This window comes from Platichthys flesus, chromosome 13, assembly GCF_949316205.1.
Source record: "Platichthys flesus chromosome 13, fPlaFle2.1, whole genome shotgun sequence".
NCBI lineage: Eukaryota > Metazoa > Chordata > Actinopteri > Pleuronectiformes > Pleuronectidae > Platichthys > Platichthys flesus.
In genome coordinates this window covers 19,175,508-19,227,866 of record NC_084957.1, presented here as the reverse complement: position 1 = coordinate 19,227,866, position 52,359 = coordinate 19,175,508, and the positions used below count along the sequence as shown (strand labels likewise).

Sequence of the window (52,359 nt, the reverse complement as noted above, 5' to 3'; positions counted from 1 at the left end):
GAGTTGTGTGTGTGGTGATCGATGGTGAAAAAAACAGCGCGAGTGGAAAAGTAGGGAGGGCAGCAGCAGACCATGTAGCTGCGGCGTTACGTATTCACTCTACCAGATAGTGGCCATCTTGGATTTCGGGGACAAGATGATGTCTAAATGGCAAAATTATGTCAGCATCCCAATCCTTATGGTAAATTTACCTCAAAAAGTGTATTCATACATTATTCTAGGTGCTATTGTATACAAGTTACTTTTACAAGGTGGTGCCAGTTTCCATTTTTGATTTGGCCCTCTAGCAAAAAATGCCGACATTTTTGCGAGGGACATGGGGGCAATTTTCTTTATAAAAGGTGTAAAGATTTAAAATCAGTCGTCAAAACATATTAGCCGGAGAATGGTAACGGAATTGAGGTTCCTGACCCTACTGATATTCTTCTTCGGAGAGCGTGTCTCCTGAAAGCCCTTATCATATTCCTGGGAGAAGATGCAGATGACCTGATCAAGGAATATCTTGTAAGTTTTAACATAAATATGCATGTCAGTCAAGGTGACATACATAAATATCCTACACATGGTGCATTTTTTGTCCTACCCAATGCATAGTTACTGTATAACAGTGCAAAATGCTGCCAATGTTTGTTTTTTGTGTCATGTACCCATCTGTAGGACTCAAGTGCTGAGAAGGACCTGGAGCAGCAGCTCACCATGGCAGTAGTTGTAATCCGCAAAGAGGGGCAAGGATGCCAGGAGCCACCTGAAGATATCAGCATCATTAATTGCAACCAAGACGTTGCAATTACAACTTTATTAACATCACATACACTGTATCAGCAAAAAAACACAACCATGGACAAGTTTCTGATTCGTAAAAGTCAGGCAACCCATGCGCCAATTGCGAAGAAGCCAAAGCTTCGCAAATAGGACGAGAGCTATTGTCAGTTTGGTTTCACCGTCACTGGCACGACTGAGCAACGTCCTCAGTGTGTTTTGTGTGCCGAGGTGCTGGCAAATGGCAGCATGAAGCCATGCAAATTAAAAAGGCACATCAACACCAAACAACCAGACTTGAAAGAGAAGCCTGTGTTTTTTTTAAACGTAAACGTGATGGCCTCCAGCAACAACAAACCACCATTTCCAAGCATAGCACTGTCTCCAAGCAGTGTCTGGAGGCATCGTATGTAGTTGCTCATAGAATTGCTAAGCCTGGCAAACCCCATACAATTGCTGAAACACTGATTTTGCCGGCCGCGCAAGACATGTGTAGAATAATGATAGGAGAGAGTGCAGCTTCTAAATTCAGCGCAATACCTATGTCAAATGACACTGTGTCATGCCGAATATCAGAAATGTCTAATGATATCAAAGAGCAACTAATACACTACATTCAAATCAGTCCTTACTATGCACTGCAGCTGGACGAATCCACAGACATCGCTGGACAGGAACAGCTTCTCACTTACGTTAGGTATGTGCGGGAAAAGGAAATTGAGGAGGACATCCTGTTTTGCCGGCCTCTTCAGACCCATACAACAGGTGAGGCAATCTTTGATGTCCTTGACTCATTCATCCAAGACAGTGGTTTGGGCTGGGGAAAGTGTATTGGCCTCTGCACAGATGGAGCGCGGTCGATGACAGGGCCTGAGCGTGGCCTCGTAGCACGGGTCCAGCAAGTTGCTCCACTTGTGCAATGGACACAATTCATGGTCCATCGCGAGGCACTTGCTGCCAGGAAAATGCCACCGCTCTTTGAGTCAGTGCTTCACCAGGCCGTGAAGATAATTAACCATATTAAAGCTTGTCCACTTAACTCCTGTTTGTTTGGGGTCCTCTGCCAGGAGATGGGGTCAGGGCATGAACAGCTGTTGCTGCACACTGAAGTTCGCTGGCTCTCCAGGGGGCGGGTGTTACAACAGCTGTATGAGCTGCTGCGAGAGGAGGTAAGGTTGTTTTTGACTGAAAGTCAAACAGATCTGGCGAAGCACCTGGATGATGCCATGTGGCTTGCCTCCCTCTCCTATTTGGTGGATATTAAAGACCGGCTGAATGGCCTTAACTGTTCTTTGCAAGGCCGCGAATCTAAAGTTCTGCTCCTCGCTGATAGAGTGAATGCCTTTATGCAAAAAATTGATCTATGGCATGGTCGCATCAGTTCTGGAAACTGCGACATGTTTCCCAGCCTTGCAGACTTCATTGACGAAGCACGTGGCACTGATTTCTCCTCTCTCCTCCAATCAGCTGCTGATCACCTGTTAGCGCTGAAGAATCACTTTGGGTCCTATTTCAAGACATAGCCTTAAAAATTATCCTCCTTTTCGCGTCGACTTATTTGTGCGAGGCAGGCTTTTCAAGAATGACTGCGCTCAAAACTAAATATCGCAACTGCGCACAGATTGATGATGACCTGAGGATATGTTTGTCAAACATTGCCCCAAGATTTGAGGACCTTTGCAAGGCAAAGCAGGCTCATGTCTCACATTGACAGACCTGCAAGATTTTTTTTAAAGATCACAAAAGGCCCATAATAATAACAGTATCCTAATGATAGCAATAATAACACTTATTATTATTATGATAATAATAATAATATAATTATAACACTTACTCCTAATTGCAGTTAAGTTGGATACAGGACCAGAGTCTAAGTTCGTTGGAGCAGTAAAATAGTTAAACAATATAAATATAAATATAATGAACACACCAGAGACCATAGAATAAATTGAAATGCCGGAATTTTATATAAGAATAGAAAAAGTAGGTTTAGATAGAATGATTCACAGTTAACATTTAACACATTTGCAATACAACTAACACAGGGAAAATAATATTCAATGCAATAAAATCAATATCTAGTATAATATTTACATAAAACACATTCTAATCATACGGTGAATCTTGTGATATAAATCCAGTTCAGTGTGTATCAACAAGTTCAGACAATCTTTCTTACAGCCTCGTTCTGCTGTCCGTAAATTCCAGAAAAACACGTGCTGTCCTCCGATGAACAGGACTCCGTCCCGTGTGGTCACGTGCTGGCAAGGGTGTGTCACTCGCTCGGTTGGTTCGCCATCAATTCCGACGCACACATGAAGCTACGATGCTAGCATGGATGCTAAGCTCCTCGCGATCTCTAAGTCACTCTTCAAACACACTTTTCAAATGTCCAAAAAAAACACAGCCTACCGACATAGACAGAATAAAACTCAAAACACGAAATTAAAATAAAGTTAACAACAGTCCAAATCCAGGTTTTCTAGTAACTTTAGTTCACTGTTTGCAAACCAGCGTCTCTTTTTCTCCGTCTCCCTGTCTTCCACCTGCCGTTCTCCGGAGCAGGAGAACTACCTTGTGTTTGATTGGCTGTTGCGACAGTGCACTTTAAACTACTTTCACAACTAATAATATGGATCCTTATTGTATTAGTTTTGATATTTGTTTAGTGTTTGGTTAAACATTTTAATCCGATAAAATCATAGATTTTATAACTAATATCAACTTAACTCATATACTGATTTTAAATCATATTTATTCCATTTTTTATTCACTAATTTATTTACTAAATCATGTTTCTTTTAACCTGGGTTACATAATGATGGTGATAATAATGATGATTATTATAATAAGAAAGCATGCAGGCTCACATAGCTGATAATATGAATAGCCTGTTAACAGGCCTACTACTACTGATCATAATCATAATAATAATAACAATAATAATAATAAATATTTAAAAAAGTAAAAATAAGTGTCTGTATGGGCCTAAGAATAGCCTAACCTTGACATGTCAGGCCTATCAATAATAATATGCTATCTATCTATGGAGGTGTAGTTGAGGGCGGCGGTGGGTCAGACCAATCACAAGGAAACACGTCTTCATCGTGTTCACATGTTGTTATAGTTAATAACAATAATAATAATGAATGTTTATATATTTCTTTAAAGAATATTTCATGATTTAAGTTACAAAAAGCAGTTTTAATTTTAGAACACACATACACACACACACACACACACACACACACACACAGAGAGTCATGTGATTTCCAGTAACTGCAGAGTGGAGGACGAGCCTCCAGTGAAAGTGAAAGTGTTCAGACTTGTTCTAACTACAAGAAGCAGACGGAGCGGACTTAAGTCTGATGCTGGTGTTCAGCATCATTAATATCATTCATTCATATTATTTTTCTGTCACTGACTCATGGACTTTAGAGAGAAGAGGATTCAGGATGAACTTCTGTCAGTCAATCAACAGTTTGACAGTTTGAATTAGCTAAAATTCAGCTAATGGATCTTTCTAACATGGTTATAAACCATGATGACATGTTACCATCTTAGGTTACTTGATACTGCAATTCTCAGGTTTTTAAGTACTGTTCCATATGTTTATGTCAGTTCTCCCCCTTCTTGGAATGATCTTTGAACTATGGAATAGTATCTGACCTGCTAAGGCAGGGGTAAAGATTTAGTGGGCAACTTCAACTTAAAGTACCAAAACATGTCCTTATTAAGGCAGAAGGCCCTATATGGGACGGCATCTTACCTCAAGTCATGGGCGGAACAAACCTCCCTATATATGGTGTGTTCGAACCCTTCACGTCAGATTTTCACTATTTGGCCTGTGTGATTTCTCCGGGTATACCATGGTGCCTTGTGGCGAATTTTTTTGTTAAAAGCGACTAGCAACACATCTAGCTACTTTTTCTGGTGATATTGGAGACTTTCTGGTGTTTTGGAGACTGACGTGAAAGCATGTATCGTTCTGCACAAACTGTCTTCAAAGAGCAGCGGGTGCTGCCGCGAGCCCCTTCGCCGTCCCAACGCACTCACAGGCACAGTCAGTCTTCCAGTAGCCTTGCGCAGGACTCCCAGCTGCAGTCAGAGCAGAGAGGAGACCCATGCTCCACGTCCTCCAGACTGCAAATGAATCAGGCGTGCGCAAAGCCACCGCTGATCTGGCAATTAAGCCCCACTTAACAGCCGTTTGATTAAATTTGATATTCTTATATTTAACAATACAGGACAAAATTGATTTAAGTATGTGGGTCTAGATACAGCATTAAAGTCATGAAGTTATTTTGAGAAGTGGTGGCCTATTTCAATGGCAAGATAAAAGATAAAAAAACAAGAATCAACAGAAGAATACGGAAGCGTATTGCATTCAATTGAAAAAAAAAGTTATGGTAGAGAAGAGATATTTTTTTCTCAAGTGATTGCATTACGCTTCCGTAGAAGAAAGCTCATTATTAGTTCTAAACATATTTAGGGTTTTTTTCTCACTTTTTGTACGTCCTACAGCGGCCATTACATTATGCAAATTAGGCGATGACGTCATTCACCGACTTCTAGCGACTTTGAGGACAGCCAAAAGCGACTTTCCTTACTGAGGAGTTGGCAACACTGCAGGGTGCCCGTCTAACCGGTAAAAATTATTGTAATAAAGTTATCATACAAACAAGAACGAGGTCCGCTGAGATTCCTTCAACAACTTCTACGACACCATCGACCTCTCGGCTGCATAGAATATACCTGTGATTGGCTGAGTCCAACACATTAAACCTACTACTGTCTCAGGTTACCGAAATAACAGGGACACAGTGTAGGAGGGTTGACTCTGTTATGTTTGAAGAAACACTGAGTTTACGTACCTGGCTTCATTGTGTGTGTTTGAGCTCACAGTGTGCCTCCACATCATGTGTCAAATCCCAGTCTTCTACTGGATCAGTGCTACAGTTCTTGAGCACATGTTGACCACAGAGCACAGAGGAGAGCTGCCCAAGACCCTGACTGACCTTCACTCACACTTCCTGCTGGTTCAGACAAATAGGAAGAACAACAAGTACGGTGAGGGACATGAGACGACTAAACAGCAGCTGGCGGAGGCTGACAAGGACGTTCTCCTGAAGCTGGGGAGGCTGGCACTTAAACTTATCTGGAGGAAAGAAACATCATGTTCTACCAAGAAGACCTGGAGAAGTGCGGTCTTAATGTCACAGAGGCCTCGGTGTACTCAGGAGTTTGTACTGAGATCTTCAGAAGAGAGTGTGTGGTCTTCCAGAAATCAGTCTACTGCTTTGTTCATCTGAGCGTTCAGGAGTTTCTGGCTGCAGTCTACATGTTGCACTGTTACGCCGAGAGGAAGACAGAAGAACTCAACAACTTCTTGAGAACAGATGGGGACACAGAGAGTACCTTCTCCCTGGATGTGTTAGGTTTGAGGAAAGGAGATGGACACAGGAGCAGAGATATTTAACAAAAAGCGTATTTAATAATAAAAAGAACAAACTAAACTAACTAAACAAAAACACAAGGAAGCTTACAAGAGGGACTGCAGGTGAAGAAGTTCCAGGAAAACAGGACAGGACAGGAACGCAGGACAGAACACCACCATGGTACCACAAGAACAACCAGTAGGAACAACAAGTAAGAACAAACAATCCGACAGAGGACAAAGGAAACACAGAGGCTTAAATACACAGGGAAGGCAGGGGCAGTTAAACACAGGTGAAACACATTAGGATTGGGACGACAATCACCAACAGGAAGTTAAGACAGCACAAACCCACAAAGAACAGAGACTACAAAATAAAACAGGAAACAGAAAACACAAAGACTGAAATCAACAAAAGTGACAGAATCAATCAATCAATCAATCAAATTTTATTTGTATAGCCCATATTCACAAATTACAATTCATCTCATAGGGCTTTACAGTAACCCCCCTCAAGGGGCGGATGCCAGGCTCCGGCGCGGAGCAGGCACAGGAGCTGATACTGCGAGGACCTCCGACGCCGGAACACAGGGGACATCAGCCGAGAGCCTCCGGCGCGGAGCAGGCACTGGAGCAGTGCACTGGAGCAGGCACTGGAGCTGGCACCGCGAGGAACTCCGACGCCGGAACACAGAGGACGTCAGCCGAGAGCCTCCGGCACGGAGCAGGAACTGGAGCTGATACCGCGAGGAACTCCGACGCCGGAACACAGGGGATGTCAGCAGAGAGCCTCCGGCGCGGAGCAGGAACCGGAGCTGGCACCGCAAGAATCTCCGACGCCGGAACCAGAGCGGCGTCTGCCGGGACCCTCCGGGGTGGGACAGGGACCGGAGCTGGGACTGGCACCGTGAGGACCTCCGACGCCGGAAACAGAGTGGCGTCTGCCTGGCCCCTGCGGCATTGGACAGGGACTGGAGCTGGCACCGCGAGGACCGCCGAAACACATGGAATGTCAGCCAAGAGCCTCCAGCGCGGAGCAGGCACTGGAGCTGATACTGCGAGGACCTCCGACGCCGGAAAACAGGGGACATCAGCCGAGAGCCTCCGGCGCAGAGCAGGCACTGGAGCAATGCACTGGAGCAGGCACTGGAGCTGGCACCGCGAGGAACTCCGACGCCGGAACACAGAGGACGTCAGACGAGAGCCTCCGGCGCGGAGCAGGCACTGGAGCAGGCACTGGAGCAGGCACTGGAGCAGGGACTGGAGCTGGCACCGCGAGGACCTCCGACGCGGAAACAGAGTGGAGTCTGTCGGGACCCTCCGGCGTAGGACAGGGACTTGAGCAAGCACCGCAAAGACCTCCGATGCCGGAAACAGAGTGGCGTCTGCCGGGACCCTCCGGCCTGGGACAGGGACTGGAGCAAGCACCACGAAGACCTCCGACGCCGGACCACACGGGACGTCCGCCAGGAGCTTCCGGTGCGGGGCAGGGACTGGAGCAGGCCCCGCGAGGACCTCCGACGCCGGAAAACGGGACGTCAGACAGGAGCTTCCGGCGCGGGGCAGGAACTGGAGCAGGCACCGCGAGGACCTCTGAAACACAGGGAATGTCAGCCAAGAGCCTCCAACGTGGAGCAGGCACTGGAGCTGGCACCGTGAGGACATCCGACGCCGGAACACAGGGGACGTCAGCCAAGAGCCCCCGCGCGGAGCAGGCACTGGAGCTGGAACGTTACAGGATGAGCTCCTGAAATGAACCATGGAGAAATCCCTCACCAGTACAAATCTGGACCTGTTTGTTGACCTGTTTGTTCACTGAGTCTTCAGAGTCTTAGGAGGCCTGCTGGGTCGGACAGGGAACAAACCAAAGATTATCCAGAGAGTCATCAACAACCTGAAGGAGATGGAGAGTGGTGACAATTCTCCTGACAGAAGCATCAACATCTTCCACTGTCTGACTGAGATGAACGACCACTCAGTTCATCAGCAGATCCAACATTTCCTGACGCCAGAGAAAAAATCCAAGGAGAAACTCTCTGAGATCCACTGCTCAGCTCTGGCCTACATGCTGCAGATGTCAGAAGAGGTTCTGGATGAGTTGGACCTGAAGAAGTTCAACACATCATACCAGGGTCAACAGAGACTGATCCAAGCCATGAGGAACTGCAGGAAGGCTCTGTGAGTCCAGACATGCTCAATAACATGTTCAATCAGTGGAGATGAGTCGTTCTTCAAATACACTCAGTGTTAAAGGATTCTCATTGTTTTGGGCAGCATGGTGTTGCAGTGGTCAACACTGTTAGTGCAGCCTTTCTGTTAGGAGGATGTTCTCCTGGTGTCTGCAGGATCTCCCACTTAAAAAGATGAGAGATGCCTGTAATTTTCATCATAGGTACACTTCAACTATGAGAGACAGAATGTGGGGGAGGAATCCAGGAAATCACATTGTAGGATTTTTAATGAATTAATTGGTAAATTCCTCTGTAAAATAAGAATTTGGTCACCTACAAACAAGCAAGATTTCTGGCTCTCCCAGACCTGTAACTTGTTATTTAAGAGGCTCCTCTGTCCTCCACTCGTTACATGTATCAATTGAAACTGTTTGAACTCATTATCAGTGTAAAAGACACCTGTCCACAACCTCAAACAGTCACACTCCAAACTCCACTATGGCCAAGAGCAAAGAACTGTCAAAGGACTCCAGAAACAAAATTGTAGACCTGCACCAGGCTGGGAAGACTGAATCTGCAATAGGTAAGCAGCTTGGTGTGAAGAAATCAACTGTGGGAGCAATTATTAAAAAATGGAAGACATACAAGACCACTGATAATCTCCCTCAATCTGGGGCTCCACGCAAGCTCTCACTCCGTGGGGTCAAAATGATAACAAGAACGGTGAACAAGTAACAGTAATAAAGGCTATCATCAGTGACAAACTACGCCGCCAGGGACTCAAATCCTGCAGTGCCAGACGTGTCCCCCTGCTTAAGCCAGTACATGTCCAGGCCCGTCTGAAGTTAGCTAGAGAGCATTTTGATGATCCAGAAGAGTTTTGGGAGAATGTCATATGGTCAGATGAAACCAAAATAGAACTTTTTGGTAAAAACTCTACTCGTCGTGTTTGGAGGAGAAAGAATGCTGAGTTGCATCCAAAGAACACATAAGCATGGGGGTGGAAACATCATGCTTTGGGGCTGTTTTTCTGCAAGGGGATCAGGACGACTGATCCGTGTAAAGGAAAGACTGAATGGGGCCATGAATCGTGAGATTTTGAGTGAAAACCTCCTTCCATCAGCAAGGGCATTGAAGATGAAACGTGGCTGGGTCTTTCAGCATGACAATGATTCCAAACACACCGCCCAGGAAACGAAGGAGTGGCTACGTCAGAAGCATTTCAAGGTCCTGGAGTGACCTAGCCAGTCTCCAGATCTCATCAAATTTAATCAAAAGGTTGTTATGTGGGGTGGAACTGCTATCTCTACGTCAAGCCCTCCTCTTTATCCGGTCTTGGGACCTTTTTTTTTTTTTTTTTTTTTGTCATTAATGTTTTTTATTTATTCATGCTCCTGCAAATCTATATTTTCTTTCTTTTTTTCTTGAAACAACCAGAATGTACATCCAGCACCATGTCTACAAATTTTTCCATATGCCCTATCTACAAAAAAATACGGTCCCAGGCCCTCCTAAAATCTTCCTCTTCATTGTTCATTCTAGCCAACATGCGTTCATAAGATGCAACCTCTGACATCATTTCCATCCATTTTTTAACATCTGGGGCAACTGTACTTTTCCATACTCTGAGAATCGTTCGAGCAGCTGTGACCATCCCGACTTTTAAAACTACCCGATCATATTTAGATATATTTGGAATTTCTGTTTGATCCCTTAACAAACACAGTCTTGGTGATACAGATACGGCCACACCCAGCCATTTACTCACATGTTCCAGTACTTTCTCCCAAAATGGGTACACTAGTTTACATCCCCAGATCACATGTAAAAATGTCCCTATATCATTTTGACATTTCCAACATAAATTATTTCCTATTAAGCCCATTCTATGCAGTTTTGAGGGGGTGAAATAAAATCTATGAATTATCTTATACTGAATAAACTTCCCCCTGGCCTTTCTCATGTGTTTCCCTGTATTTGATAAAATATTTAACCAGTCTTCCTCACTCAGATCACACCCTAGGTCTTTCTGCCAAACAATCCTCAGATTTTTACACTTGTCTTCTCGTATACCATTAAATGTCTTGTAGAACGTAGCCGCTCTGTGTGTTATCCTAGGTAGGTCCAGAACTTCCATTAATGTATTCTTGTTGAGCCTAAATTTACCCTTTGTGATACAGTCTCTTATTTGTAAATATTTCCAAAAATTGCCTTTATATTCCAGATTATATTTTTGCATAATATCAGCAAACGACATGAACACTCCATCCACATATAGGTCACTTATTTTGTGTATCCCTCTTACAAGCCATTGATTCCAACAAACCGATTTCTTCCCAATACCTACAGCTGGGTTGTGCCATAGAGAGGCGTAAGGTTGTCTTAAGTGCGACATACCATACAGTTTATGAATCTCCCTCCAGACTGTTCTGGATAAGACAGCACTGGGTTTGAAAAACAATTATGTCCAGAAGTTGTTGAACCATGCAAGAGAACATCCAGAGGTTCAAATGGGCTAGTTAGCTCCCGTTCAATTTTGATCCAGCTCAGCTCTTGATCTATCCCCTTCCAATGTTTTATCAATCTAGACATTTCAAATGATAGATGATATAATCTTACATTAGGTAGACCCATGCCTCCTATTTCCCTCGGTGATCACATCTTCTTTATATTAATCCTTGGTCTCTTTTTATCCCATAAAAAGTCTTTAATCATTTTATCATATTGTTTAAACAGCTGTGGCGCTATATTAACTTATAGCATCATGGAAACATAACTGAATTGTAGTGCAACCACCATTTTAATTACATTAATTTTTCCCCACAGTGTGAGCTTCAATTTTCCCCATTTATCCAGGTTCATTTTTATTTTCTGGAGGAGCGGTTCCATATTTGAGAGCATTATATCATCCAGATTTGGATTTAATTGAATTCCTAGATATTTCATACCAGAAGGCAGGAACTTGAAGCCATATGGAGTGATAACCCCAGAATGACATGTATGTGATATCGGCATACATTCAGATTTATGCCAGTTTATTTTATAACCTGATAATCTAGAATATGACTCGATACAGTCAAGTAACGCTGGCAGGGAGTTCCCAGGGTCCGCTAACACTGCTAAGATATCATCGGCATACATAAATAGCTTGTGCTGTCTACCCCCCGCCTGCACACCTTTAATCCTCACATCAGCTCTGATTGCTACAGCTAACGGTTCAAGAACCATAGTAAACAGCAATGGGGAAAGGGCACATCCCTGTCTTGTCCCCCTGGAACGACAGAAAAGGTCAGATATCAGCCCATTTGTTAGCACAGCTGCTCTTGGGTTAGAGTAAAGTATCTTCACCCAGTTACAAAAACCAGGACCCAACCCAAATTTCAAGAGAGTCGACATGAGGAACTCCCACTCCACCCGGTCAAACGCTTTCTCAGCATCAAGTGAAAAAGCCGCCACTGGTACCGGATTAGAGCAGTTCATATGCATCAGATGTGTGAGCATTCGCATGTTATCAGCTGAGGACCTTTTTTTAATAAAACCTACTTGATCCCCATGTATAATGTCTGGTAGTGTCTTCTCTAAACGTGACGCCAAGGTCTTTGTCAAAATCTTACAGTCCACCCCAAGAAGACTCACAGGTCTGAAATTAGACGGATCTGAGGTATCTCTGTCCTTTTTAGGTATGAGCGAGATTAAAGCATCATTAAATGTGCCAGGCAATGAGCCCTTCTCAAATGCCTCCATGTACCCCTTATGCAATTTGGGGGCCAATATATCAATATATTTCTTGTAATATTCAATCGGGAAGCCGTCCAAACCAGGTGACTTCCCCTTTTTCATGGATGCGATAGTAGCCCTAATCTCTTCCTCTGTTATTGGGGCATCCAGCATGTCTTTTTGCTCATTAGATACAGTAGGCAGGTTAAGACCAGAGAAAAATGACTCTGTGTCTTCTTGATTAGGTGCGCAGGAGGATGTGTAAAGATTTTTATAAAAGTTTTTAAAAACCTGATTAATTTCCTTTGATGAGGTTACAACCCGATTATCCTTCTTAATCATTGGAATGTTGTTGGAATTATCCTGTTGTCTCAATTGTCTCGCTAACAGCCATTTTTTCCGCCCCCTTCATAGAAACTAGTCTTTAGCCTAAATAAGGCATACTCAGCCTTTTTGTTATATATATCATGTAGTTGATATTTCATTTTACAAATTGTTTTGTATAAATCATCTGAATAGTGACTTGCAAATTCTTTCTATAGCTTACGGATCTCTTTGTTTAATGTGTTTTCTTTCTTCGCATTCGCCTTCTTAATTTTTGAGGTGTGGGCAATAATTTTCCCCCTTATATAAGCCTTAGATGCTTCCCAAACCGGGGAGATTGTTTCTGTAGAGCCAATATTAATTTCAAAAAAAGATCTTCTGCTAACATATTACTAAATGACACTGTAGCAACACAGTGTTAAGCCTCCAACGTCCTCTTTTCATATTTTCTGTGTTCAGGTCAATCTGTAACTCCACCGTGGCATGGTCACTAAGGGCAATAGCTCCTATCTCACAGTTCACTATTAAGTCTATTAATGAGTTAGATACCAGAAAAAAATCAATTCTTGAATGAGATTTGTGACAGTGGGAGTAAAAGGTGTATTCCCTCTCACGTGGGTTCACCAATCTCCATATGTCCACCAAACTCAAGTCCTCTGTCAGCATATGAATTGCAGCTCTGTCCCCGGGTGAAGATTCAGCACTGGGCTTACTCTTATCAACTATCCCGTCCATTACCTGGTTAAAATCCCCTGCCAGTATCACCCGACCCTGCATGTTTCCTATCACTCTGTTAACCTCATGAAAGAAGTCAGGTTCCTCCTTGTTTGGGGCGTATATATTACATAGCACTGTCCGGATTCCATTGATCAATGCTTCAATACAAATAATCCTACCCTCCTTATCATTGTGTTGTTTTATCATAACAAAACTCAGATTTGTATTAATGAGTATCATCACCCCATTCTGCTTACTAGAGTATGAGCTATGGAAAACCTTCCCTACCCAGCCTCTTTTAAATTTCCCTGCCTCTTCGTCCCCCATCATATGAGACTCCTGAATAAACGCTACATCTGTATTCTTGGATTTCAAATATGTCAGAACCTTCCTCCTTTTAATGGGATTCCCACATCCATTTATGTTCCATGATACTATATTAATGTACCTGTTAGCCGTCATTTCTAGACCTGTAAATACTCTTTGACCTCAATTCTCTCACCATGGTTTCAACAACAGCCAAACACATATTCAATAGGTTGTTCAAAATGTTAGGCCTTGTTAGATCTACTGTCTTAGTGCAAAGATAAAACATGAAGAACACAAACATAACCCTGGTTAAAGCAGCCCAGAACTCGGTGCTTCTAACTAACCCCCACCCTGCCCCCCGCGTAACCTGATCTAAATTAGCCGTGTCCGTGAGGCGCATCCTGTCAGCTCGTAACAGCACCGTTCTTCCCCCCTCCCACAAACCATCATCAAAGTTACCTCTTTCCCACACACTTCGTCTGGTTTCCATAGAGTCCCACGGTCCTCTATTCACAAGTGTCCAATTCTGTATCTATCTATATATTGTGGTGTAAAAGTTGGAGAACCCCTGGTCTATAGCATTGTTTAGTATGAAGAGGGATGGCAACCAGCTAGCAAGATGCAGCTCACTCAAAAAAACACACAATACTGCACTCCTCCTCTCTCAAAGAAAAATAAAAGTAAAGATGACTCAATTGGAACCCAAATTGGGACTAGAATACACAGGATTTATTTTTCGTTGTGTGACTTTAACAACAACGGATGAATGATACTTAATGAAGGAACCCTTCTGGGATGTGCAGAGGAGGATCTCTCTGGTTTTCCAGGGGAAGGAAGAACTCCCAAAGGACACTTGACATCTGTTGTGCTTTCCTTCCATAGTGACCAGCATCACCTGGCAGTGTGCATGTGCAAACCTGGTTTGTTGTTAGGTGAACCACACAGTGCTGCCTTATGCATTTCACCTTGGTTGTCTGAATTATTGTCCAAGAAAGTGCGACACTCATGCAGGAGGGAACAAGATCAAGAGTAACATTCATCCTCATCTAGAAGCATGTGTTAGTCTAATGCTAAACTTTGGAGAATGGAGAAAACAGGTGAGGTTAATGTCAGCAGTAACAAATGGCTGAGACTCGTCCGGTGGCATCAAAAGAAGAAAGTGAACGAGGAAGGAGAAGATGGAGCCAAAGATGAAGGGAAAAATAACATCGCTCTGGATCTGAAGTTGAAAGTTAAGTGAGTAACTAACAATTGATTGATATAGTTGTAAAAAATTTTAATTTATTAAAACACAGAACAGTATTAACCTTTAAATAAATGTCCCAACTAATTCAATCTAGTTGAACGCTTCCCTTTTCCATAATTAGAACATTTCATTAATTGTATAATCATAGGCTTTTACTACATATCACAAAGTACATGACTATAGTATATGTGAAAATTAGTATTCACATTGTTACCACAGGCTTTGTCAGGTAAAAGAACGCTCAGAACAAATTTGTGTTGATATTCATTCCACTGAGGTATTTGCAATATTCTATAGATTGAAACATATATATACATAGGGTTTCATTTGTAATTTTTTCTCAATTTAAATAATTTATTGTGATGTGAGTAATGAAACATTCTATATCTGTATATATTCTGTATCTCAATATGTACATTTTCTTTGGGTGTGACAGATAAAGTTCTCTTCTGTAAGTGCTGTTCCTTCTCTCCTCTTTTTCTTTGAAGTTGGAGAGAGTTGGCGGTTGATCCGGCAGAAAAGTTTTATTATGTCTGGCTACAGGTCATGATCTTCCCTATTGTCTACAACTGGGTGATCATTATTTTGAGGTAAAGCATGGCGTGTAGTATATATCATATATCTATGCATGCTGCCTACGATTTGTTAAAACTCTCTTGTCTTTCTCAGAACATGCTTCACGGGTATTGCAACGAGCTACCTGCCTGTGTGGCTTACACTGGACTATCTGTCAGACCTCATGTATATTGTTGACATGGTCATCACTGTTCACACAGGTAAATATTAATTTTTAATGGGATATTTGAAATATAACAGAACTTCAAATAGAGATCAGGTACATTTAGTATTCTTGAAAAGTTAAAACCAATCTAAACTTTGAAAAAGTAATTCATAAAAGTGTATGAAGTGTGCTGTGGGCCTTACTAAGTCTTGATCTCCCCACTCTAGGTTACTTGGATCAGGGTATCCTGATAATAGATCTAAATCACCTGAAGAAGCGATACCTGCACTCAAAACATTTCTTGAGAGACTTGATTTCCGTGCTGCCCACTGACTTTCTCTACTTTCTCTTTGGCATTCAAACACCAATGGTGAGGATCAACCGCCTTCTGCGCATGCCACGACTCAACGAGGCCTTGGATCGCATGGAGACAAGAACCTCCTACCCCAACACCTTTCGCATCACCAAGCTCATGAGCTACATCTTTGTATTGATCCACTGGAATGCCTGTCTCTACTTTGCACTTTCCAACTACATTGGTTTCGGAAGTGACCGTTGGGTCTACCCAAACATCTCCAATCCAGAGTTTGCCTCCATGCGCCGTCAATACTTTTACTGCTTTTGGTTTTCTGCCCAGATTTTCACCACAGTAGGAGACACCCCCCTGCCAAAAAGGGAAGAGGAGTACTTGTTTATGATTGCAGACCTGCTCATTGCTGTGCTGGTATTTGCATCCATTGTTGGTAACGTTGGTAATGTCATCTCAAGCCTAAGAGACCGTGATAATGTATTTTTCCCCAACCATGAGCTGGTAAGTTGTTCCATTTTTTTCTGACAGTCTTGTTATATTATATGACATAAAAAAATCTAATATATTAGAGATGGATAATTGATGAATAACACAATTTAATTTCAGGTGAAGGCATACCTACGTAGCCATCACATTAGCAAGGAACTTCGTCAGCGTATCGACAACTGGTACCAGCATCTGCACATCAACAAGAAGATCATGCGAGAGAATGAAATCCTGCAGCAGCTGCCTGTGCACCTGAGGACAGAGATCGCTGTCAGCGTTCACCTCTCCACGCTTTCCAAAGTCACCATCTTCAAGAGTTGTGAGAAAAGTCTGCTGGAGGAGCTGGTGCTTAAGCTAACACCACAGGTCAGGGAAAAGTTGTCTCTAACGTAGAACAAAAGTGTTCAGGGATATATACTTTTATAATGCCTCTCTCACGCAGGTGTTCAGTCCAGGAGAATATGTCTGCAGAAAAGGAGATGTGGGCCATGAGATGTACATCATCAGAGAGGGAAAACTTGCAGTTGTAGCAGATGATGGGGTCACCGAGTTCGCTGTGCTGACTGAAGGAAATTTTTTCGGAGAAATTAGTATCCTCAACATCAAAGGTAAGTCAAATACAATTTCTTGTACATGGTCATACAACAATTATTAATTAATGTAGGAGGTAAACAGACCTACAACAGTGCTTAAAATGCAGAATATCACAATATTTCAAATGCTTAAAGCAGATAATGAGAGACGGGACATATATTTCTGTGGTGTTTTTGGTCTATGTAATATATATTGAGTAAAAATCAAGTGTATAAAGTACCAAGACTAGTGCTTACACTGGTCAGGACTTAACTGGGGACTGTTGACTACAGTTGCAATCAGAAATATTTAACCCCCTCACCTCAATAGACATTATAGTGATGTGGATGACAGATAATGACAATAAATGACCTCATCAAATAACAAAAGATATTTATTGATGCGTATTTTAGTTATTTTTACAACAGAAGTTGACTTAAGTTTGAAGTTCAAATGAAAAATGTAACTCTTTCAACACATGTGCATGTGCAGTATTATTCAACCCCCCAGCTTCAGTACTTTGTGGCGCATCCTCTAGCTTTTATAACTTCTAAAAAATGTTTTCGGTAAGTGCGGACAAGCTTCTTACGCCTCTCGATTGGAATCTTTGCCCATTTTTCAAGTGCAAAAGCCTCTAGATCAGTGATGTTTGATGGCTTCCATGCTGCAACTGCCTTCTTTATATCCCACCAAAGATTTTCAATCAAATTTGAATCTGGTGACTGTGAATGCAACTCCAGGACGTTCAAGGATCTTTTTCTCAACCAAGCTTTGGTGGACTTGGAGATTTTGCTTTGGATCATTGTCTAGTTGCTAGTTCCTGCCGCAGAAAAACAGCCCAACATCATCTTTGACCAACCTCCATGCTGGACTATGGGGATGGTATTCTTCTGGTCATAAGCCTGTCCTTTCACACGCCAGACATACCGCTGGTCCATACGTCCAAACAGTTCCAGTTTGGTTTCATCTGTCCATAGAGCTGTCACCCAAAACTCTGTAGGCTTATCCAAATTCCTCCTGGCATATTCTAGTCGACTTTTGATGTTGCTTGTGGTCAAGAGCTGAGTGCGTCTTGGAGCCGGCCATTAAGTCCTTTATTATTCAGTGCACGTCTTATAGTTGCCACTGCAGCACTTGTACCAGCCTTAATCAGGTCATCCTGTAGGTGTCTTGCAGTCACACAGGGGGTTTATCTGAGTTGTTCTGACTAAGTTGCTGAGGGTCCTTGATGAAATGCTGGGCTTTCTTCCACGGCCAGGCATGTTTGAAGCTGCTCCATCAGTTGTAAACTTCCTTATAATGTTCCCAATTGTGTCTCTTGGAATATAATGTTTTGGGGAATTCTTCTTCTACACAAGGCCTTTCAGGTGTGATGAAATAATCTCCTCTCTCAGCTTTTGTGTAAGCTCCTTTGTCTTTCCCATGATTGCAACTCACCTTGAATAACTTCATGGGTGGGGTTTATATATGCATCACAGCTGAAGCAAATGAAGGATCAGTATAGAGTTCCAAAAGGCTTAATAATGTTTCAACTCAACTTTAGGACAAAAAAAACTGTCAGACAGCTTTAAAAACAACAATATTATGTAGGGGTTGAATAATTGTGACATGGCTATCTTAACTAAATATACTGCTACACACAAATACTATATCATGCATTTTCCGTGTTGATTTTCTTTATCACTCAACTCATAAAGAAGGCATCCGAAGCAGAATCTTGATCAAAGAACAAGATTCTGTCTACTTTAATTGATAAATCCTTAAAATCTTTGGGGGGTTGAATATTTCTCATTGCAACTGTATATGAACGACTATGTGTTTGATTTGCTACAGAACAATCTAGTTGGCTTATTCGTTGCATAAGTTACAATTGAATCAGTCTTTGTTCCAATTTTTTCATTAATTTGTATCTATTTATTTAGATCAATCAGCTACTGTTTACCAAATAGCTAACAACAACAGCACTGTGAGCAACTATATAAACAACTGTAAGATAAGAATACCTAAATATTACTAAAAATTAGCGTCTGTGATTAAAGACAACTGCAATTTCCTTTTAGGTAACAAGTCAGGAAACCGTCGTACTGCCAACATCCGAAGCATCGGCTACTCTGACCTGTTTAGCTTGTCTAAAGAAGATCTAACTGAGGTGTTATCTGAGTTCCCTGCTGCCAAACATCACTTGGAGGAGAAAGGAAGACAGATCCTCACCAAGATGGGCATGTTGGAGGAGAGTGGGGAGGGAGAGCAGCAGGAGGAAGAGAAAGTGGAAACCAAGATAAAAAGGCTTGAGAGCATCTTGGAGGTGTTGCAAACCAAACTAGCTAGACTGATGATGGAACTAGAGTCGAGCAGCCACAAGATGCAGGCCAGGGTTGAGCAGTTGGAGAGGGAGGTGGCAGTGCTGGAGACTCAGCTGCCAGAAGATGGGGAAGAGGCAGAAATAGCAGAGGGAAGAGGTGAAGGGGTGGGAGAGGAGGTTGAGTGGGAGCGAGAAGACGCAGAAGGTGAGGAAGAGGAGGGTTCAGATCCAAAGGTGAAAAAGCAGCAACAGACAGAAGATAATAATGATGTGACCAAGGAGGGAGACAGAGAGAGCACGAAAAGCACAAAAGAAAATGTAGAGAGGCCTGTTGAGGGAAATAAATCTGGGCTGAAGGACCCAGATGACAAGGAAAAGAAAAAACACAATGATGGAGACAAAACCAGAGAAAAAGGAGATGATAGACCTGGGAAAGGAGATGGAGCTGAGATCAGACCTGAAGAGGAGCAAGAGGATAAAAGCAGAGAAGGAGAATCTGTAGTGGGTAGAGAAAAGACTGGCGAAGAAAAAAGAGGAAAGGGGTCGAAAGATGAAGAGTAGAACAAATTAATCTAAAATCAAAACAACTGAAAAGGAGAATGAAGTGTAAATATTTATTGTTGTTCGATTTCTATGAATACAAATGTTGAAAACCTCAACATATGTTTGCAGTATAACCTGTACCCATAGGTGGCATCATTGTACCCTAGTGCAGAGAAACTGTACTAGATTGGAATCAAAGACGAGAGATGATATCAGTATAATACATTTATCCATACATGTAGGAGATGTACACAAACATTCAAAAGGTCTTTTAACGCATCTTTCTCTGAGGTAAATCAATCTGCACGCAACAAAACTATTTCACAAATCTCCTCCACAGTCACATTCCTGAGCAAAGGCCTAATCCTTGAGTCAGATGATGTCACATTTACTCTCGAGAACACACAACTAAAGGTGCATCAGTATAGTATTCACTCTATCTCTCCTCCTTGGGTTGGATGGTCGGTTTGGTTAGATTTGGGTTGTTTAGGTATTTGGTTTAGTTAAATCTCAATATGGTCACACATCCATAAACAACAAACTTTACTGATAAACAAAGTACATATTACTTAATGATTTAATTTACTTAATTCACTGTCATGGACTACACCACGACAGTGTAACATTTGAATCTTTTAATAAAATCCCGGCCTGTATTAGATTTTGAGGATGGATAAATGGATGTGAAGGGCAAGGATGAATATAAATGAAGGACGTCTCTGTCAGGCTGGGGAGGATATGCGATGAACTAGGGCCTAGTTACTAGGCAGATGGAGACTCTTGTAGGGGTTTCCATCTCAAGCTCTTTTTTCCACCCAACTGGTGTCGGACCCCCCAGGACCTAGGTAGAGCATGTGAGAAATATGCGCCAGATTTAGTTGGAAGGGATGCAAGTAGGGATGGGGATGTAGGTAGGGGAGGATGAAGGGATGTAGGTATTGATTAGGATGTAGTAGGAGAGGCGGAAGGTATGAATGGAAGGGTGGGTGGGTTTGAGAGATCTGAGGCAAACGGAGCAGGATGGGTTGACTAGTATAAGAAAGGTAGATGGGAAATTAGAGGAGTGTTCAAGGCGCGGTCCCCCTCCCGAGCCTAAGTTAAATTATTAACTTCATATAAATTAAATGTTTTACTTTATAATGTCACATGTGGTCTCCATGTGTGTCGTCTGGAACAACAAAGAGAGAAAGGAAAGACCTGCTGATATCAGAAAGTCTTGAAGATATGATGTGGAATACATTTTTATTTGCTGAATATCTCTTTTGGTTATTTTCTTAATGCACACAGATCCAGTTCCTTAATGTCTCACGTGACACTGTGATCTGCGTGAGAAAAAACGAAAGAAGACTTTCTTGCCTACATGTGTATTCAATTTACCAGAATCCACAGATTTTTGAGGAAAATCTTTTCTCAAAAGGATGCTGAGAAACTAGTCCATGCTTTCTTTACCTACACTTGACGTTGTGATTCTTTATCACCAATATACTCCAGGGAATCTGTGAAAAGCCTCCAGTTGGTCTAAAATTCTGTAGCAGAGTGCTGACAGCAACTAGAATAACAGCCAATTTTACTCCAAGCTTCTGCAGTGGCTACCTGTAAAAGTCAGCATAGAATTCAACATCCTGCTCCTTACTTACAAGCCCTTAACAATCAAGCCCTTCATACATTAAAGAGCTCATAGCATCATATTGTCCCAATAGATCACTTTGTTCCCTAAATACTCTTATGGCTCAGTCTGTAAGAGTAGAATGGGAGGTAGAGCCTTTAGCTGTAGGCTCCTCTCGGAAGGCTGACACCATCTCTACATTTAAGGTTAGACCTAAACTGTTCCTGTTAGATAAAGCTTATAGAAAACATCAGAAAACAGTTTTTAATCATTGTGTGTCCCCTGCTATACTGTTTGTTGTACTTACCATGTTTTAACCTCTGTAATTCTGTAGGCCCAAGTAATGGAATGCAAATTTGAACTGGAAACATAAAACACGGAATTCTGATTGTTGGGAAATAAAAGCTTCCTAAAAAGTGTTTTGCTTTGATCGTCTGATTATTCAGAAGAGACTGAATCAGAATAATACTGACTGTAAGGATATAAAAGTGTAGCATATTGGTGAACCAACGAGACCGGGCACATTTTGATGATAATTGATCAAAGCCATTGGTTGAATGTAGCTGATGTCCATCTTCCTGCAATGATGACTCCTGTGCTATCACTAAGGGGGTTAGGGGTTGTACAAGAAGATGACTCCAGTGCTATCACTACACAGTGATTCTCTTGTGTAGCAGGGTTAATGGCGTTTGAAACAAATTGCAATCTTTCCGTTGTGTAACTCCACCTTTGGGGATGAGGGAGAAACAACAAATGAAACAAGTCATGAAGTAAAAACTGTACAATGTACCTGCTTATTCCACAAATATCTGTCACAGTCGTGTACCTCCTCACATTAAGTGGTTGCTAGCTGGGTTTCAAGTTTAATTTGTCATATGCAGTTAACACAGGGTCAACAGTGCAATGAAAGCTTTCGGACAAGAAGAAACCTTTCAGCTCAGCAGTGCAATAGTAAACGCATAGTTTGGTGGGGTTTCAAAATGGCTGCCATGTGGTTAAAGTCATGGCTTTTCTTACCTATAGCAGAGTGCCGGCTTAAGCCTGAAACATGCTTCTGCGACTGCGTCTGTGTCTTTTCACGCCGCTGTGGCGCAAGACTCGTTTTCATTCATCCTTCCCCAACCGTTGCGCGTCTTACAAAGCAATTCCGCGCCAGAACACTAGGCGGAGTAATGCTTTTTGTCGAAGACGACCTTAGAGACGCCTTCTTTCTTCTTCGTTGATTGTTTATTTACATAGCCACTGCGGCTCCTCGTAGCCTTTTTCTGGCGGACAAATCCGCCAGTCAGTGACAGGTTATACAAGTGATCATACTATCGGATATCTTCTGCCAAGTGCTCTTCTATTTGGTCCATATTCGTTCTTCTAAATCTTCCGTGATTTCTGCCGGTATAATGGGGCATGAAACCGGAAATGCAGCTCCAGAAGGGATGTAGAGCAGACCAATCACATCCTTGCGGGCTGAGTGAGCTTGCGGAGCTTTGCCGTAAATTTTAGAAAAGGGGGTCGACACCCGTCAGCACGTAAAGCCTGAAACATGCTTCTGCGACTGCGTCTGTGTCTTTTCACGCCGCTGTGGCGCAAGACTCGTTTTCATTCATGCTTCCCCAACCGTTGCGCTTCTTACAAAGCAATTCCGCGCCAGAACACTAGGCGGAGTAATGCTTTTTGTCGAAGACGACCTTAGAGACGCCTTCTTTCTTCTTCGTTGATTGTTTATTTACATAGCCACCGCGGCTCCTCGTAGCCTTTTTCTGGCAGACAAATCCGCCAGTCAGTGACAGGTTATACAAGTGATCATACTATCGGATATCTTCTGCCAAGTGCTCTTCTATTTGGTCCATATTCGTTCTTCAAAATCTTCCGTGATTTCTGCCGGTATTATGGGGCATGAAACCGGAAATGCAGCTCCAGAAGGGATGTAGAGCAGACCAATCACAGCCTTGCGGGCTGAGTGAGCTTGCGGAGCTTTGCCGTAAATTTTAGAAAAGGGGGTCGACACCTGTCAGCACGTAAGGAGGGATACATAAGCACGTAAGGGACCCGGAAGGGCTCTTGCGCTTACGGGCCCGTGAAAACGCAGAAGCATGTTTCAGGCTTTAGTACAGCCAGGTAGACCAGGAGGAGGAGCATGTTGGAGGAGTGCTGTCACAGTCTGGTTTGGATCAGCCTCCAAACAGGACACTTCTTAAAAACCAGTACAGGTGACTTAAGGGACAAAAACGACCCTATAACAATATGAGGAGAATATTGTGTTGTGACAGTAACTTGAATCTTTTATTGATGAATTGTATTGATAATTGATTAATCGTTCGATTAAAAAAATGATTATTCAATTATTAAAATAAATTTGATTGATTGATTAATCTGATAAAAGAAAAGTGCTGCATATTATCCTTTCCAGAACTTTATCTAAAAATCTACTTTTTCTTCAGGTACAATGTCTTTCAATGCGTATTACAAATATCAGATACTTCTGTATGACTATAATTCCCGTTTCATGTACCTACAATTTAATTCTTACTAGTCACAATTCAATATATATTTTTAATTCTCAATTTGAGATGCCTTAAATTACATATGAATTAGTAAGAATTCAATTGTAGATATTTGAAACTAGAGTTAGAGGTAGTAATAATTACTATATAACTTACCTGTAGATATCTCTGATGAGAAACCCCACACACAAAATTCTAAAGTAGTTTGAATCTTACTAATAAGTGTTATTACAAATGTTGAAAATTAGAGTTTTGAGTGGTCAAAACAATAAAACATACTAAGTGGATTAACAGCTTGTCCAGCTTCAATGCTGTTTTCGTTTGAAGAGGTAGAAACACAGCAGCGCTTTGCAGAGACAAAGAGGCCAAGACAGGGACACACAAAGATGGGCTGTCTTACCTTCTGGAGGTTATCTAGATGACATGGGAGAAGATATTCTCTGATGAGACTGCACATCTGCTTCAAATTCCTCTTTTTCAGGTCACTGAGAGACGTGGTCTCACTCTGACAGGCTCCTCTGTAGTTGTTCATCTCAACTAAATCCCATGTTTCCTTTTTGTTTTTTAATTGTTGCTTCTATAGTGAGGGTATCCTTTGGAAAATCCTAAAGCTCAGACCCCGGGGTAGGGTCTTGAACCCTGCAAGAGTTAAATCTATTTTAAACAGATTTATGAATCTGTAATTATTAGTCCTTATTAATGTCCCTGTATTTAATGCTATGTATGACTATTTGTATAGCCTTGTAATTGTGCTCCCACCTGTAATTGAGTATTTTTACAGGGTGTTAATTACACTTTTACTTGATCATTTTTACCAAATTTTACTTAGGAGTATTTTGAGTGCAGGACATAATAGTGTTTTGACTTATTAGTGATTTTTACAAGTAAATATGTATTTTGGACAGTGTGGTATTTACACTTTTATTGTATTTGAGTATTGTGTATGGTGTGGTGATTGTGCTAAAGCTGTAATTTGGTATTTTTATAGTCTGATAATTGTACTTTTACTTGTAATTTAATATTTTCATTGGGAGATAATTACTCTTTTACTTGTACTCTGTGATAAAAGTAAGTAGGTAGCATTTGATTGCAGGACTTAACAGTGTGATACTTTTTCCAGTTTTTTTTATATATTTATATATATATATAGTGTGATGATTGTACTTTATTGTATTGAGTATTTGCTGTATTGTAATGGTATTTTTTTTTACGATGTTATATGTAATCAAGTATTTTAAGAGTCTGGTATTTGTACTTTTACTCGAGTAAAGCATCTGAAAACTTCCACTTCACATGCCCTTTAGAAGAAAAAGCACAGGTCGGCCCTTTAATGACGCACAGTTGACGTACTTCCCGGAAGTGCAGTTGGGACACAGGCCCCATCGATTGAACACAAGTGCTCACATAAGCACTTACTAATAATAAAGCTGTGTTTGTATGTCATCTCCATGGGGTCCCACCGCTGACACATATGGAGAGTCAAGAGGAAAAACCCATCATCTATACTATGGAAAACAAGCCGATCGTGACATGTGAGTGTTGATGAAAAACAAACGTCCACTCTTATTTTCTCTGTGACAGTTAGCCTGCTAGCTTGTGTCATTAGCTTGTTCTAGCCAAGCTAGCAGGCACACTCATATTAACCAGGTTGAAAGCAGCGCTTGTGTGTGTCTGTTGGGATGGAGGTTTAATTTGTACTTTCTAGAGATGCGATATTTTCATACTTCTACGCTGTAAAGCTGTCTGTGCTAAGTGTTAGCATGGGAAGTGGTGGCGCCGTCAGCTAGCTTGTGGCTACATTGATTAACAGGCCGAGCTAACGATGTAACGTCACGGCCAGTCGTTGCAGTTATTTGGGGAAGGACTTCACCTTGTTCCCCTCTGGACAGCCACCGCTTCTTTGGCTCAGCAGCACAGACACTAGTCGCCACATGATGCCTGGACGGTGGGGTCGGTTTTCCATTCACAAACCCCTTGGAAGCGTCTCGGTGGAGGGGTTATTTTAGGAGCCGGGTGACAGCTTCACCTCCCGCCACAGGCTGCTCCTTTTTTAGGTCAGACTGGTCCTGAGAGGTCCGGTGCAGGCAAGTCGGAATATTAAAGGAAATCGTAAACATGGCTGTGACACCATCAGTAGATTGTGTAGATTCCAAGTCACATGTGTTTCCTGAGAGTGTGTGCACCTGAAATCCTCGCTGTGACATCTGTGGAATATGGTGGGAAAACAAACAACTTAAGGGTTGTGTCCCAAACGGTATTCATTATTAACTGTTACCACATTGATCATTAAAGCATCCTCTGGCTCCAGCATCTCAAATGCGTTTCTACTATAGGGAACTGAATAACTTAGACTTTGAGAGGAGATGCAAACCGAGGCTGAGCTAGGAAAGGGCACTTCCAAATCAGAATTTGAAATGAAACAGTTTACATTTAACAGTGTTTGTTATTTGTTTCACTGTGTAAGGCGGCAGATGCCTACTGTTTCAGTCAGTGAGCAGTGTTCTGTGAGAGGTGGGTTGCAGATCTTGGAAACCCTCCATCCATGAGCTGTAGGACTTATCCATTGAGGGTGTCGGGAGGGCTGTAGCCAGGCCCCGCCGACATTCGACCAGGGGCATGGAATTTTTTCATTACATGCATACGTCCTGTCGTCATCACCTATGTGGGCTGTGTCGGCCTATATTTGGATTAGTTGTTGACAGGTATGCGTGTGACGGTGGCCTGTTGTTAGTGTAGCCATTGTATTTGCTAACTTTTTTTAAATAAAGTGCATGGAAAAGTTGTCTTTACATTTTAAACAGAGCAAATTAATGAACTGATTCACCTTGTTCATTTCCTTGCCCCTTTGATATCAATACTACCAGAAAAATGGATGTCCTACGAGCAATCCTGAGCGCCGCTGCTGCTTCTTTTTCTTCTATTGTTTAATTTCTGTCCCAACTACACTACCACTAAAAAAGGAAACAGACCTTGGTTCTCTTTGAACCTGACCGAGACCACCTCTTTTTGTTGGATGTGAGGCACCTTTCACACCTGTTGTTTTGGTTTTGGACTAAATTGAAAAGTCACAAGGTCTGAACAAAACAACGGAGGTGTGAAAGCGCCCCAAGACAATATCAATCAGCTGAGAGTTTCACATGAAATCACTCAAATTAAAAAGATTAAGAAATATTTTGTCACAATGTTGAGTGGACATGGGATGCAAACATTAAACATAGTTAAATTGTTGTTATGTTTATACAATGAGCAACTACACTAATTGATTCACAATGTAGTCAGACATTCAGCACCGGCAGGTGTTTGGGCTCAGCTTCACCACACTGGATTTAAAAAGAACTGACTGTGAAGTTTGAGTGCTGACTTTCCACTTGCAGGATGTTTGAAGGTGTTTACATCCAATCTGGCTGAACAGTGGCAGAGCAGTGTTCCCGTTTACCCTCTTACGAAAGGGATTATTTTCACACGGTTCCTTCATTGTATGTGGTGACCCAGTTCTGGTGTATCTTGAGTAGGTACCTAAGTCCTGTAATCCACTTTTTATGAAAACGCTCAGTTACAAGGAATGACGGTTTGAGCATTTCTGAAATGAGGCACCAGATGTGAAATTTAAGTCACTTCATTCTTGAGCTACCGTGGAGATTGTATTAGGAGACCGGGTCTTGGATCAACCCTCCAAAAGATGCTGCATGTAGCACTTTAGACCGACTGACTCTTGTGTCTCAAAGCATGTGCAGGGACATAGGAATCAATTGCAATTAAGAGCTAATATCCAATGGTTTTGAAATGGACCTGAAGTTACTGTTTTACAAATGAGTGATCAGTTGTGTAGTTTGGGTTAACATTACTCTAATAGTTTTGTTCTGTGTAGGGATGGGCGTTCGATTAAATAGTCTTCAATCGATCGTCGGGAGAATTAATGACGAATTTTCGATTAATCATTAATATATTCAAGTTCACAAATTCACTATTTATAGGCTATATTAAAATGCAGTGAAAAAACAAAGCGTGTTTCCTCATTGAGATCTTTATTACAAGATGAACAAAATATGCGCTGCTGTAATCTTAAGCAGCGGAGCCGACAGCTAGAAGCCGGAGCTACTGAACACAACTGACCCTCGTTTTTTTTTTCTCCAAAATAATATAATAATAATAATAATTTAAAAAACATCATGTTAAACAACAACTTAACCACATCTTTATACTTAGGTCTGACAGGTTTTGCCAGATGTTACTCAAAACTATCAAACAAGGCACAGAGTCGAGAAAGCTTCATAAAAATTAACTCTCAGCACCAGCCTACGGGTTTGTGTTGAGAAAGATGAGCATGTTAACATTCGCCGAGGTCAGACGCGAACGCAGCCTGGTGACCGTCAGTCCAGCCGCCAAAAAAACCCGCTCTGAGGGAACTGACATTCCTGTGATACACAGGTAGCTCTGTGCTAACTTGGCTAGCCTGGCCGCGGTTACGTTGTTTGCGCTCCCCTCGTCCGTGTCAGACAACGCGCAGGCTCCTCGTCTCCCCCAGTCTCTGGGATGGCTTCGCAGTGTTGGCAGTGAACCAAGTCATTTTTTAACTCAAAATGGTCCCACTCTACACTTCGCCATGACCTCTTAATGTTTACTTTGGAAATGGAAATACAATACACGGTAACTCGCAGCCAGTCGCACGTAACTGAGTAGGCCTGTGGCGTTTTTCTCAAACACTGCCCCCCGTGGTCAAATGTGTAATTAGCGAATTTCTCGATGAAAAAATGATTTCCTCGTCGAAATGATCAATTAATCGATCCTCGATTAATTATGCCCATCCCTAGTTCTGTGTATCAATGGAAATTGTTCTGCTGATCATGATGCGCTGCTTTCAGTGTTATCTATTTAATTGGTCTGGAGCCTGCTGTCAATGACAAAACAAGTAAATCAGAAAAAAGGTCAAGTTATTCATTGCAAAATTACCAACAACAAAAAGGGAAGGAGAAATTTCAACAAAGTGTCTCTAATTTTTCTGGGAAAGAGGCGAGAGTCTATGTTGCAAACACTGTCGTATACCTCGTTGTGTGGTAAAAGAAGTTTACTCATTCAAGATAACAGATTATGTACATTTAACAGGCTTTTAAACATGAGAGAGCAGATAAAGGCAAAGAGCACAGCAGGACATTAACCCATAAGTGGTCACTGTCTGTGTAAACCTTTAAAACAGTACATTATCTAACATGAAAATTGGATCTCTGCCTCACCTTGTGTTTTAATTTCTTTGACAGTGTTAGTGTTCGTTTAAACTGTCTTTAGAAATACCCTTAACTTCAGTTTGTTCTTGATAATTCTGCTGCATATATTTCCTGATATGGTTTCTTTGCTCATTAATGCAACATAATATAATAATGTCCTCTATGGTCACTGCTGTTGTGGAAATTCATCTATGTGGAATTTGAAAACATGAGCATAATAAGTGCTCTCTTTACCAATTTTACTAGGAGAGTAAAAATAAAACTTCTGGGGTTTTGCATTTGCACTTGAGTTTTGGGGTGTGTTCCTATCACTTCAATTATTTCATGATTACAAATACAAGCACTTTCTAATTATGTGTTCATTTGTTTTGGCCCCTCCCCCATCCCATCCCCATCCCAGGTGCTGGAGACCAGGGCTTGTTTACGTCTCTCTATACTTCATTGGCCCAACAACTTCCTAGGGAGCCAATGGAATGGAGGAGGTGAGTACTGCTCTACTGAATGCATCATGGGACTTAAATGGTATTAAATATAATTTTGGAGCTCATAAATTTAAAGGTCTACGGTTATTTCGGACGATGTAGTCGATGGGCTATTGTTGAATTTTTGTTTAGTTTTGACCCTCTTACATATTCCACTATAATTACCACAAGACATCAGAAGCATAACCCATTTATTTTAAAAGGCAAGCATCATTTAGTTTTTTAACTTTAAGAGTTTAGAGTTTAAATGTGTGGTTGTGGAAAATAAATAACTTGGTCAGAAACGTGTCTCACTCCCCTTTCTTCCCTTTTTGCTCTGATAGAGAGATTGGATAGTGTGGAGCTAGGGGGGAGCTCTGGGGACTTTGTATGACTTACGCTCATCCTCACGTTTTATTCTGTTGTGTATTACGTAAGGATGTTTTCTATTACGGCTGAATGGAAATTGAGGAGGAGATATTACATCACCTTGAATTTTACGAGTTGAAATGAGAAGTAAAGTGTGTAAGGCTTTTAACATGACGTCTGCTGTGCTATTCTATTTAAGATTATTACTTGTGAGTGTTGATAAAAGATACCAGTGATGATTATCTATGTAAATCTCTGATTTCCTTTCTTTACAGGACGTATGGCCGTGCACCAAAAATGATCCACCTTGAAGCTAATTTTGTCCAATTTAAAGAGGAACTCCTCCCCAAGGAGGGCAACAAGGCTCTCCTCACCTTCCCCTTCCTCCACATCTACTGGACCGACTGCTGTGTGAGTACTTTTGCAGCACACACTAGGGATACCAGGGCGTGGAAATGTTCCCACTTGGTAATAAACTGCTGACAGCTCCGGTGTTGGTGATACCACCTGACATTTAACCAGAAAAGACGTGTGTATGTTCAGTGTGGAGCTCTGAGTGACACAGTGTTTCCCCCACGTTCACACGCGCCGCTGCTGAATTTTCTCCGCCGCTGCAATAAAAATCCTCCTCCTAATTTTTTTTTTTTTTTACGTAGCTCCTTTTAGAAGATATACAGCGCGTAACGTCAATTGCGCAGCACGCGGCACATCGTCACGTAACCAACATCAAAGAAGAGGCTACCCTACACGGATGCAAAGTTAAGCCTGAAACATGCTTCTGCGTTTTCACGGGCCCGTAAGCGCAAGACCCCTTCCGGGTCCCTTACGTGCTTATGTATCCCTCCTTACGTGCTGACGGGTGTCGACCCCCTTTTCTAAAATTTACGGCAAAGCTCCGCAAGCTCACTCAGCCCGCAAGGCTGTGATTGGTCTGCTCCACATCCCTTCTGGAGCTGCATTTCCGGTTTCATGCCCCATTATACCGGCAGAAATCACGGAAGATTTAGAAGAACGAATATGGACCAAATAGAAGAGCACTTGGCAGAAGATAATCGATAGTATGATCACTTGTATAACCTGTCACTGACTGGCGGATTTGTCCGCCAGAAAAAGGCTACGAGGAGCCGCAGTGGCTATGTAAATAAACAATCGATGAAGAAGAAAGAAGGCGTCTCTAAGGTCGTCTCGACAAAAAGCATTACTCCGCCTAGTGTTCTGGCGCGGAATTGCTTTGTAAGACGCGCAACGGTTGGGGAAGCATGAATGAAAACGAGTCTTGCGCCACAGCGGCGTGAAAAGACGCAGACGCAGTCGCAGAAGCATGTTTCAGGCTTTAGGCCAATGTATGCTTCTCCGTTTTGACGGACACGGACAGAGAGGACCGCCTTCTCCAACGTGGAACGCCCTCTCCGTGCCTCTCCGCGGCTCCTCGGAGAGCTTTTCGTGCAGCTCTCCTTTTTCTAACTACACGTCGAAATGGCGGAGAGCCCACGGATAGCCCTTGGCTGTGATTGGTCCGCTAACGCCAGCATTTCGGAATGGAAACTTCCTGTTCCATTCCCTACATCACAATAAACCAAAATCACAACTACGACTCTATGATTAATGTGACAAGTGTGTTAAGCCAGCGGCGTTGTCCGGCTGACGGTGGCTGGTTAGAGCACTTACGGCATGTGTGTACGGTCACATACTGTTATAACGAACTTTCATAACGTGGCTAGCGGGCTAACCACCATGCTAACTGCGGTGGGAACAGCGCTAAAACCCGCTGACTTTAATCCCGTGGCTCATGACACTGTTTCTCAAACACCGTCAGGTTAGAAGCAAACACTTTAGATCGATACTAACTAACGGTAGTAGTTAGTATCGGGTGTCCCTGCTGACTGTGTGTGGAAGCTGGGGGGAAGCTAGCTGCCTTCGTGTAGCTTCAAGCTGTTGCAGCTGTTGAATTAGAAACGCAGTTTGGAAACAAGACCGGGGAACCGCTGCGTTAAGACACGATAACATAAGCATTATGACCCGCTGGGTGTCACTTTATTCAGCAAAAACTGTCGCGTCATCAACATCCTTTTTCTGTTAGCTGCCATCGTTCACTGTGTGTGAGGAGCCGGGAGGACGTAAATAAACCAGCGTGGACTTCTTCTATATACCTCATGAGGTAGGCTTCTCTAAGCTCGACTTCAGTTGCGCCATCAACTGTTCTGGCGGTGAATTGTTTTCACAACAAAAAGGCTCGTAGAACTATAAATCAAAAAGGGTCCGTCCGCTCCGTCCGTGTGTGTGTGTGGGTGTTGTCGCTCTTTTTGGGATCACTCATAGCCTTTACAGGAGCTTATATCCAGTCAGGAATTTATAGCCTAGGTATTTTCGGGAACTTTGAAAAATGAATCCATACTGTTAGATCCGATGTTGTTCTTTATTGCCATATAAAATACGTTTTCATCGCGTATTTTAGTTAGGGATTTATGCTAATCGCCTGTAAGCATGTGGTCATTAGCATAAATGCAGGGAAAAAACCTAAGGACTTCTTAAAAGATCATGAATAGTTTCTATTATGTATAACTTATATTTATTTTATAATTTTCTCATCACTTTTTGACACCCAAGACTAAGAAGAAGTGTTTTAAGCAATAACAAGCTTAATCAATTTGCCTAACCCACCACCAAATTCCCCTACAGAAGAGCACTAGAGCTCTTCTTTAAAAAGCCAAGGAGAATTAAATGCTCCCAGGCTGGATGTAGCCTTTGTGGATGAGCAAAAACTACACAGTTCTCCGTCTGTTGTCCTCTTTTGTTGTCTTCTTCTGTTGCCATAAATCGTCAACTTGATCTGCATGTTAGGCAAGTTTGTTCGATAAAAGTACAAATTATTTAATTAAATAAATGTAAAAGGTGACACGTTTGAATTGATTTTGTCATCTGTCTTTATCAGATACACTGATAAGGAAGGGCAGCTGTTTAGCCAGTTCTTGGACCTGATTATATTTGCGTTGTGGCATTTTTTGTTTAAATATTACTATACAAAAATATAAAAATCTGTAAATGAAGACACAAAAGGCAAAGTTACAACACCAATAATCCCATCTACAGTAATACCCAGGACTGTTTGAATAGGATTTAAGTGCATATTCTCCTCTCAAAGTGCACCAGATTCATGCATTCCAATGTAAAGGGTACAAAAAATGTTCATGCCCCCGGACCCCCCTAGAGGGCTCGGGGACCACACCACCGCTGCTGAAAAAAATCCTGCGGGAAACACTGTGACATATTTAGATTTCACTGCCCTGCTTCAGTCTACTGCTGCATTTGAACTTGTGTGTCATGTTTAATTATTGAGACGATGGTGGTCGACTACTCATGATAAAACAAAAGTTTCTCATGAACTTTTGTGCTGTTGCATCATTGTAGAGTGAACAGCTCTCTGCACCACTGTCTCTCTCTGGAACACATTGACTTGTCTCTGTACATTTTACATACTGATCCTTTTAAGTTGTCGGGCATCATAAAAGCATGGTCGAATAAATGAGTGCTGACAATTAGAGATTGAGTCAAAGCTGGTTTCTTTATCTTGTTAAGGAATTTGGATTCAGTTTGTTGAGTCCATGTCTTTGCAGGACTGGGTAACGACTGCTTGTCGACTCTCTTAGAATAGAATAGGTCTTGCAGTTATCCTGTCTGGCCAAAAATATGTCACAGCTAGTTTCATATACAAGATAAATCAACACTCAAGGTGGTATCAGGAGATATGCAAGTTCACTGAGTTCAGATAATGTTGGCATAACTCTGTTGACTTTGAAAATGTCATTATATAACGCTTCTAACCTATAGTGTGTGTATAGTGTTTTTTAGAGATTAGTTTAGTTAAAGATTTACCTTATGTTTTCAAAAATTCAATGCAACATTGTGCACATGGTGTAACTTCAGGGAGTTTAAGGGGCCTGAACTCAACTTCTGCTCTGGTCCATTTGCTTCGGGACAGCAGAATGGAGAAAAACAAGAACGGGAAAAGGGAACCTTGTGCTGCTGACAGAGCAGCTGGTTAGTTTTAAGGAAGTGCTGTTATCGACCCGTGACCCATGACATTTCCTAAGGATTAGTGTGGGAGTAGTGAGCCTGTGTGTTGTTGCAGGATGGATCAATGTAGGTTGTGTAGTCGAGCATTTCAGTTGCACAAGCTGTGATGACACAGTTGCATCATTTTTTGTTTTTAAGGGGATGGTGTTAATATAGAGGTACGTTGGGTGTAAACAGGTACAAGGCGTTCTGCTGGAAGTGTTTTTCTAGACACATTTAGAGTTAAAGAGATGTCAGTCAATGCACCCACACTCTGTTAACATTATAAGCAGACTGAATATTGTGGACAGGCAGAGCTGTCAAGTCCTTGTCTTTTTTTACACAGAGCAGAAAATTCTGTGCACACAGCATGACAGCATCACAGGTGGTGTGGACAGTTGGGCAGCGCTGTGGACAATGTCCAAACCTGCACAGGCTGTAAAACCACACTGCACCAATGAGGCACACTAAACATCTGTATTTGTATTGAAATAAATTACCGGCTTTTATCTTATCACTGAAATAGTTCAGTTTAGCTTCTGCATCTACTTGTGGATCCATCCACACCAGCCAACTGTGGGAGGCACCGGCACCCATGTTAAGGACAGTCAGACAAAAATATTAAGCCAGTTTTATAGATAATTAATAAACCATGATAAATAATACATTAATCATTACTTTATAATGCAGAAGAAATATTTTAATGATGCTATTTAGTAGGGTTGCACGATTATGGAAAAAAATCATAAACACGATTATTTTGGACAATATCAAAATCACGATTATTCAAACGATTATTATGTGCCCTTATTCTGAAGTCTATGCTTTTTTCTTTAAATGTCTGTGGTTAGGTAAACACAGATGAAGGCTGCGTGTCTTATTCCTCCATGAAACCAGGATATCGGTGCCCGGTTATTCAAATCCTTAATATTGCAACTCTAACACTCTCTATAAAAAAACTTTGTAACTGAGAACTTCCTCTCATTATTAAATATCCCTTTCTGCCCCCCCCCCCACTACAAGCACACAAGCTGACAGACAGAGACAGAGAGAGAAAGAGAGAGGTTGGGGGGGGGCTATGAGGAGAAATGCGGGCTGACAGGCGCGGTCTGGTGTGAACAGTCAGGCGGCTGCTCGCAGGAGAATAGACGCTGCGTGGCCGCTGCATTGTGTGGTGCTGCTCCTCGTTGGATCCTCGAATCCTAAGTATTCCCATACAAGAGAACTTTTTTCCCGTTTTTGTAGATCAAACAGGGCTGCCCTCCCTCTGTCATTTTCCACTTAAGCTGTTTTTTGAATACCGCCTGTCACCACACACACAGCTCGCCTCCTTCACTTTACGGCTGTTGAGAGTGAGAGCCAGTCAGCTGGGCCATGTTGAATGCTTTGGAGGAAGGACTGAATTGCGCATGCGTGGCTCTTTAAAAAAAAAAAAGACAAATAATCGTTTCAACTCGATTATAGTAGTTTGGAGATCGTTTGACCACATAATCAAAATCACAATTAAAATTCGATTGATCGTGCAGCGCTACTATTTAGGTCACACTTATTCCATAGGTCTGTTACTTTCCCCCCTCACATGTTCTTAATATTAAAGGCGCTTTGTTTTGTTGTAGGATACGGAGGTATATAAGGGCACAGTGAAGGAGGACGTGATGCGCTGGCAGAACAGCTTGCGGGTTCACGGCTCAGTAGACTGGGTCATCATCGTCGTGGAGACCAACGACACTAAGAAGAAGAACAAGACCAACATCCTGCCTCGTGCTTCCATTGTGGACAAGATCCGAAGTGATTTTTGTAACAAACAGAATGACAGGTGAGGAGACTCCTTCTGCTTCTGCCACAGTAACAGTAAAAAGTGGTTGTTTTGTTCCTACATTGGTATCCCAGAGTAAACAAGGCGTCTTGTTCTTCGGTGCAGGTGCGTGGTGCTATCGGATCCTCTGAAAGACTCGTCTCGCTCTCAGGAATCCTGGAATTCCTTATTACTCAAGCTGCGAACTCTCCTCCTGATGTCTTTCACCAAGAACCTGGGTCGATTTGAAGACGACATGCGGACGCTCCGTGAAAAACGCACACAGCCCGGCTGGAGCTTCTGTGAATACTTCATGGTCCAGGTAAGCAAAAAAGAAGCACATATAGTTTTTTATAAGCAATGAAAGTGTAGACGCGGTTGTGTTATTACTGAAATAACATAAAAACTTGTCTGGCCCTTTTCTAAAACTACAGATTAAACATTAAACTTAGAAACAAACCCTGATATTAAAATTTCAGAGTGCAGCTGTATCTCATGTCCGTGTGTTTGTGTGACTTTGTAGGAAGAGCTTGCCTTTGTTTTCGAGATGCTGCAACAGTTTGAAGATGCCTTGGTCCAGTATGATGAACTTGATGCTCTTTTTACCCAGTATGTCCTGAACTTTGGAGCTGGAGGTATGTTTCTACTACCAGTACAATAGACATTTGCAATATGGCAATCCTATACAGTAAAATAAGCCAAATAGCTATTTGTGAATGCGTTATCTGTTAACGCTATCAAACAATGTTGGTTATGGTTTTGTTCTTATTGGTGTTTTTCTATCCACAGATACAGCTAACTGGCTCGGCTCATTCTGCGCCCCAGTAACCAACTGGAGCGGCTTGCTGCTTCGGCGGCCCATTGACATGGAGAAGAGGGATGGGATCCAGCGAGGGGAGGCCAGCCTGTTGGATCTGAGGAGCTACCTTTTCTCCCGCCAGTGCACCTTACTCATCTTCCTCCAGAGGCCCTGGGAGGTCACCCAAAGAGCACTGGAGCTGCTGCACAACTGTGTCCAGGAGCTACGCCTGCTCGAGGTAAACAGACACCCCTACATGTTCAGTTTGTATGAAAGTAGAATTTGATTTTGTGGAAAATAAGTATGTAGTTTGTTAGACATACAATCGTGAGATTGAGGGAATGTTCAGACATTATTAGACGGGAGGTCAAACACAAATAATGTAATGTTCTTACTTAAATGGATGGCACTGACTGAACTGAATGTGTAACTCAATTTCTCATTCAGGTGTCGGTGCTGGAGGGGGCGCTGGACTGCTGGGTGTTCCTCAGCTGCTTGGAGGTTTTGCACAGGATCGAGGGTTGTTGTGATGAGGTCCAGTTAGCATCAAACTGCTCCCATACTGTTGGGCTGTGGGCTTATGCAACTGACAAGGTACGAAAATAAATAAACGATGTTGCTTGTCTCAATCATGCTGTTAACATGAAAAATCTGCACATCATTTTCTGATCTGCAGGAGTGCGTTAACATTTTTAAAACCAAGTTTTAATTAATTTATCAATAACAATTTGAATATCAAGCAGTAAATATTTGGTTTCGGATAATTTTCTCAAAAGTTGATATATATTTCAAATAAAATTCTTCCTTCTTTTTCCTGTCTGCCTTCATCAGCTGAAGTCTCTGGGGGAACACTGTGGCCTGGTGTCAGAGAAGGGACCTACATCTGAGGACCTGAACAGGACTGTAGATCTGCTAGCTGGACTGGGAGATGAGAGACCTGAGACTGGTGAGTTTATGGAACTAGTGTGAGTTTTGAAAATATAAAGGCGAGTTTACAGTGGCATTCAGCTTTTACTTTTTCCCATTTTTGAAACTGCTGCCTGTAGTTGTTGAAATGCATCCTGATCCATTGGCCTTACTCAGCCATCATCATCAGCAGATTAAATCACTTAGGTCTTTGCAACCATTAAATGCATAATTGTCTTCATTTTTTTCTCCATTAGGAGATGAGCATTAGTTAAAAAAATGCCACATCCAAATTCCCATCTTGTCATCAGCAGGATTTAGAGGGATCTTAGGAGGTCTTAAATAGTCTAATAGTCTTCAGTAATATGAATTTGAGGCTTTATAAAGTCTAAAAATATATTTGAAAATGAATGCAGTAGGTCGTAAATATGTTAAGGTTTGCCTGAATTAATATTTTTTATTTAGCTCTTTTGTCGTGCGTTAAAATTGTATTTTTACTATTGTTTTGGTGACATGATTGCATGTGTTGTTTTACTTTCTAAACAATACAGATATTATGTAATAAAACTACAATTAAGACCAGCGTGGAACTGATAACTGTGTTTAAAAACACATCAATATTCTTGCTGTACACTCAGCTTCGCTGTGGGAAAGACTGTCTGTATTTTGCAAGATAACATGTCATTTTGAGGGTTCCACTATACTAGGCTGCTTCACCTTATCTCCAGTTATTTTTCGCTCTTCTCTTCATATGTGTCGTACTTGACAATGGGATTATATGCGTGCGTGCGTGTGTGCGTGCGTGCGTGTGTGCGTGCGTGCGCGCATGCTCCCAGAAAACGCACCGGTCCGGGGCGCCGCCGCCGCGCACTCGCTCAGAGAGACACTGTTAGATCAGAGCTCGTTCACGTGTAGCAGCCGCTCCGTGACTGACTGCTTCTTAGCTATGGAAACAGTGAAAACACTGAGTTTCTCTGGTCTCAGCTGATCAGAGATCAGCGCCTCAGCTTCTTGATCAGAGCAGAAGCTGCAGTTGGTTTCTATCGATCTTCAGTATCTGTGTTCGCCTCCAGTTTGACCTGCTCTTGCTTTTTGTTTTAATATTTCCACAAATATGGGGAGGACTCAAATAGCCCTACAAAGTTCTGTGTTTAATTTATTTCAAAGTAGGCTGACACTTGCCTGTGTGGTTTGTTTGTCTGTTATTTTGTTGCTCGTCTGTTTGAGAGGCCTGACTGCTATGTTCACGGCAAACTTGACAAAAAGAAAATATTAAGCCATGGTTTAACTGCACTGTAGGCGGAGTCCTTGTTTACCTGAGATGTGCAATTATTTTGTACTGCCCTGTTTGGCAATGTTGTTTTTCAATAAAATAAAACATTTCCATAAAGCAAGCCAATCCACTAGTCCATGTTGATAGAGAATTAAAACGAAAAAATAAATAAATGAAGGGACATTTAGAATAGATAAAAATTTGCGATACATTTTGGGTTTACTATGACATAAATGCGATTAATCGCGATTCAATATTTTAATCGTTTGACAGCACTATTTTAATTTGTCTTGTCACATACATGTGACTCAAGGGTATCTATATTTTCTCTAATGCTGGTGCAGACAGAATATACATTACAGATGTCACTGGTCAAGTGCAGCTTTTAACAGAGGACACGAAGCAACACAGCATTCTGATTATGTGGTTATTCATTGCTGTGTGTACATGCCTTTAGGGTTTGAATTTACTCCTGTCCGAAAGAAATCTGAGCTTGTTAGACCAAGTGTAATGAAAAAGCCTGACTCTTATTTGGAGGACAATTATAAACTGTGTGCTCCTCGTCTCTAAGTCTTTTGTGTTTTTCCTCCTCAGTCAACAGTTTGCAGAGCCCTTACAAAAAGCTAAAAGAGGCTTTGTCATCTGTGGAGGCCTTTGAAAGACACTATCTTGTAAGTCAAATCCTCATCTTGGTTTTATTTCAGGAGTTTTCAAAGCTTGCCATTAAACCCATTCGCTGAATTCCTGTACCAGTTTTTAAGTTCAATTTGTCTGACGTAACCTCCTGGAAACTTCAAGCAGTTCGTCTGATTATATTTCTCCTCTCATCCCCGTCTCCCTTCCCCTCTGCCTCCACTCTCATCTTGTTGGACACTTCTTGCATCAGGAGCTCTCCCACGCGGCTATGGAGATGTACAGGGCCATTGGGCGGCTACGCTCTGCCAGACTGGTGGGGAAAAGCCTTGCAGAGTTTTACATGTAAGGAAGGTTAAAGCTGCTGGTTTAAACAAGCCATAAGGTTGTTTTCAGTTATTCTTGCTGAATAAGGATATTCTCTCCAGAACTCATTACTTGTAAACATGCACGTAGTCCAAGGGAGGAGTCGAATTAGTTTATGTGAAGCCCTAAAGGTCAAGTTTACAGCAACATTTCAAACACATTTCTCAGAAGTAATTCTCCTGATGCAGTGACAGGATTAACTGTGTTTAGATGTACTATAGATTGAAGCGGCTTTAAGATTGTTTAATAATTTCACTTATTGTCACTAGCTGTGATCTATGTATTTGTATAGCTTTAGAGGGTTTTAAAAGCATTAGAAATGTATTTTTAAGAACAGATCATTGTCCTGTTGCCTTAAAACCCCAAGTTGATGATTTTGTTTGTGTGTGTATTAGGAGGAAGGGGGACCCAGAGAAAGCAGAAAACTTCTTACAGGAAGCTCTGAAGTCATATGTATCAGAGGGGTGGAGCCTCCCTGTCACCCACACCAGAAAACAGATCGCGGCGTGTCAGAAACTGCTGGGCAGAACTGAAGAGTATCCTTTAAAGCACCATGGTCACATAGGTCGCCTGTCACTGTTTCAATATGTAAACTTTCCAGTGGAGCAGAGGAAATTATGTCATCTATGACAAAATGGTTCTTTGTGCCTTTACTTCTATAGTAGAAAGACTCTGTCATATTTTAATCAGGGTGATGTTGCTGGACACTGTTCATACTTGTTGTTGTCCTACATCTTTGGGAAGATAACAGAAGAATCCATTTCACATCAAACTTGTGATTGATTCTTGCTCCTTGCGAGAAAGCACCGTATTACTTTTTTTTTTCTTAACGACTCACCACAGCTATCTGCAGACCAGTGCCTTGTTGGCGGGTGACACAAATCTGACCACAGAGGAGAGGACGCACTCTTGTCAGGAAATTTTGACCTTTGCTGCCAAGTCTGGCGTGGACTGTAAGTAATCAGGAAAAGACCACCATGTATATTTTCCATAATCAGTCTTTTTGAGCGGGTTATATGGTTGTTATCTGATCAGTATAACCACTGATCTACATCAGTATGTAAGGTATATTAAACTCCAGCTAATCATAATAAAACATGCTTCAAAGTATAATTAACAGTAAGCTCTTACTGCTGAATCCAAACAAAACATTGAACAATAGGAAATAATTGTTTTACGTTAAAGTAATTTTCTTCCTCCGCAGCCCAAAAAGTTACCCTCAGCATGGGCGTGTTTTCTCAACTCACACGGCTCCAGTTCCACCCAGCGACTGCGTCCGTGCACTCTGGAGCCGTCCTGCAGGTGGAGCTCACTCTGAGATGTTTGATGCCCGTGTCCGTGCACATACAACAAGTAGCTGCTAGCATTCACTTTGACTTGGATCACGGAAGGTTGAAGGCTTTGCAGAGACAAACAAACCCAGGGACAGTAGAGTTTAACCATGGCAGCTCGTCAGCGGGCCCCCCCTCCTCCTCGGCCTCGGGTCCTGCTTTAGAACTGGATGAAATTCACGACAGAAGTCCGTCAGACAATTCTCTCAATTCTACAGGAGTGGTGTGTAAAAACACTCACCTGATCATGCGTCGTCATGAAAGCAGCTCGCCACCAGACACACCCAACTGTGTCAGTCCTGCTGTTGCCATGAAGGAAGGAGCACAGATGCTGAAAGTGCAGGATGTAACATTAGAACCTGGGAATAACAGAATTACCTTCTCAGCACCAGTAAGAGACCTTTGTGTTTCTCCTCCTTTCTCAAGATTTGCTTGACTGCTATCTTGTATCTTTGCTATGTCACCTTGTACTTCTCCCTTTTCTTCCTTGTAGAGTGGGCAGCCGGGGACTTACACATTGCGTCAGCTGTGTGCCACAGTGGGTCAGGTGCAGTTTGTGCTGCCTCACATCTACCCATCAGTCCAGTATGAAGTGTATTCTCAGGAGCCACAGCTCACTGTGGAGCCGCTCTCGGGTAAGATTTAATTTTATATGATGTGTGAATTGTGCTTCTACATTTTTGAGTCTTATTTATGCTGCCTTTACGTCCAAGAACAGAGACTCCATTTAAACAATGTCACTGCCATGTTTCCTTTTCCTATGGAATGGTTGTTAATACATCCACTAGAGGGCAGCGCAGAATCGAAGGTTTCTGACAGCAGCATGCAAAAGTGAAGGATGTAGTGCTCATGTATGTCTTAAGAAAGAGGCATAAGTGGGTGTGTTATTTGTCCCTGTGCCTGGGCAAAGAAACGTCTTAGAAACGACTGTAGTTTCATACCAAGATTACCGGGGGTTTCCCTCCATTTCGTTTCTTTCTTCAATGTCCGTTAGCATTCAGAATGCGTGCACAAATGAGCCTTGACTGATATTTTATGTTTTATTGTTTGACATCCATGTTAGCGTGAAGCATGCGTAACAGTCGCTGTTTATCTGTTTTCAGAGCCGCTCTTAGCTGGACTGCCTCAGATGGTGAAGTTCACTCTGTTGACGGGTCACTACACTGTGAAGAAAGGAGACGCTCTGCAGCTCAGCAACACAGACACCATGCCCATCCTGCCTTCCAGCAGCTGCTCCGCCCGCATCAGCAACCCTGCGGGTGGTCAGTTAATTTCACTTTATTTCAATCTGACAATTACAATAATCTAAAGACGTCGGCTTTGATACTTAGTCATTTCAGTATTTGTTTTGTTGAATTTTGGATTTATATATTGTTTGAGAGTAGTTGTCTTTCCTTTAAATATATTTTGCTGCTTCTTCTTGTTCTGCCTGAATTTTTTGTTTTCACGGATTTTAAATCTGCCGGAAATCTGTTTTTTCCAGCACTAATATACCAATTTTAACTAGTTTTCACTTTATCTCCCCAATGTAGCCATAAGTCTGGTTTTCTAGAGAAAGTTGGTTACAGCCAGTAGGTTGCCAAGTGCAAAGTGTGGAAACATTATTTGGAAAGAGCTCCATTGTACAGTTGGTAACGCTCTCTTTTGATGAAGTTATAATGGTTCTCCTCAAAAGTTTCCATGACTTCTCGTTCTGTCGTTGTCCCGTGTTCAGAGTTGCTGAGTGAAAGCGTCCTCTCCATCCAGTCGTCTGAGAAGGTGACCAGCATCAGCCTGCCACTGACCCCTCCCTACCACACTCTGGAGTTCCAGCTGGAGGTCCTGTGCATCATCCCATCCGGACACGACCGGCCCGCCAATGAGAGGCTGACCAATGGGGAGGTCCGCCATCGACCACGCAGCTACAGTCATCCTGACACACCCATGACCGCCATCGACCAGAGGGTGAGGCCCACAGACAAATACACACGTTAAGAGTGTGGGACAAATTTCTAATTATGTGGGGTAGATAGTGATGGAAGGATTTATGTGTGTGCGTGTTTGTTTTTTTCAGAGCAAAACAATAAGAGACATTAGTTTGTAGAAACTAGGATTTTCTGTTTTCCGAGACTATTGATTCAACAAAATAATGAATTTTATTTGGTCCCTTTGAATTTGTATGTTTTAACAGGGATTTTATTTCACTTCTCTGATGCAACCCAATTATTATTATGATAATAATCAGCATTAGCATACCAATTATCAGTCGGATATTACCTCGTTTGTGGGACAGTTGGATGTTTTGTACCATGATGAGTTAAAAGATTGATGGTATAGTTTTTGCTGTGTCCACAGATGTCTATAGACTGTCCCTGGTCAATTTACTCCACGCTGCTCGCCCTCACCTTCTCCATCCCCTTCAAGACCAAACACTCACTGCTTTCTGCTGGAAACAGGTATGTCTCCAATTCAGAAATCTCCTTGACTAATAGATTTCATCTTGTGATCTCAACATTTGAGAAATCATGACGCGACTAAAATGATTAACTTGTTCATTAAATGGTACTATTTTGAATTGTTGAACCAACAGTAAGAATCCATGGGAATTAACTGTCTCGCTTAGATGCCAAAGTCTCATATCTGGTCTGTGACCTTTGCCCTGATTCAACAGGAAGTACATCCAGGTGTGTGTGCAGAATGTGTCAGACGTGAACTTCACCCTGGCAGAAGTGAAGCTGACCGAGAAGCAGAATGAGTCATTGGAGCTGCAGTCCCTGACCACCAAAGCACAACAGGTGAACCAAACAAACGTCACTGAGAAGAGAATACATCAGTAAATAGTTTTGTAAGTCTCTGAAAAAGGGTTTAGTTTTTGTAAAATATTTGATGGTTGATATTGTAATATTAGAGAGTCCCCAATTCATGATAATGAATTCTGGGTAAGAAGGACCATGTTTATCAGCAGCCAAAATGTTTCCTTGTTTCCTGAGTGGGGCTGAGCAGTAGAAGAAGTGGGAGGAGCTTAGATATCCGCAGGAAAGTGAACTTTAAAGTGTCCGGGCACTTTTGAGGCATCTTATCTGATGTGCAATTCTCAAGTACAGTATAACGATCTCCAAATAAAAATGTCAACCATTCTCTTTACCATGTGACGACAGTTACATACGAGGAAGATATTTTACAGTTTTTCAGAGTTTTGGTATTTGTTTTTTTTTGTCTGATTGTCAAAATGCATGATTGTTAAAACTACATTAACTATTCTGTGTGCAGCTTTTGTGCAGTAAGCACAGTTTGTTCTGCTTGTGGGAGGTGAACTGGAAGGATGACCTGCCGTCCTGTCTCCAGTGTGTTTTCTCTGCCAACTTCTCTTTAACCAACCAGGACGTCTCCTCCCTCAAACCTTTCCATTACCAGTTTCAGCTCGAGAGAGTCACTGTAAGTTGTCTTTGTTCGAATGGTTCTGATTATGTTGACACGGACAGGGAAACCAAACATGTCTGTTTTGACTTTATTGCCACAACCAGTGACTGTGCCACTGTAAATAACGACTTTTGATATTGTCAGACGTTGTACAGTGTGAGAGCTGAGATCCTGCCCCCTGCTGGTGAACAGTACTGTCGTTCTGGCCTCCTCTGTGGACTTGAGGTGTGTATAACAAGACTGACTGAACCTGCAGAGGGGGAGATTGCAGAGGAGAGCAAGACAGACACTGATGGACTCAAAACTACTAAACTCATGTATGAAGGTAAGTCTGGAGAAGAACGCACCATCTGAGCTTTTCATCCAGTAGCATGGACAGTATTTCAAACACAAGGGTTTTGATGTTTTGGGGTTGCTAAACATTTGTGCTCACGCGACTCATTAGAAATGTGATTCAAACAACTACTATTTGCAAAATAATTAGTCAAATGACTAAGATTTGGGTTTGTTTCATTGATCAATCAACGTCAAACCTTAACAACATGTCGATGTTCACAGTGGAATACACATTTTCACATGATTAAAAAAATGTATCAGTTAATAGTTTTGTTGTAAAAATGTCAAATTATTGAAAACAAAACTAAACAATCTGTGTTTGTGGGATGTCAGCTGTTTGCTAAAAATACACAGAAAAAAGTTAATGTCGATATAAAAAAACAGACTTTAGGGATTGTTTGCTCTTGGCACATAGAGACTGAAACAGACAAAACATTGGTTCTTTGTGACTATATATTGTGTTTGTGTGTGTGTGTTCACAGTGGCTGACAGCAGCAGTAACTGGGCAGTGTGTGGGAAGAGTTCAGGGATGGTGTCGATGCCCATGACAGCAGATGCCACCCACAAGGTGCAGATCGAGGTGATGCCGCTGTTCGCAGGACATCTGCCCTTCCCCAAAATCAAAGTACTGAAGTACCTGCCCCACACTGCAGCGGTGGCCATTCAGCCAGACCCTGGTAGGAAACTCTGAATGTAGAACCACAGATCATTAGTTGTTTATCACAAGCTTGAACTTCCCGGAAAACAGTAGATGTAAAATCACTTAAAGACATTCAAGTAGCATGCTCAGTCTCCGACAGCTGATGATCCACTAGCAGCAGGTGGTATCACAGATGTGGCATCATTACTTATTAAGGAGGAGTTGTTGTGAGACAGAATAACAAGTTGTTAACAAACTGAACATGATGAGCCCATTGAGTTTAGATGAAGCTGAAAATGCAAAGTAACACTGAGGATTGTCTTTTTGTAAAGACATGTCACATTCACCTGCTGCAACAGCAGACATAGTTGAACTATAAAACCACTAAATATAACACATTTTAACTTAAATTTAGTTTGCTTGGTTTTGTTTTAAGGCCCAATAGAATGAGTATATATTGCCTTAAGAAAATAATTTCGTAATCATTTAAAAAATGTTGTCCTGTATATTTTACAGATTATTCACTAATTTTATCCTTAATAACATTATTTAAAAAGAAAACGTATACAACCAAATATAGAACTTTAACAAGAAAATAATGGTCTCTGCATTTTTCCTTCAATAAATATTATGGTCCTTTGTCGATGCTTTTTCTAGTATCCAGTGGACGCTAAATAGTTTGTTTGTTGCCCTCTTCAGACAGCTGCGTGGAGAACGACAGTCTGTCCCTGCTTGACAAGACGTTGGACGACCAGGGGGACACAGCGAGCATCCGGAGCCGGGGCAGCGTCCATTCTGTGGGCAGTGCCGACCAGCAGCAGAAAGGCGTGGCCATGCCACGGCTGGAGCCCTTCGGCCCCGGACAGGCGTTCAACCACAGCCACGCACGGCAGGTCCTGGTGCTGCCCTCCAGCGACGACCACATCATGGAGGTCAATGCCACATGACCCTGGTGGCGAGAAGACTCCCAGTCCTCCTCTTACAGGACTAAACCGAGGCCCTGGATGGACTCTGCTGAGCTTTTGCTCTGGGGAAGATCTGCAGCATGAGTCCATGCCGAAGACCTCTGCAGGTTTTGCCGGTACGGACTCCTGCCCTCCCCCAAGCATGAACCATTCACATCACTGGAGACTAAATGGACAAGACAGTGGAGAGCCAATGACATCTGCTGATAACTTAAAATTAAGATTTTTCTTCGCCATACTTTGTACATAGGTCATTGGATGGATTTATAGTTATAAAGATATAAATATATATATGGACTGATCGATCAGATCGGCAACTGCTGTGCTCCTTCAAACTGAAGAATAACACTGCTGATTGTCCCATGATGCACCAAAGCTCTAGATGTGTGTGCCCTCGATCAGCTGTTCAAGTGCTGTAACTTTGACTGAGTGTTTCCAGCTCTACGTGCTGTCGTTGAGCCTGTCAGCCTGTCACCGCTTTCATATTTGAGAAGTCACTAAAATAAGCTGCTGGCTTTCATTTCAGATATGATACAAGTCAAAACCAGGCAGGTTAACAAACCTGGGAGACAACATATTCACAGTCCTCACAGGAAACATACCCACTGGTGTATAGTTAAGAATAATTGAATTCATAATATCAGCCAGATTAGCCCATAGTAATCTTCCCGACACATGAAATATGATAAAGATCACAAGTGGTCAACTCTTAATTTGTCTGTTCACACCTGGAATTAAAAATGTGTCCTGGATGAGTTTCCTGTAATTACTTGTGAGGGGATCTCACCTCCTCACTCTAATAATCACATCACAGCTCTGTGCGCAGCTCGATGAAATGAGATTAATAACTTTATTTCTATTTATTTAAAGCAAAATCAGAGTTAGTCAGAATCGGATGAAAACATCAGCACAGAAATGAAATCTCAAATATAAACCCAGTGATGACCTGAGAGGCTCGGGCTGAATCTAACAGTGTGTTGTGTGTGTCAGTATATGTTCAGCTGTAGTTTACTGTATGTGTGAAGGTCTTTTTTTGTGTCCGTATGAGTGTGTTTGTGGGATCAGATCAGATGAGATGAGATAAGAATCATCATGCACATTATTGTCTATCAGTTGTCTTAACTATCAGTAGATGTTTATATACTGTGTGTGTATAATATTTATTCTGTGTGAGTGGTGTTTGTGCGTTTGTGTGTGTTGCCAAATCCTTGTCGGAGCTATGCACACATACTGTTAGCCGTTGAAGGAATGAGTGAAATAAGTTTTTGTTTTTTAGATTTATTCATTCATTTATTTGAAAGGATGAATGTCAGCTACTTCTGTCCCCACCTCCTACACATAGACACACTCACACAGTGTAACTACAGCCTTGTTCTCTCGGTTTGACCACTGTACATACTGATCTGTAAATAAGGATACAAATCAAGATCATCTTTGATTGCCAACTATATTAAAACAAATCTTGGAACTGATTGAATGTGGGGTGTTTGTAGCAGCATGTTAGTGACAGCATCATAAGCACGAGAAGAGTGAAACAACCCCAAAACAAAGCTGTGAGCATTGAACAGTAAATGGACGCTTAATATAGCCATTTATGTATTTGCGCAGGTTATTTTAAAAAGTTGGGACAATAATAACATGACGGAAAAATTGTTTGCCATAATATGCCATAACTAATGCTACAAAGCTTATGGTGGTATACAGCACTTATCTGATTCACATTTTTTATTTTCAGTATAAAACATCCACTGATCACTAAAACCATAAGCTTGAACATACTCATGGCTGTTCATATGCATCCAGGATCAAATTTTACATAAATCTTTACTGCAGAATAAATTTGAACATCGTGCATCCATGTACCTTCCACAGAACTTTGATAACCTGGCTGCACAGACTTTTATCTTATGCAAAAGGTTTTGATAACTTTTGAGAACAGAAAGTGCAACAATATACGAATGCTAACAGAGTAACGGGAGATATTGTCACCCCCAAGTCTGGTGATGTCTCCCACGGCAACCCCATAAACCTCACTCACTTTGCGTCACCCATTCCAAAAACACATCGATGAGTGGCTAGAGCTGCTGGCACTCTGATATATGTAGGTGTTCACATCCTATTGGATAGACAAGTCTAAATATGCATTCCTGGTTATTCCCTAAGCGTAGACGCTACAATGTACTGCTAGTTGGTCCTTTATCTATAACCTGACCTTATGTACTGCGAAGAGAGAAAAGGGAGTATGTGTGGAATGAGACAGGCTCTATTCTCCTAATGGTGTACAGATATAATATCTGAGGATGGTCAAAGATTCCTCAGACCAATCCATGGGCCATTAGTGAGCTCTCTGACCCACATTTGCTGTTCCAGTTTGTCATGGAAGGAGAAATTCAGTTTCCCAACACTGCACCTTCACTTTCACGCCCACAAACCACGATCCATGAAACAAACCACAGAGCGACACCCACCATGCAAACCTTAACACATCATTGAACAGCAAGAAGATCAAACAAGGACGGCTCATGAAGATTAATAAACACTGAGCTGGGTCAGTGATGGGACTGTTGCCCCCGTATAGATCTGCTCCTGTGTGCTGATGGAAAGTGGCAGCCATCCCTAATACGATCTCAAAGCGTTTCCTCTTTATGTTTAAGTCCATGATCACCGGGGTAGGATAGAAGAAAAAACCTGAGGAGGTCATAACATTAAAAGGATGAAGGTTGTGTTTTTTTTCTTTTCTTACTTTAGGCCTCGATAATATGAAACCGTCTGAGATGGATATGTCAAGGCACTCTGTCTTTGAAACTGCTCACACAAACTCTTCCACATATTCACAATGACATGGAAAACATGTATTATTTATGAAACACAGTAGACACGCTGCCAAACAAGTAACTTTAATGGATACTAGGTGGTGTCATAACCTCACTACAGGAGTACATACAGCGTTAACAGTATCTGAGCCGATGTTTCCATCACACTGAACATAGAATGCATCCTGCACTGCGGAGACGAGGTTAGGGTACCACTGTCACAGTGTGTTTTGTAGTTCAGACAGTGTTTGTAATTGAGAATAATTGCAGTTCAGACTTAATAATTGTAGGTTGAGATAGTATTACATTACGTTACATGTCATTTAGCTGACGCTCCAAAGCGACTTACATTTTTAGAACACTCAGCTATAGAACAGGGGCTATTTAGGGGTTCAGTATCATGCCAAGGACATTTAGGCATGCAGATGGGAAAGAGTGGGATTCGAACCGGGAGCCTCCTTGTTGCAGATCACCCGCTCTATCCCCTAGGCCACGCTCTCCCCTAAATATGTTTGTTGTTCAGACAGTATGTTTGTTGTTCAGACATTTTTGTTGTTGTTCAAACAGTATGTTTTTACTTAGAATGTTTTTTTCTAGTTCAGACAGTGATTTTGTGGTTCAGACAGTAAGTTTGGTAGTTCTGATATCAATCTCCACATGTCTCCGCCCCCCTCACCTTATCTCCGCCTGTCTGCCACCCTCTCACCTCCTCATTAACTTAACTATGCAGCTGCACACCGGGAGGTTTCACGCGTGAAAACAAACGTGGTGCGTGTATCTGGAGCAGGTGAGGAACCAGCAGCAGTGAAACCAGACATGAGGCCTGACCTGACTCCTCTGCTGTTTGCGGTGTGTTTCCTGGATGTGTGGGATCTCTCGCACGTGGAGGAGATGCAGAGCCAGGAGCGAATCTTCCTCAGCTCCCTCGGGCTCTCCGGGCCGCCCCGGGCCGCGGGGACCCACCTGCAGCCGCTGCAGGCCCGGAGCCACGTCCCCTCCGCGCTCTGGAGGATATTCCGGAGGTCCGAGAAGCTCCGCACCCAAGAGAGCGAGCCCTGCACGGTGTCTGAGTACGGAGTCCGCGGCAACATCATCCGATATGTGCAGGACCAAGGTAATAAAGTGGCAAGACAAGTTATATTGTGGTGATTATTGGTATTGTATTTTTTTACCCAGCTCAGATTAAAAATCAACCGGAGTTGAGCCCAAGTGCTTTAAAATAATCAAGTGTGGATAAAAAGGAATGTGTAGAGCAATGATAGAATCCAAAACACAGCAAGAGGAAAATAAAGTTCAAGTCACCGAAGTTAAGATAAAAGTAAACAAGATAAAATGGCAGAATCATCAAACAGAATCAGGATTTAAGAGGCAGGACTTTAAATTAGATTTAAATTAATCGATAGTGGGGCAGGCTTGACTATTTCAGAGGTTGTGGGGGCAGCAACAGAGAATATTCTAGTTTTCTCTACTTTGAAAACAGGAGTTAAATATGTGTGATGATGACATAATTCAATTCAAACAATTTATTAATCCCACTCGGGGCAATTCATTTGGAACATGTGCAAACAAAAACATATAAATGATACAAAATTAGAAATAGGTAAATGAGCCATCTTCATGTCCACTCAGGACACATTTTTGAACTTTTCATGTGACTGGCCCTATAGTGTTCAGGCAGAGCCAATCAAGTCAGACTTTGAGGCAGACGAGCCTCAAAACTTATGCGTACACAGGTAATGAGTTACAGAATATTGTCTATGTTATACAAGGCAGATCAAACAAACTCACACAAAACCTTAATTTGATGTAAATTTGTTTTTTAAGTTAAGAAATGCATTGTTATCAATAAGTTCCGTGAATTTTAACAATAAATTCAGTAAAAGTTATAATAAATCAGTCAAACTGGACAAACTCTACATCATTCAAGTAAAACACCTAACTAAAGTCATGAAACAAAGTGAAGCTCTTGTAAAGACTGATCTGGCTGATGTGTTGCAGGCAGGCTGGTGTCAGGGTGGAGCAGCAGCTGTCAGGCCTGTGTGGAGAAACAGCTTTATTTCAACATGTCCGTCCTGCAGCCTGTGGAGCTGCTGTCTCTGGCTCAGCTGGAGGTCAACTTCCACTGGAAACCCTTCAGATCTGCAGAGCTCCTGCAGGTTCCCCGGGCCCTCGGCGTGTCTCTGTACAAAGTCCTGAGAGCCACGTTGAGAGGGGCCGACCCGCAGGCCAACCGCAGACTCCTGCTGTCCCAGTCCGTGCAGCTGCAGCCGGAACCCACCTCAGTCACTCTGGACCTCACCTCGCTGGCAGAGAACTGGCGCAAACCGGGACGCAACTACGGCTTGGTGTTGGAGCTGCTTCCCCTCAGCGCAGAGCCACAGGATCTTCTTCCATTTCACCCCGGTAACTCGCTCCCGCTGGAACCAGCCCTCATCCTGCCGCTGATCCAGGCCTCACTAGTCGCCGTGTCCCTCAACCCCCAGCAGTGTCGCTCCAGGCAGCGGAGAAGCGCCATCCACCTCCCAGTGACCCCCAGCAATGTGTGCAAGGCCCGACGCCTCTACATCGACTTCAAGGATGTGGGCTGGCAGGACTGGATCATCGCTCCGCAGGGCTACATGGCCAACTACTGCCACGGTGAGTGTCCGTTCCCGCTCAGCGAGAGCCTGAACGGCACCAACCACGCCATCCTGCAGACGCTGGTGCACTCCCTGGACCCGCAAGGCACCCCTCAGCCCTGCTGCGTCCCCATCCGCCTCTCGCCCATCTCCATGCTCTACTACGACAACAACGACAACGTGGTGCTGCGGCATTACCAGGACATGGTGGTGGACGAGTGTGGGTGTCGATGAATGGGACACTTCTGATTGGCTCTTGCAATTGAAACGTTATTTTCCTGTGCAGGTTTTTAATGTTGAATTCTTTCTGTCATATCAGTTTGATGATTGTTCAGATCCCGCCTTCAATGTATCATGTGACATCCTCGTTGGTTTTAAAGAGTGTAAGATTTAATATGTTTGTTCTCAGGGAAGGTTTGTACGAATATTGTGTCAATAAAATTACAACAAATGAATTTGGTTGGAACTTTCTTATTAATCCACACAAACAGGGTCTCAAAAAGGCTTATCAAAGTTCAAATGGGTGGAAGAAGAAATTAATTCTCAGGCTGGATTTGTCCAGACGGCTGCTACAGGATTTGCTTCCGAATTTATTCTTCTATCTGGTTGACACACAAAAAGCTGCTTCGCTCGAAAAGGGAAACAAATACTCTTAATGTGA

General features: G+C 42.3%; 3 protein-coding genes across 3 annotated transcripts; all 3 read left to right on the top strand.

Moving 5' to 3' along the window:
• Nucleotides 1-14,518: 14,518 nt before the first annotated feature.
• Nucleotides 14,519-21,609, top strand: cnga4 (cyclic nucleotide gated channel subunit alpha 4). Its single transcript, XM_062402850.1, has 7 exons — nt 14,519-14,670; nt 15,169-15,270; nt 15,350-15,456; nt 15,629-16,212; nt 16,318-16,563; nt 16,640-16,805; nt 18,831-21,609. Exons 1-7 carry the CDS (start codon nt 14,519-14,521, stop codon nt 19,631-19,633), a joined length of 2,160 nt encoding a protein of 719 aa, XP_062258834.1. The 3' UTR covers nt 19,634-21,609.
• A 3,485-nt stretch (nt 21,610-25,094) lies between these two features.
• On the top strand, nt 25,095-47,739 carry trappc10 (trafficking protein particle complex subunit 10). Its single transcript, XM_062402554.1, has 23 exons — nt 25,095-25,251; nt 29,342-29,423; nt 30,047-30,182; nt 35,441-35,640; nt 35,746-35,941; nt 36,143-36,254; nt 36,409-36,656; nt 36,866-37,012; nt 37,250-37,364; nt 39,192-39,268; nt 39,484-39,575; nt 39,992-40,132; nt 40,440-40,549; nt 40,801-41,318; nt 41,421-41,562; nt 42,031-42,189; nt 42,642-42,871; nt 43,262-43,362; nt 43,578-43,701; nt 44,177-44,341; nt 44,471-44,651; nt 45,145-45,339; nt 46,002-47,739. Exons 1-23 carry the CDS (start codon nt 25,191-25,193, stop codon nt 46,247-46,249), a joined length of 3,780 nt encoding a protein of 1,259 aa, XP_062258538.1. The 5' UTR covers nt 25,095-25,190; the 3' UTR covers nt 46,250-47,739.
• A 2,071-nt stretch (nt 47,740-49,810) lies between these two features.
• On the top strand, nt 49,811-52,153 carry gdf3 (growth differentiation factor 3). The gene is made up of 2 exons (XM_062402857.1): nt 49,811-50,194; nt 51,079-52,153. Exons 1-2 carry the CDS (start codon nt 49,897-49,899, stop codon nt 51,930-51,932), a joined length of 1,152 nt encoding a protein of 383 aa, XP_062258841.1. The 5' UTR covers nt 49,811-49,896; the 3' UTR covers nt 51,933-52,153.
• The last annotated feature ends 206 nt before the right edge of the window (nt 52,154-52,359 follow it).

What these genes read in the sequence shown, in the direction of transcription:
- trappc10 (XM_062402554.1), top strand. Translation starts at nt 25,191, where the DNA reads ATGGAGAGTCAAGAGGAAAAACCCATCATCTATACTATGGAAAACAAG. An exon ending in GGGCTTATGCAACTGACAAG is followed by an intron (nt 37,013 to 37,249) that starts GTACGAAAATAA and finishes TGCCTTCATCAG; the next exon opens with CTGAAGTCTCTGGGGGAACA. An exon ending in CATCAGCAACCCTGCGGGTG is followed by an intron (nt 42,190 to 42,641) that starts GTCAGTTAATTT and finishes TCCCGTGTTCAG; the next exon opens with AGTTGCTGAGTGAAAGCGTC.
- gdf3 (XM_062402857.1), top strand. Translation starts at nt 49,897, where the DNA reads ATGAGGCCTGACCTGACTCCTCTGCTGTTTGCGGTGTGTTTCCTGGAT. An exon ending in CCGATATGTGCAGGACCAAG is followed by an intron (nt 50,195 to 51,078) that starts GTAATAAAGTGG and finishes GATGTGTTGCAG; the next exon opens with GCAGGCTGGTGTCAGGGTGG.
- cnga4 (XM_062402850.1), top strand. Translation starts at nt 14,519, where the DNA reads ATGGAGAAAACAGGTGAGGTTAATGTCAGCAGTAACAAATGGCTGAGA. An exon ending in GATCTGAAGTTGAAAGTTAA is followed by an intron (nt 14,671 to 15,168) that starts GTGAGTAACTAA and finishes TTTTCTTTGAAG; the next exon opens with TTGGAGAGAGTTGGCGGTTG. An exon ending in TGCTTAAGCTAACACCACAG is followed by an intron (nt 16,564 to 16,639) that starts GTCAGGGAAAAG and finishes TCTCTCACGCAG; the next exon opens with GTGTTCAGTCCAGGAGAATA.